Source organism: Mauremys mutica, chromosome 7, assembly GCF_020497125.1.
Source record: "Mauremys mutica isolate MM-2020 ecotype Southern chromosome 7, ASM2049712v1, whole genome shotgun sequence".
Classification (NCBI taxonomy): Eukaryota; Metazoa; Chordata; order Testudines; family Geoemydidae; genus Mauremys; species Mauremys mutica.
In genome coordinates, this window is record NC_059078.1 from 29,244,094 (window position 1) to 29,301,109 (window position 57,016).

Consider the following 57,016-nt stretch of genomic DNA (forward strand, 5'->3'; position numbering starts at 1 on the left):
GTGTGTGTGTAGCTCTCTGTGTGTAGCAGTGTGTGTAGCTGTGTGCACCGTGCAGTGTGTGTGTGTGTGTGGCTCTCTGTGTGTAGCAGTGTGCACAGTGCAGTGTGTGTGTAGCAGTGTCTGCAGCTATGAGCACAGTGCAATGTGTGTAGCTCTGTGTGTGTAGCTGTGTGCACAGTGCAGTGTGTGTGTGTGTAGCTCACAGTGCAGTGTGTGTGTGTGTGTGTGTGTGTGCAGTGTGTGTGTGTGTAGCAGTGTGTGCAAGGCACGCGTGCTGCGTGCGGGGCTCGGTGCGGGGAGGAAGCCGCCACCTGACCCCACAAAGGACGCGGCTCCGGCTCCCTCCCTCGCTCGCGTTTCCAATTTCCCCGGCTCCGCTGCCCGCACGCAGCCGGCAACATGGCGATGGGGCGCTCCCCGGCCGGCCGCTAGCGCGGGGACCCGGCTCCGCTCGGCTCCGGCCCGCCCGGGGAGAGATGCTGCCGCGGCGCGCCCGGGACACTTCCCCGCCTCTCGCCGCCTGCGCTCGCCCGGCCCGGTGATGGACTGAGACCCGCCGGCTCCCCGCACTCCCAGCACGGGGTGAGTAAGGGGCCCCGGCCGGGGGATTTCGCCCGTGCCCCCAGCGAGGCACCGTGTGGCTTTCAGCCCGGGCTGGGGGCTCCTTTTCCGCCCCCAACCGCTTGCATTGCCTGGGGGTCTCGCCATGGGGGGCTGCTTTGAACCCCACTAACAGCACTGCTGGTTTTAATAATCTCTTCCAGCCCCCCCCTGCCCCTGCCTGGCTGATTGGGGCTATTTTGTGCAGTGTGATGTGATGTTTCTCAGGGGGGGGAGTCACTGTGCTGGGGGAATGGGGTGAAATGCTGGGGAGTTCGCATCCCTTGGCACCCAGGCACAAAATGTGGCAGCGGTGAATGGCCATGCCCAAGGGGGAGATACTTATCCGGCTCCCACGCTGTGTGTGTGCAAATGAGAGTCCCCCAGGCATCTGCGGGTGCCAGTCTTGGTGCACCATACAGCTGATCTCTGCCCCATCCATCACGCCACCCAAACTAACCTCCCGCTGGAAACAACAGCAGCACCAGAGAGAAAGATGAGAGAGGGATTCCGGATGGCTGAGTAGCTGCAGCTTCCCTGGAACAGAGATACTCAGGACCTTTGAAAATTAGGCCTGTCAATTGCCAGACATACCCCCACTCCCTCCTCATATCTATCACCATGCCCCCCCTTGCATATCTATCGCCATGCCCCCCCCACATATCTATCTCTCTGTCACCGTACCCCCACTCTCCAGTGTCCTCAGGAAGGGCCCGGAGGGTGGGATTGTGCCCAGTGTTTACTGGCAGGATAGACCCCCTCTGCGATGGGGCATTAGGAATAAAAGGAGAAACAAGGACACTGTGAGTTAAATCAAGACGGCATGTGCTTCAGAGGTGTGCACGCATCTGCATAGGAGTCTCTCCATACCTGCATACATGTATGTGCATCTGTGTGTTGTGTTTGTGTGTGAACCTGTGTATGTTTGTCCCCAGGTGCATGCATGCCTGTTCTGTGTGCATGTGTCTGTGAATGCACGCCTACACACACACACACACACACAGCAAGGGCTGGAAGTTATTTCCATTGTTGGCCTGTGCAGGTTAAGGAGCAAATCAACCCCCAAATAATGTGGTGTGCCAGCAACGCCTGACCCAGCTGAGGGGTGGGGTGGGGGTTGCTGATCTGGAGACAGGCAGCACCGGGACACACTGACCGGGGAGTCTGCATTTCCAGAGACATGGCAGCACCTTGCCTACAAATGCTCCTACATACCGAGGGGATGGAGACATTAGTAGATGTACAGCGATTTTAGATGGGGCTAGATGGCTAGGTAGATAAAGCAGGATTAGGGTTGGCAGTTAGATGGCTAGATAGATGGGTACATGTGAAGAGAGAGAGCAAAGGATTAGGGCCTGTATCTCTCCATGAGCCCAAATCCCTCTTGCACTCTCTCATCTATCTAATCTGTGGAGCTGTGCACACGGGCCGAGCGGTGCACAGACACACACACAGAGCCTGGTTCTGTGTTTCAGTCGTCTCCATTAACAGTCCGGTGGAAGGTGCAGAGGGTTATGTGCGTGTGTAGATTATATTAACACATATAGAGGTGTGTGTGTGTGTGTGGGGGGTTATATACACATTATCCAGCTGTCTGTCTCCAAAGACTCCCCTCCATCACAGGCCTTATGGGGGAGGGGGACAGAGGTGGTCTCCCTGCTCAGGGTGGGGCTCAGTGCCATTCCTGCCCCCTAGAGTGTGGGTTGGAGACATGGCTAGAATGCCCCACGCTGCGGCTATTCTCTGCTCCCAGGGTCAGGAGGTGCCAAGTGCAGTCTGGAGTAGCCCCCAGGTTGTCCTTACTAATGCTGCTGCCTGTGCATGAGCAGAGTTAGTATGAATCAGCCTAACAGCCTCTGGAACTCACTGCCACAGGAGGCTGGCGCTTGGAGCTGGAAAAGGGGCAGGTGCTTAATTACTCGAATCTACAACAATATCTGCCAGGCTGCTGCGCTCCCTTATTCAGTAACGGTTACTCCAGGGCCTCACCCCGGGATGCCAGAAAATTGGCCCCCGGCCAAGGGGATGAATTCTGTGAGCAAGGGGGGCAGGGGCACCTTGTGGGCAGGGCACAGAGGGAACCAGGGCCACTGAGACACTTCAGGGAATGGGGAGCCTGGCAGTGCAGCATTGGCTGCACTGCTTTGTTATTACAGGGTCTCTTGGGGGTGCTGGGACTGCACAGGTGGATTTGTTACTACAGGGTGTTGGGGGGAGGGGACTCTCTATTCAGCACTTCCTACCCCCTTAGGTTTGTTTCTCCCTTTACTGAGTCACATGGGCACCACACTGACAAACCAGGGAGGAGAACTAATCTTGGTAGCAATGAACAAGCTTTCATTCCCTGGCGGGGTGGAGTGGGGCTTGCTGAGCATCAGGACTCTCGAGTTCTGTCCCTGGCCTGGGACAGGCTGTGCAGCATACGCCATTGCTCATCACCAGCCCCTTGGCCACAGCCCAACACGCAGCACCGACCCATTTGTCCTATTGATTGGGGCTGCCATCGATAGCTGTGTGCCTGAAGCATCCTCTGCTTCTGGGCTGGCTCTGTGTGTGTGTGTGTGTGTGTGTGTGTCCTTGTTACCACCATCCTCTGCCTGCTCCTGCTCCCACCCACAGCTGGCCCCTGGGATCTCTCTCAGCTCTGTTCATTCAAGAGAGCATTTCAAGATGAGAAGAATCTTTGTGCCGTAAAGTTATGTGTGGAATGGACTCAGGGCCTTTCCCTCTAGGGGACGCTGGCTCCAATCCAGCCCCAGGGCAGGGAGACGGGCTGGCTCAGGGGGAGGGGTAATGGGGCCTTTCCTCTGTAGGGTCCAGTATAACCCCTTCCTTTAACTGAGAAACTGCACAAGGTCCCTTCAGGCAGAGCGAGGATCAGAACACAGCTCTGTACTATGAGACACCCACATCTCACTTTGCCCCAGTGCCTCCCACACTGGACATGCCAAATCTCTGTACAGCTGCCACTCTAACAGCCCTCTGTCCCCTGAGCCTGGAATGGGAGCCAGCCCCTACCCCAGGGGTCACAACTGAGAGTGCACCAAGGGGCAAACTCATCCCTGGCTTCTCCAGACCTGCAAGGGCTAGACTTTGCAACCAAAATATTCTATTCCAACAGACAGAGGGGTACGTACATAGCCATGATCTCTCAGGCCAGCCAGCCCAGGGAGCCATCCGCCCCGAAAACCGTTAGAGGGACTGGTTCTGTTCTGGTGCGCCACACACCAGACATGATCCAAAATTGTGCATTGAAAAGTATTTAAGGAAAATGCCTGGCTGAGCAAATAGAACATTTTTGACTGGTAGAAATTTGACAAACATTTTCAAAACAAAAAATAACTAAAAAATGGTGGTTTCATTTCAGTTCTTGACGGACAGACCAAAAAAAAGTCATTTGAAAATGTTGGTTCTCTTTTGGGGGCCTTTTCCCCATTCTCTTTCTTTAACCCCACCCCACCCCCTATTTCCAGTGGGGGAAAGAGAAGGTTTAAAAAAAAAGAGAAAAATAAAAATTGATGCCATTTTTGTTTGTTCCCCCCCACAAAAAAAGTTGGCTTCCCTTCAAAGTGACCAATGTAATGTGTTTCCATTTCCCCCCAATCAAAAACAATCAAAAACTTCAAATTTCATTCTATAAAAAAAGCATGAAAATTCCCAGTGCTGATTGGAGTGGCCCCTCTCCAGGGCCAGGAGGTGCCCGGGAGGAGTCCAGCCCAGCTTGGCAGGTGTTAAAAGTCCTTCCCACCTGTGTGGGGGTCTGAGTTTGGGAGCTGTTCCCCTGCGCTCGGCACTCCCTCAGCAGAGAGGCCAAGAGCCACCTGGGCTGTGGGGACTGAACTGCCCCATGAACCCTTGAGGCAGCCCCTCCCTGGACTGGGGTGAGTCTGGCTGGAAGCACAGGGTGGGACACTGCACCCAAGACTGGCCAGACGGAGCATGGGGAGGCGGCGTGTGGCTCAAGGTTCTTTCCAGAGCCCCCACATCTGCTCATCCATCTGGTCAATGCTTGGGGTTTCCAGATCCCTCTTTTGCGAGGGTGCTGACTGGGGCTCCCTGGATCCCTCCTCAGGAGGGCACTGTGTGTGTGGGCCTCTACTCAGCACCCTCCTTTAGCTGAAAGCACCATCTGCCCCCACCATCCCGCTGTGTCTGTGGGTGGGGTCGTTGAAAGGCCTCGCCCCCTCCACTTTGCACCAGGCCCCCTGCCAGCTGAAGTCCAGTGGGCCTGGCTGGATGCAGCGCTGGGACAATGGTGTCCCTTGCACCAGTTCCAGTGGCCAACCTGTGCAGAAAGTAGGGTTGCCAATTTTGGTTGGACATTTTCCTGGAGGTTTTCTCACATGACAATCTTTAACTCCTGGAGGCTCCAGGACTATCCTGGAGGGTTGGCAACCAAAGCAGAAACCCATCCACAATTGGTGTAGAAGCAATTCCCTAACTCAGGTCCCAGTGGTTCAGTGCAGTGCCAGGTGCATGGCCCAGGCTATGCACTCCAGCCATAGCAGGCAGGCAAGGGCAGGTCCACTGCAAATACAGATATTAGCTTCTGGGAGACTCAGATCTGTGGCTACAGAGATCTGGGAGGGGACCCCGAACAAGCTGGGCCTGGGGACAGTTCCCATCAACCAGGTGGGACTCAGCCCAGGGTACTATTGTAGCACCCCAAAACCCAAGGCTGGGGCCCCCTCAAGGCAGCTGCTGCACACACTTACCTCACAACAGAGATGTGGGACCCTGATCATGCCAGGTGCCGCACAGACACCCTCCTCCCAACAACTGAGGGCAGGGCCCCTGTAATGCCAGGCTCTGCACAAACTCCAGTAGAGATCAGGTGCTCCCACCCCATCATGACAGGCGTGGCACACACAGTGGGAGACAAACCCTGCACAGAACAGCTCATAGTCTCAACCGAGAAAGGGGAAACTGAGGCACAGAGAAACAAAGGAACTTGCCCAACATCTTACAGTAGGTCAGTGGCAGAGCAGAGAATAGAACCTAGGATTCCTGGCTCCCAGCCCTAACCCCCTACACCTCACCACTCTCTCAGAGTGGGAGTAGAACCCAGGAGTCCTGGCTCCCAGGAGTCCTGGCTCCCAGCCCAGTGCCCTGCCCACTGGAACATGCTGTTCCTGACACCCACGCAAACCAGTAGCTAGATCAACACCTGTGCTTGCAGCCCCAGCTGGGAGAGGTCTGCACAGGCCCCAGGGCTGAGTCCCCACCTGCCTACTAGAGGGGTCCCTCTGGGGCAGGTGAGTCCTATGGGGGAGGAGATATTGGGGGGGGGGCTCTCCCTGAAAACATCTCTGGGGGGCCAGGTGGGAGGCCCCTCTGCACACAGACCTCTATCCCCACACATGCCCCTGCTCTGGGATCGCACTGATCCAACCCACCTCCTCCAAGCAGCCCTGTCCTTGGGGACGTGACCGTGCACGCCAAGGACTTTTCCATAGCCTTTGCCAGTCCCTGCTCAGGTATCTGGAGATCTGCATGCCCTTGAGCAGTGTCACAGCCTGACATGGCTCCCTGACGTGGCCATGATATAAATATGTCCTCAGCAGCCCAGCCACAACCTGCTGGGGTGGGGCCCCTAATGCCGGGATCCTGATCCAGAACACACAGAGATTCTGAGCCCAGCACCATCACAGGAGCCTGAGGTAGGTTTTGATCCACTATTGCCACACCAGGGGGTATTCAGCCTGAGCTGAGAGCCAGGTCTCCTGGGTTCTAGTCCCAGGGGAGGGATAGCTCAGTGGTTTGAGCATTGGCCTGCTAAACCCAGGGTTGTGAGTTCAGTCTTTGAGGGGGCCACTTAGGGATCTGGGGCAAAAATTGGTCCTGCTAGTGAAGGCAGGGGGCTGGACTCAATGACCTTTCAAGGTCCCTTCCAGTTCTAGGAGATTGGTATATCTCCAATTATTATTACCTAGCTCTGGGAGGGGGAGTCTAGTAGCTAGAGCAGGGAGTGGGGGGCAGGTTTCCTAGGTTCTGTTACCAACTTTGGGGGCAGTGGGGTCTAGTGGGTTAAAGCAGAGGCGCTGGTGGGAGCCAGGACTCCTGGGTTCTATTCCCCACTCTCGTGCTATAGCAGGTCTGTAGTTCAGAGGGATCTGAATTGAGGTCACCTTCGCAGTGTCCCAGCTTTGCTAATACCTGTAACTCTAGCCGTTGTCTGAGCTGGCAGAGGAAAGGCTGCACTACAGTAAATCTCTCTCTTGCTGCACCAGAAACCAACCCGGCAGCCTCATTGTGTTTCCTTCTGAAAGGCTGCTGCCCTCCTGCACATCACCTGAGCAGGTGGAATCAGTTTGGAGTGAGGCCCACTCAGCCCTGATGAACCGAGCAATCTGAGGGGAATGGGAGCCCGGGGGTGGGGGAGATAGAGGTTAGAGCCAGAGGGCTGGGAGCCCTTCTGGAGCTGGGAATCCAGCCAGGAATCCTGGCTGCCAGAACCTCAGCCCCTGCTCGAACCACTACATCCCCCTCTCCTGCAAGAGCCAGGGGTAGAACCCAGAGTCCTTATTCCCCTCTCCCCTCCCAGAGTTAGGGCCAGCACCCACTAAGCCAGGCCCATGGCCCTTTGTGCGGTTCTGTAGCTCCCGTCTCACTTCCCACGCTTTGCCCCAGGCCCTGGGCTGAGGCACTAATCAACCAGCTGGCCCACTCTCTGCCGAGCGAGCAGGGACTTTAACAGCCGAGCAAGCTGGCTCTGCAGAGCCTGGCGCGCGCCCTGGGGGACTGGCCTGGGAATCAGTTCAGCTGGTGTCAGCGACTCATCCACCTGCTCTTCGTACCTCTGGGCAATGAGAAATGGGAATGGATTTATCGACAGCCGGGCAGCCACGGCGGGCAGCTCACCCCCCAGGGACACAGGGCCGACTGACTGCTGGGGGAGCTGGGCAGCACCACTCACGTCTGGCCTGGATTATGTGAGTGGCATGGCTGGGGCACTGGCAGCTCTGTGCCGGTGGAGATGCATTGGGTTCCCACTCCGCTGCCCTAGCACTGCGCTGGGATGGACCCATGAGCCAGGGAGTTTGAAGGGATTGAACGTGCATCAGGGAATTTGGGAAGATGGAGTTGGCAAATCTAAGCGTTCTTCTTGTGGGCTCTGCATAGGCTCCCCTCTGGAGAGGAAGGGGTGAGGCACTGTCAGAGTGTAATATTTACACTCTATAAGCCAGCCCTGGGACAGATACGGTCTCAACCTACACACGGGCAATGCCCCTGCCTGTCAGGGATCTCAGCTCAACCCCAAGTCTTGGGCCCCGGGGAACAACTCTGTCCCCAGAATTTACCATAAGGAGGGAGAGTTGGACAGGGAGGAAGCTCCCCTGCTGTTTGCAACTCCCCAAAAAACAAGGTGCATCACAAACCAAACAACGGTGCAGCATTCTTCCACGGAAGAATATCACTCATACCCTTGGGAAAAGAACTGGAAGGCCATGGTGACTCCCACCATGATGTTATCAGCAAAATGTAATCCCCCATGCCCTGTAGCTTCCTTTGGATACAGGAGTCACCTTCACTTCCTGTTCTAAATTATCACAGGGCAGTGGTGTGCAGCTGTTCACAGGGACAGATCATCCGCTGGAGTAAATTGTCCTGGCTCCACTCATTTCAACCAAGCTATGACAGTTTACACCAATCGAGGATCTTGCTTGTAGAGTCTAATGCCAAAAGGGCCTGTTCTGATCTTCCAGTCTGACCTCCTGCATCATCCAGGCCACCCCCAAGGATTCCTACATCCCTTCCATCACTTCTGTCTGTGCTGGTCTGGATTGAAAAACTCTAGGCAATGGACAGTTTGCACATTAAACAGTCTTGCACCCTAGAGGCAGCTAAATCTCAGCACCGGGTGATGGATCCCTGTATAAATAGCCCCTGCCCCCCACCCCAGAGGCAGCTGCATCTCAGCACCGAGTGAAGGATCCCTGTATAAAACAGCCCCCACGCCCCACCTGAGAAGTGGGCACATCTCAGTGCTGGGTAAGGGGTCTCTGTATGAACACAGTTTATATATTCATTAAAGGCTGTGGGTTTTCTGAATGCAAGGCCGGGTATAAAGAACAGTTATTCATACAGTAATGAACATAAGAATGTTAAACCACAACTATTCAACATTTTTAGACTTGGTAACTTGCACCCAAGAGTGATCTCTGAACTTTGCTTTTTAACAAATCCTGGAACAGTGGAGAAGTTCCAGAGAACTAATGTTGTGCCAATATTTGAAAAGGGTTAGCAGGACAACCCAGGTGATTATAAGTCTGTCGGTCTGACATTGATCTCAGGCAAAATCATGGACCATTGAGATGGGACACAACCAGTAAAGGATATAATGTATGCCGATCAGCATGGTTTTATAGAACACACATCTCGTCAAACAAACGTGGTATTGTTTTTAGATGAGATTGCAAGTCTGGTTGATAAAGGTGTTGACACAGTAGGGTTAAGTAAGACATTTGGCTTAGTCCCATGTGATATTCTGATTGGAGTTATTAGCACTGAAATGGCAAAACACTTCTTTAAGGCAGGGGTAACATTGCCCACTGATAGCTCGGGTCCTTCTAGAACGGTGGGTTCAGCAACAAACATCTGAAAACCAGGAAATTCCGAGTTAAGGTAAAAACCCACTCAGCCTTAACTCTGCCCCATGGAGCTGGGAGTAGCCATTGGGAATTATCTGCATGCACTCCAGCTGCCGTCACTGTGTTAGGTGTTGCCTTATTGTGGGTGGGGGGGGCACGGAATGAGTTGGAGCAGCTGGGAAGAGCTCTGTCATATGAGGAAATCTGGGTGTGCGTCCCCCCATGTGTGTTCTCAAAGGGGAGAGGCTCCACTCTGCATCGTTACAGTACAGACTTGTATAGGTTGTGTCGGTAGCAGGGCACTGGGGGGGTGAGTGGAATCGGAGCATAGTCTGGGATTTAGTGAAGGGTAGGGATAGTAGAGGGTTTGGTGGTATCCTGTGGGCAGCTGTGATGAGGTTCTACGAGGGTGTGGAGTGGCTGGTAGAGTTTGCAGATGTGGTACTCTGTCGGGGGAGTAGCGTAGGACAAGTGCAGCAAATACCTGTGCCTCACAGTGAAAAGGCAGAGTGTGAGGGTGTGTGTTATGGGGCATTGCTCAAAGAGGCTGGGGGGCATTTACCTTAACTCTGTAAAAGCAGCAAAGAGTCTTGTGGCACCGTATAGACTAACAGACGTTTTGGAGCATGAGCTTTCGTGGGTGAATACCCACTTCATCGGATGCATGTAGTGGAAATTTCCAGGGGCAGGTATATATAAGCAAGCAAGAAGCAGGCTAGAGATAACGAGGTTAGTTCAATCAGGGAGGATGAAGACCCTCTTCTAGCAGCTGAGGAGAGAGGAGAAACTGGTTTCGTAGTTGGCTAGCCATTCACAGTCTTTGTTTAATCCTGAGCTGATGGTGTCAAATTTGCAGATGAACTGAAGCTCAGCAGTTTCTCTCTGAAGTCTGGTCCTGAAGTTTTTTTGCTGCAGGATGGCCACCTTAAGATCTGCTATTGTGTGGCCAGGGAGGTTGAAGTGTTCTCCTACAGGTTTTTGTATATTGCCATTCCTAATATCTGATTTGTGTCCATTTATCCTTTTCCTTAGAGACTGTCCAGTTTGGCCGATGTACATAGCAGAGGGGCATTGCTGGCATATGATGGCATATATTACATTGGTGGACGTGCAGGTGAATGAACCGGTGATGGTGTGGCTGATCTGGTTAGGTCCTGTGGTGTCGCTGGTGTAGATATGTGGGCAGAGTTGGCATCGAGGTTTGTTGCATGGATTGGTTCCTGAGTTAGAGTTACTATGGTGCAGTGTGCAGTTACTGGTGAGAATATGCTTCAGGTTGGCAGGTTGTCTGTGGGCGAGGACTGGCCTGCCACTCAAGGTCTGTGAAAGTGTGGGATCATTGTCCAGGATGGGTTGTAGATCCCTGATGATGTGTTGGAGGGGTTTTAGCTGTATGTGATGGCCAGTGGAGTCCTGTTGGTTTCTTTCTTGGGTTTGTCTTGCAGTAGGAGGCTTCTGGGTACACGTCTGGCTCTGTTGATCTGTTTCCTTATTTCCTCGTGTGGGTATTGTAGTTTTGAGAATGCTTGATGGAGATTTTGTAGGTGTTGGTCTCTGTCTGAGGGGTTAGAGCAGATACGGTTGTACCTCAGTGCTTGGCTGTAGACAATGGATCGTGTGGTGTGCCTGGGATGGAAGCTGGAGGCATGAAGGTAGGCATAGCGGTCGGTAGGTTTTTGGTATAGGGTGGTGTTAATGTGACCATCACTTATTTGCACCGTGGTGTCTAGGAAGTGGACCTCCCGTGTAGATTGGTCCAGGCTGAGGTTGATGGTGGGGTGGAAGCTGTTGAAATCGTGGTGGAATTTTTCCAGAGTCTCCTTCCCATGGGTCCAGATGATGAAGATGTAATCAATGTAGCGTAGATAGAGAAGGGGCGTGAGTGGACGAGAGCTGAGGAAGCGTTGTTCCAGGTCAGTCATAAAAATGTTGGCATATTGTGGGGCCATGCGGGTGCCCATAGCGGTGCCACTGCTCTGAAGATATGTATTGTCATCAAATTTGAAATAGTTGTGTGTGAGGATAAAGGCACAGAGCTCAGCAACCAGTTGTGCTGTGGCATCATCAGGGATACTGTTCCTGACAGCTTGTGTTCCATCAGTGTGTGGGATGTTTGTGTAGAGAGCCTCTACATCCATGGTGGCTAGGATGGTGTTTTCTGGAAGGTCACCAATGCATTGTAGTTTCCTCAGGAAATCAGTGGTGTCACGGAGATAGCTGGGAGTGCTGGTGGCATAGGGTCTGAGTAGAGAATCCACATATCCAGACAGTCCTTCAGTGAGAGTGCCAATGCCCGAGATGATGGGGCGTCCAGGATTTCCGGGTTTGTGGATCTTGGGTAGTAGATACCCTTAGAGCCCTAACCAGGGTTATTCTATGTTGATTTGTTCTGGTATTAATGTAGGGAGTGTCCTGAGTAGATGGTGCAGTTTCTTAGTGTATTCTTCAGTGGGATCTGAGGGAAGTGGCCTGTAGAATTTGGTATTGGAGAGTTGTCTGGCGGCCTCCTTTTGGTAGTCAGACCTGTTCATGATGACAACAGTACCTCCTTTATCAGCCTCTTTGATTATAATGTCAGGGTGGTTTCTGAGGCTGTGGATGGCATTGCGTTCTGCAATGCCACCCACAGAAACCACAGGACCTAACCAGATCAGCCACACCATCACCGGTTCATTCACCTGCACGTCCACCAATGTAATATATGCCAGCAATGCCCCTCTGCTATGTACATCCAGGGCCGGCTCCAGACCCCAGCGCGCCAAGCGCACGCTGGGGGCGGCATTTTGCCGGGAGGGCGGCAGGCGGCTCCGGCGGATCTTCTGCAGTCATGCCTGCAGGAGGTCCACTGGAGCTGCAGGACCAGCGGACCTCCCGCAAGCATGCCTGCAGAGGGTTCGCTGGTCCCGCGGCTCGGGTGGACCTCCCGCAGGCATGCCTGCGGATGCTCCACCGGAGCCGCGGGAGCAGCGCACCCTCCGCAGGCACGTCTGCAAGAGATCCCCCGGAGTCGTGGGACCGACGACCGGCAGCGTGCCCCTTGCGGCATGCCGCCGTGCTTGGGGCGGCCAAATTCCTAGAGCCTCTCCACCTCACCTTCCACCTCATCTGAGCACCCAACCACTCTTCCCAACCACCCATTCCCATAACACTCCTATTCCTTGCTGCAGACCCCAGCCCCTCTTCACCTGTGAGCACTTCCTCTTGCACCCCAGTACCACTCCCCTGAGCAGTCACATGTGCAATTTAATCTCTCTTCAGAAAGAGTTTCAGCATCTCCTGAATTCTCTGCTGTGTTCAGATTACAGTTCTCCACAATCAATAAATAAAAATATTGACCGAGGTAGATTTTTCCTTTCCACTTCCTTCTCAGATGTCTGCCCAGGGTGGCTCTCAAACTGAACCTATTAACATAATGAAATGCTGTTGGGTTTTCCCTCGGGCGGGCTGTATCTCAGGAACCCGTGGCTCAAATAACCCCAGCTCTGGCTCACTAACCCTACCCTATGCTCCCATGAGCAAATTTCAAGACAATCCATGTAAGCAGGTGGGATTTTAGAGCACTTAAAAGAGGCATCTTTTAGACAGGAGGACTTCCCATGGCAGGGTTACATGTACAGCTGTGCCACTGCAGCATGTCTGGCGAAGAGGCTCTGTGCTGACGGGAGAGCGTCTTCTCCACCGTGAATGGCTGAAGCTGTATCAATGGGAGAAGCTCTCTTGCCAGCTTAGCACTGTGCACATGAGCGCTTATGTTGGTGTAACTCATGTCTCTTGGGGGGGATTATTCACACCCCTGAGTGACATAAGTCATGCTAACATAGGCTGTAGCATACACATAGCATTAGTTAGAGCAGAGCTGGCATGCGCCATGAGACTAACAGAGCAGAGGGAGAGTGGAGGGGAGGGACTCTATCCATCCATCCATCAGCAGGGCAGACTCAGAGGTGGTAAGGGGCCCCATTCATCTCAATGAGCTGTTCTCAGCTGAAAGAATGCTGAATGGAGAGGAGCTTGCTTGGAGACCTGACCTGCTCCATACCTGTCAGTGGGTGTTCCTGTCCCCTGGCCTGGAGAGTTTCTATAATAATAAATGGAGATATACCTATCTCAGAACTGGAAGGGACCCCAAAAGGTCATTGAGTCCAGCCCCCTGCCCTGCTTTCACTAGCAGGACCAAGTACTGATTTTTGCCCCAGATCCCTAAGTGGCCCTGTCAAGCATTGAACTCACAACCCTGCATTAGCAGGCCAATGCTCAAACCACTGAGCTATCCCACCCCTGTTCTCAGTGCCCCACCCAGTGTCAGCAGCATGTTCTCGGGACATGCTCCATCCCTAGAATCGGAACCGTCGGGCTGGAAGTGATCTGCAAAGGGCAAGTCCAGCTCCCTGTGCTGAGGCAGGGCCAAGTAAACCTAAACGACCCCTGACAAGTGTTCGTCTCCCTTGCTGCAGATGAAGCCCATTATGTCTTGTCCTCCCTCCACTAGGCACATGGAACAGTTGATCACCAGCCTCTTTGAACAGCCTCATATGCAAACCCTGAGGCCTCACCAGTGCTGAGTAGAGCAGGACAATTCCCTCCCGTGTCTTGCACATGACACTCTGTAACAGGGTTCACTCACCGCAAGAGCACCTCCTCCTGGCCAGGCATAGCGGAGCAGCTTCCTTCCTGTACGCTACCCCCTGCTGATGGTCATTCCATTGCTGCAGTGTCCTCTCTTCACAACTCAGCCCTCCTCTAGGTTACTAGATAGTGTCGTCCCCAGGGTAGCAAAGTCTCACCAGACCAGCTGTCCGGCTGGTGCCTCCAAGAGTCCTGCATGTCTACTCAGTGGCTGGTTGGGAAACCCAGGCCCCCCCTACACTGGGGCTCTGTAACCAACAGCCAAGGTCTACAAAGGCCCCCTCCATGATGCTCTTTCCCTGGACTACTCCCTAGCCTGCCTTCTCAGGCTCTTTCCCCACAACGCCTCTGGGGTTGAGCCTTCTTCCAGGGCCTTCTTTCCCTAGTTTGCTTATGAGAATGTCATGTGGGACTTTGACAAAATGTCTTATTAAATCAAGATATGTCTGCTGCTTCACCCCATCCACTGGGCCTTTAACCCAGTCAAAGAATGAAATTAGGTTGGTTTGGCATGATTTGTTCTTGACAAATCCATGCTGGCTATTCCTTAAAACTCTATTACCCTCCAGGTGCTTACAAATTGATTGTTTAATAATCTGTTCCAGTATCTTTCCAGCTATCAACGTTAAGCTGACTGGTCTATAATTCCCTGTGTCCTCTTCATTTCTCCTTTTTAAAGACAGGCACTGTGTTTGCCCTTCTCCAGTTTTCTGGGACCTCACCTGTCCTCTATGAGTTCCCAAAGATAACTGCCAATGGTTCTGAGGTTATTTTAGCTAGTTCCTTAAGAACCCTTGGATGAATGTCATCAGGTGCTGCCGCCTTGAATACATCTACCTTATCTAAATATTTTAAGCGGTTCTTTTCCTATTTCCTCTGTGTTGTTAATATTAATTGTGTTGAGTATCTGGTCACCATTAACCTTTTCAGTGAAGACTGAAGCATAACAGGCATTAAGCACCTCAGCTTTCTGGAGTCATCGCTTATTAGCTCTTCTTACCTGCTAAGTAGAGGACCTGAACTTTCCTTCATCTTTCTCTTAATACAGTTAAAGAACCTCTTTTTATTGCCTTTTATGGCCCTTGCTAGGTGTAACTCATTGTGTACCTAACCCTTTCTGATTTTTGTTCCTACATGCGCATACTACTCTTCTGTAGTCCTGCTCAGCAATTTGTCCACTCTTTGTAAGATTCCTTCAGGTCATTAAAGGACTCCTTATCCAGTCCTATTGGCCTCTTACTAGTCTTCCTATCTTTCCTTCGGGCTGGGATAGTTTGAAGTTATCCCTTTAATATTGTCCGTTCTAAGCAGCCCACCCAGAGAGGTGGGGCTTCCCCAGATCACACTGGGGGAGGGGAGCGCAGAGAGTGGGTCTCAGACCCTGCTCAACAGGTGATCTCTCCAGAACCCAGCACACACGTGGGGACCATGAAGCAGGGGGTCAGAGCCCCATAGATGGGCAGGGAACCCCAGATCCTGGCACACACAGGGGCGCAGGGAGTGTGGCTCAGACATCCCTAGGAGGCAGGGATCCCCAGGTCCCAGCTCAGATGGAGGAGTAGGGAAAGGACTCAGACCCCCCCCCATTCCCCAAGAGGGGCAGGGGCCCCCTAGGTTCTGGCACAACACATGAAGGTAAAGAAAGGCGCTCAGACCCCTCCAATCCTAGCACACATAGAATGGGAGAATGTGGGGCTGACAGACACCCCTGTCCCTATTCTCCCCAACCCCCCACTCACCACCAAGTCCCCTTCCCAGAGTCCCTCAAATGGTCTCCCAAGCCTTTTCACTTCCTCTACCATCCACCTCCATTCATCCTCCTCCCCTCAGTGCAGCCACAACCCCCTCCCGTAAAATGCCCCTCCCTTGCCAGCAAGCACTCACATGTCTAATTTTCTTTTGACACAAATACTTTCACTGCAGATTCCTCCTTCCCCCGCCCTCAAGATTTAATATTAGTTATTTTCAGTAAAAGTCAGGGACAGGTCATGGACAACAAACAGAAATCCATGGAAGCCTGTGACCTGTCCCTGACTTCTACTGAAAATAACTAACTGAGACAACGTAACTGTGACCGGGTAAGGATAAAAAAGGTAGAGTGATGTCATGGTAGGGTTCTACTACAGACCACCTGAGCAGGAAGAAGAGATGGATGAGGCATTTAAAAAAAAAATCATCCAAAGCACAGGACTTGGTGGTGATGGGGGACTTCAACTACTCAGACATCTGTTGGGAAAACACAGCAGGGCACAGATTATCCAACATGTTCTTGGAATGTATTAGAGACTTTTTTTTTTATTTCAGAAGGTGAAGAAAGCTACTAGGGAAGAGGCTGTTCTAGATTTGATTTTGACAAATAGGGAGGAACTGGTTGAGAATCTGAAAGTGGAAGGCAGCTTGGGTGAAAGTGCTCATGAAATGGCAGAGTTCATGGTTCTCAGAAATAAAGACAGTGCATTTCAAGAAGGCAGACTTTAGCAAACTCAGGTAGTTGGTAGGTAAGATCCCATGGGAAGCAAGTCTAAGGGGGAAAAACAGTTGAAGACAGCTGGCAGTTTTTCAAAGAGACATTATTAAGGGCACAAGAGCAAACTATCCCACTGCGTAGGAAAAACAGGAAGTATGGCAAGGGATGACCCTGGCTTAACCAGGAGATCTTCAATGATCTAAAAATCAAAAGAGTCCTACAAGAAGTGGAAACTAGGTCAAATTACAAAGGATGAATATAAATAAATAACACAAGTATGTAGAGACAAAATTAGAAAGGCCAAGGCACAAAATGAGATCAAACTAACTAAGACATAAAGGGTAACAAGAAAACATTCTACAAATACATTAGCAGCATGAGGAAGACCAAGGACAGGGTAGGCCCGTTACTCAATGAGAGGTGGGGGGAGAAATAACAGAAAATGTGGAAATGGTAGAGGTGCTTAATGATGTCTTTGTTTCGGTTTTCACCAAGAAGGTTGGTGGCGATTGGAAGCCTAACATAGTGAATGCCAGTGAAAATGAGGTAGGATCAGAGGCTAAAATAGGGAAAGAACAAGTTAAAATTTATTTAGACAAGTTAGAAGTCTTCAAGTCATCAGGGCCTGATGAAATGTATCCTAGAATACTCAAGGAGCTGACTGAGGAGAGATCTGAGTCATTAACGATTATCTTTGAAAAGTCGTGGAGGATGGGAGAGATTCCATAAGACCGGAAAAGGGTAAATATCGTGCCCATCTATAAAAAGGGAAATAAGGACAACCCGGGGAATTACAGAGCAGTCAGCTTAACTTCTTTACCTGGGAAGAGAATGGAGCATATAATTAAGCAATCAATTTGCAAACATCTAGAAGATAATAAAGTGATAAGTATCAGTCGACATGGATTTGTCAAGAACAAATCATGTCAAACCAACCTGATAGCTTTCTTTGACAGGGTAACAAGCCTTGTGAATGGGGAGGGTGGGGTGGGAGGGAGAAGCTATAGACCTAGTATATCTTGAGTTTAGTAAAGCTTTTGATACTGTCTTGCAGGACTTTCTCATAAACACACTAGGGAAATGCAAACTAGATGGAGCTACTATAAGGTGGGTGCATAATTGGTTGGAAAATTGTTCCCAGAGAGTAGTTATCAGTGGTTCACAGTCATGCTGGAAGGGCATAACGAGTGGGGTCCTGCAGGGATCAGTTCTGGGTCCAGTTCTGTTCAATATCTTCATCAATGATTTAGATAATGGCATAGAGAGTACACTTATAAAGTTTGCGGATGATACCAAGCTGAGAGGGATTGCAAGTGCTTTGAAGGGTAGGATTAAAATTCAAAATGATTTGGACAAACTGAAGAAATGGTCTGAAGTAAATAGGATGAAATTCAATAAGGACAAATGCAAAGTGCTACACTTAGGAAGGAACAATCAGTTGCACACATACAAAATGGGAAATGCTGCCTAGGCAAGAGTACTGCAGAAAGGGATCTGGGGGCCATAGTGGACCACAAGCTAAATATGAGTCAACAATGTAACACTGTTGCAAAAAAAGCAAACATCATTCTGGGATATACTAGCAGGAGTGTTGTAAGCAAGACACGAGAAGTCATTCTTCTGCTCTACTCTGCGCTGATTAGGCCTCAATTGGAATATTGTGTCCAGTTCTGGGTGCCACATTTCAGGAAAGATGTGGACAAATTGGAGAAAGTCCAGAGAAGAACAACAAAAATGATTAAATGTCTAGAAAACATGACCTTTGAAGGAAGATTGAAAAAATTGGGTTTGTTTAGTCCAGAGAAGAGAAGACCGAGAGGGAACATGATAAGAGTTTTCAAGTACCTAAAAGGTTATTACAAGGGAAGGAGAAAAATTGTTCCTCTTAACCTCTGAGGATAGGACAAGAAGCAATGGGCTTAAATTGCAGCAAGGGTGGTTTAGGCTGGACATTAGGAAAAACTTCCTAACTGTCAGGGTGGTTAAGCAGTGGAATAAATTGCTTAGGGAGGTTGTGGAATCTCCATCACTGGAGATTTTTAAGAGCAGGTGTAGATGGGCAGACTCACCCCTGCGGTGCCTCCTGCTGGTGACTTCAGGAATTAGCTCGGTTTCAGCTCCAGAGTGCCCTCTGCAGGCCGGTGAACCATCTGTCCTCTGGCCCCCATGTCCCTCCCTGGACCTGGTGCCCTTTTACATGGGGTGGTGCCCCCTGGCAGTAACCCCCTCAGTCTTAGGGTCTCCCCTCCCTGGGGAACCCCCACCCATTATCCCCACCTTGCCTCAGTATATGGCTACTGCTAGTCATTGTCTAGCCCCACGCCCTGGGGCAGACTGCAGTATCAGCCTACTCATCCCTGGCAAGGAGGGTTTGGGCCTGCTGCCTTGGCCTACCCCTGGGCTGCCCTCTGCAACCCCCAGTACCTATTAGCCCAATGCTAGGCCACAGCCTGGGGCTTTCCAGGCTAGAGCTCCCCAGCTCCTCTGCCTTTCCCCAGCCCCGCTTCACTCAGGTACCCTGTGTCTAGCTCCCTGCAGCCAGGCCCATCTCACCCTACCGCTAGAGAGAGACTGTTTGCTTCTGCCTTCCCTGGCCTTCTTGTTAGGCCCTGTTGCTCAGTTTGGGGCATGGCCCCAGCTGCAGCCACTTCCCCCAATCAGCCCAGCCTAAAGCTGCTTTCTCCAGCCACAGCCCACTCCCAGGGCTGTTTTTAACCCCTTCAGGGCAGGAGCAGGGTAAGCACCCTGCTACAGCAGGTTAGACTCGGTGTCCCCGTCAGGCTCCCTTCTTTTGACCCTCTGACCACACTCCTGTCCCTGTTCTTTTATTAGTTGTCCCCCGCAATTAGTGGGTTTCTGAGGCTCTGTGGCACCTCCCCTTAGGCTGGGGGGGGTTCCGTTAGCATGGGGCGGGCTTCACCCGCCCCCTCTCCCGGATAACCCAATAGATACAGCAGGTTAGACTCGGTGTCCCTGTCAGGCTCCCTTCTTTTGACCCTCTGACCACACTCCTGTCCCTGTTCTTTTATTAGTTGTCCCCCGAAATCAGTTGGGTTTTGAGGTCCTGTTGATCCCCTGGGAGGGGGATCCTTTAGCAGTGGGCGGGCTTCTGCTTCTGCCCGCCCACTTCCCGGAAACCCAATAGGTACAGCAGGTTAGACAGACACCTGTCAGGGATTGTCTAGATCAGGGGTCGGCAACCTCTGGCACGCGGCTTGCCAGGGTAAGCACGGGTAAGCTCGCCAGAGTAGGCATGTGGGAAGCTGCAGCCAGCACATCCCTCGGCCCACCCCGCTTCCCGCAGCCCCCGCATCAATGGGAGCCACAATCGGCCGAACCTGCCGATGCGACAGGTAAACAAACTGGCCCGGCCCGCCAGGGTGCTTACCCTGGCGAGCCACGTGCCAGAGGTTGCTGACCCCTGGTCTAGATAATACTTAGTCCTGCCATGAGTGCAGGGGACTGGACTAGATCAGTGGTTTTCAAACTTTTTTTCTGGAGACTCAGTTGAAGAAAATTGTTGATTCTCATGACCCAACGGAGTTGGGGATGAGGGGTTTGAGAGGAGTTCAGGGCTGGGCAGAGAGTTGGGGTGCAGGGGTGAGGGCTGCAGGGTGGGGCTGGGAGTGAGAGGTTCAGGGTGTGGGAAGGGGCTCTGGGCTGGGGCAGGGGTTGGGGTGCAGGAGGGTGTCAGGACTCTGGGCTGGGGGTGAAGACTCTGGGGTGGGGCTGGGGATGAGGAGTTTGGGGTGCAGGAAGGGGCCCCAGCTTTGGGGGGGCTCAGGGCCGGGGCAGAGAATTGGGGTGCAGGCTTACCTTGGGTGGCTCCCAGCCAGCGGTGCAGCAGGGGTGCTAAAGCAGGCTTCCTGCCTGTCCTGGCACTGTGGACTGTGCTGCGCCCCAGAAACAGTCAGCAGCAGGTCTGGCTCCTAGGTGGAGGTACACAAGTGGCTCCTTGCAATTCTTGCCCGCAGGCACTCCCCCCCTGGGGGGGGAGTGCGGAGCCAGTGCTCGGGGTGGGGGCAGCGTGCGGATCCCCGTGGCCCCCCCATCTAGGAGCCGGACCTACTGCTGGCTGCTTCCGGGACGCAGCGCGGTGTCAGAACAGGTAGGGACTAGTGTGCATTAGCTGGGAAGCACCACCAATGGGACTTTTAACTGCCCAGTCAGTGATGCTGACCAGAGCCGCCGCGACCCAGTGCCTGACATTCTGCAACTCAGTACTGGGTTTCAACCCTCAGTTTGAAAACCACTGGACTAGATGACCTCTCCCGGTCCCTTCCAATCCTATGATTCTATAAAAATGGGGCTGAGCCCCAGCCCTGCTGCAGGGGGTGGATCGGGGGAGGAGATGCAGCACCCACCGCCATTGTGGCTGGGAGTTCCTGGGTCCCCCACATGCCTACAGTGGCCTGGAGCTGTGGGCCCCAGTTTGAAGCTCCAGGAATGGCAGCTTGGAGCTCCAGGGTCCCCCCACTGCCTGCAGTGGCTTGGAGCTCCAGGTTCCCCTCACGGTGGCTGGGAGCTCTGGGTCCTCCCATGGTGGCTGGGAGCTGCAAGGGCCTCCGTTGCCCACAGCTGCTCAGAGCTGCACCTACCCCGAAGAGATGGATGCTAGCATGCTCCAGGTACACCCCGAGGGAAGGGGAGGAAGTGGCCCAGGGGCAGCCAACCTTAGTCTGGCTGCAGCTTTGCCTGAGGCATGGCCAGCGTGTTGTGGTTGGGATCCCCGCTGACCCGGTGGCGGACCACCCCACCACTGTTGGGGCCCTGGGGGGCGTAGGGTGGACCCAGACCTCACCTGCCACCCCACCCCTAGGGTGACAACCTCCCCTCTCCAGGCCAAGTGGCCTGTGCCCATCGGTTGTCTGCTGGCGGTAGAATGCCTAGTCTCTGGAGTTTTCTCTGGCTCTGCTACAAGAGCCCAGAACTAACTGACTACTGGGTTTGCTCTGTCTCTGCAACCAGAGACCAGAGCTGATTGCCTAGTGGATTTGCTCTGTCTCTGACCCAAGAGGCCAGAGTTAATTGAGTAGTGGTGTTGACCCGCCCTAGGCTGGAGGGCTTGGAGCTACTTAACGCCAGTGTTGGCCCAGGCCCCTGCCCCAAGTTCCCCGAGGCCATAGACTACGGTGGGAGCAGCCCCTGCTTGGAGGGTCCAAGGGCCCTAGACGGTTGGACTGCACAGCCCGTCAAACTGATAGGGATGCTAACACTACACTAATTGCCTTGATGCTAGGTGGATCGATGAAGTGAGAAGGTGTGTCCTCCCTCTGACCCAGACGAGAGGGACAACCGCCCCACCACTACACACAGCTTGAGTTAAAGATTCAAATAAAAGCGAGTAAAAGGATTTGGAAACATAAGGTAAAAGAAACATATAAAAGCACAATCTCTAGCCTAGTCCTATTAATAAGTGACTTTCCTGTCTAACAAGGTATTTCTTACCCAATGGTCAGTCTTCATAGCGCTTGTCCAGTCCAGGGAGCTGGGACTCACTTTTCATGAGACACTCCGACTGGCAGAATGTGGCCTCCAAATGGATAACAATTTGTGTTATTTCCTTCTCTACACTCCCAGGCCTTTGTCAATGCTCAAGTCTGCATCAGCCCCAGACTATAAAAAAGGGCTGCGCTGAGTCGAAGAATGTCAATTAGTCTCAGTGTTGACTGAGTCAACTGGGAGACTCACCCTGCCTCAGGAGACATGTTTCACCTCCCCCAGTTTTGGAAACCAATATTCTACAAGTTACATAACTTTAAAAATGTTTCCCATACAAACATCCCGCGATAACCTTGACAACCAGCTAGTTACTAGCTTTTGCCAGAAACCACATATGACCCCTTCAGTCAACTATCGATAAGATGATTGGATGCAGATGTAGATCATACACATCATCATGGTGGACATCACAGTTCCCTTTGAAAAGAGGACCCCGGCCTTCCGTAGTGCCTGATCTCAAAAGCTGGAGAAATATGCCCCTCTGGCTGACACTTTGAGAGCTAGGGGCTATGAGGTTGAAACTCACGCACTGATCATCAGAGCCCTGGGTGCATGGGACCCCAGTAACAAGTAACTGTTGAGAGAATGTGGAATCGGTCAATGCTACGCTTGGCTGATGCAGTAACTCATGGTGTCAGACGCCATCAGGTGGTTGAGAGACATCTAGGTAGAATGCATCACCGGACATCAGCAATACCAGAAGGGATGAGCTGGAGTGCGGATGCGAAGCGCAGTAGGGAAAGTAACTGAAATACTCCCCTAATAAAGGTAATAATTGGAGATATACCAATCTCCTAGAACTGGAAAGGACCTTGAAAGGTCATCAAGTCCAGCCCCCTGCCTTCACTAGCAGGACCAATTTTTGCCCCAGATCCCTAAGTGGCCTCCTCAAGGATTGAACTCACAACGCTGGGTTTAGTAGGCCAATGCTCAAACCACTGAGCTATCCCTCCCTCATAATGAATTGTATTCTCTAATGGACAACCTACTCTCAATTCTCAATTCCTGAGGGACAATCTTCACTCATAGCTATATGCGCTTTCCACAACTAACTCTCTGTGTCAGTTTTTATGAGAAATGTACCCAAATACTTGGATGCGAATATCTAAACTATATTGTTAAATTTATTCACCTAAATTTGGGTTAGTGCTGATTATGCACTATATTGTATCTTATGACTTTAAAAACAAACTTCATATTTGTGAATAATCTAAACACTATACCCAGATGTACAGACCACCACTCTTTTCTTAACCTGTGTATTATATAATCTTTTAACATTAGCTTTAATAAAAAATTTATATCTGCCAGGACATGCCTTGGCATATCTGTGTCACAGAGAGTCAGGTTCAAAGGATCGCTGCTTATCTGCTTGAGCTATCCAGCTAAAAACCCTGTCAATTCCTCTGTCTGCACATGCTTAGTGTAATCCGTGCACCTTGGAAATGCTTGGAGCATGCCTAACTGGAGAAGCAAACTCTTTTTTCAAACAATGTTGTAATTTGACTTTCCGCCATGCAGTCTGTTGGGTAACCCTCAAGTGTTGGAGAGCATGAGCCCTGGTTTGATCTCTATCTGTGTGCAATAGGGTGACCAGACAGCAAATGTGAAAAATCAGGACAGGGGGTAGGAGAGGTAATAGGAGCCTATATAAGAAAAAGACCCAACAATCGGGACTGTCCCTAAAAAAAAAATATAAAAAAAAAAATCGGGATATCTGGTCACCCTAGTGGGCAAAAAAATGTGGCCAGAATGGGTCAACTTCAAGAAACACTGTTTGGGGTGGGGCTGTATCTCAGGAACCCATTGGCCAAATGGCCTCCAATTTGGATCACTGACCCAACCCTGAACCCCCATAAGATGCACCAAATTTAAAGGCAACCCAAGTAACTGTACAGATTTTTGAGCACTTAGAACAGTCAAGCTTGAAACAGAAAGTTGCTCTTAACTATAGCAAAGCTGCTGCTCTGCTGTAATACAAAAACGCTGCAGCCCTGTGATAGGGTCTGGCCAGCCCCACCCTGAGGCCCGGTCTACACTGCAAAGTTAGGCTGATGTAAGCTGCCTTGTGTCAGTCTAGTTGTGAATATGTCTATAGTGAAATTTGTCTCTAGCTGAGGTAGGCACCCCGCAACAGCGACCCAGTGGAACCACCTCTCGGAATGCTGTGGAGCCATGGCTGACCTAATGAGGTCCATGCATGACCTGTGTTGACCTTAGCAGTCCTCCAGCAGCTTCCTACAATGGCTACTCCCTGCAACAGTGACCGCTGTGGTCGCGATTATGAATTCTACCGCTCAGGGGTCACGGAGAACAGAAGCCAGGCACCCCCTTAAGCCCTCCACCCTTGTATTTTGGAAATGCTTTTTCCTGATTGCCCAGCTTGGCAAGCACACCTAGCAGCTCTCCCTTGCTGTGTGCAACTGCCCTACTGACCATGCTGGTTCCATGCTCCAGACACGCCCTGCCCGGAGTAGACCGGAGGGATTGGATCTCCTGGGCCCCTGGGGAGATGAGGCTGTGCAGGCACAGCTAGGGATTAGCTGTAGAATAGTGGACATCTCTGAAAAGATCAAACAGAGGCTGCAGGCAAAGGGGTACGACAAGGATCAGCAGCAGTGCCATGTGAAAATCTACTGCAGCAAGTATACACAGGGCCAGGAAGCACAACAATCAATCTGCTGCTGAGGCGCAGCCCTGCTGCTTTTCCAACAAGCTGCATGACATACCTCACGGAGACCCCACCAGCATCCACCAGACCACTGTGGGTACCTTGGAGGAGCCTGAGACAGAGACTCCTGCTAGGAACAGTGGGAAGGAGGAAGACGAGGGGTGGACGTAGCTGGGGGTCTCCAGTCATGCCATGAGCCAGGACCTGTTAGAGACTCCACCACAGTCTAGCCAGTCCCACCAACTGGCCACACACAAGCCCAATCCAGGGGAAGTGACCTCAGGTACATGTATGCATGCATTTTTCCTTATAGTGATTAAATTTAAAGATGGTGCCTGGCCTCTCCTATGCCCACAGAAGCTCCTTGCAGTCAAAATGACATCTCAGTGGCAGGAGTGCTCAGAGATTGTGGAGTTAGTTCAAGGTCTCCAGAACCAAGTGGTCCAGCTACAATGAGAAAATATCTTCCTGCAATTGCAGGTTCCAGTGGTCCTGGACTCCCCACATCATTAGCTGAGCCAGCCCAAGATGTATGCCCAAAGATCCTGCTATCAGAGCAGTTTGATGGGAACCGTCATTTGTTTCCGGGGCTTCTCAACAATGTTGCCTGCTGCTCCTGTTCTACTATATGTACCTTGTGACAGCGTTGGGACTCACCACCGCTGGCACCTCCCGCTGGTCGCTCCGGGAATTAGCTCAGTCCATGGGGAGCACCTTCTCCTGGTGATGTCCCGTCTGTCTCTCGCCCTCCATTGGCGCCTGGACCCGCGTTGCTCCCTTCCGCTCACGTCGTCCCCTTCAGGACACTGCCCTCTGGCAGTGCCCTCTAGTCCATTCTCACCCCCTTCCGGGGGGGGGGCGGGAGGCTGGGCTAACAGCAGTCTTTCACCTGCCGCAGTGGCCAGCCGCTCTCAAAGTCTAACCCCTTCTTTCCGGGGTATGGTGCAGTCCAGTATGGCCAGTTCCAATATAAGGGGGAAGGGAGGGACGTAGGCCCACCCACTACTCTGGGTCCCAACCCAGGGACTCTCTAGCGGCAGCCTTCCTGCTCTCCTCTCCCCTCGCTTGCTGTCCGCTCTCCCTGGGTCACTTCTGCTCTACCCTTTTGCACCCTGTAGGCCCTTCCCTCAGGGCCTGCAGCCTGGCAGGTAGCAGGCTGGAGTTCCCTTCAGCTCCTCTGAGCCTGCCCAGCACTGCGCTGTCCCAGGTGCTGGTCTCCTAGCTCAAGAGACAGACCTTCCCTGTTGGAGGTCTGGGAGAGACTGCCTGCGCCTCTCATGGGCAGCCTTTATATAGGGCTGTGCCCGGCCCTGATTGGCTGCCACTTGTTCAGCCCTCATTGGCTCTCCCACAGGCCTTCCTTGATTGGCTGCCTCTTGGCGCAGCCGCTCTGGCCTGCCCTAGCCCAATCTCTCATAGGGGTAGGGCAGTCGCCCCACCACATACCTGAATGACCAAACCAAGGTAGGGGTCATCAGCTTATTGACAGACAAAGCATTAGACTGGGCATCACACTCCTGGAGTGGGGAGATTCGATTCTCCATGACTTTGATGAACTCGTTGATGTCTTTTCGTTCACATTTGATGACACAGCCCATGTCCACTGCCAAAATTGCCCTGCAGTTACTCAGACAAGGCCCCCGACCCATCACAGCCTATGCCACCCATTTCTGACACCTGGTCCCTGACACGTCTGGGAACGAAGTGGTGCAGATTTACCAATACTACCTAGGCCTCAGTGATGAGATTAAAGATGAACTTGACTCCCCCCCCCCCCAAGTGCATTTGCACCCCCAAGTTGAGTTGTGTATCCAGATTGACAATCAACTGTTTGAGTGAGTCAGGAAAAAAGGAAGGCATACGCCCGTTCCTGCCTAACCAGCCCTATTCCCACTGCTCACCCTCCCAGGCAATTGCTGGACCCAAACCAATGCAGGTCGACATGACATGTAGCCGACTCAGATCGAGAGAAGAAATATCATTGTTTGAATGGCCTCTGCCTGTACTGTGGGGAACGAGGCTACTTTGTCACCAGGTGCCCCCTCAAGTCCTGTTCTATGGCTGGTCCAGGAAGACGGGAGGGATCAATCTCACTAGAGGGGATGTGGCTGGACAGAATGGCAACATCAGGTTCCCTGAGTGGACCCCCTCTGCTTCCTACGTGTACCCTAACCACCGCGGACAATGGCCAATCCCACCTCCAGATCGAGTGCCGGCTTTGGGCCCTGGCTATGCCCAAAACAAGCAGGACTCAGGAACGTCTAGTAATTTTATGGACACTGGCTTTACTAAAATAAACCACTGCCAGTGCAAAGGAAGCTCCCCCGTGGTGGAGGCAATTCAGCTTGCTGTCCCTGGGCCTGGTCGTCTAGGAGACTGCACCCCTTTGGGCTGTGATTCAAGGCCACCAGAAAACCCTGCAATTTAACCTGATTGACTCACCCCACTTCTCGATCATGCTTGGCATCCCCTGGCTCTCCCTCCACAATCCAGACATTTCCTGGAGAGCACGAGAAGTGCAGTTGGGGTCTGATTTTTGTCAGCATCAGTGTCTAGTCCAACCTGGTGCTGAAGACACTAGACACAATCTGGGCAAGGCCACCATTTTCTGCTCACAGCAGGCTCTGAATGAGGATAACTCTCCAATTCCTGTGAAGTACTAGAACTTTGTGGACATAGTCAATAAAAGAAACATTAATGCCCTAGCCCCACATAGGCCTCACGACTACCCCATAGAACTCCTGCCAGGGGCCAAAATCCCCTTCAGGCAAATTTACGCTTTGTCAGAACCTGAACCCAAGGCCCTCTAGGAACACCTCAATGAAAATCTAGCAAATAATTGTATCTGTCCTTCTGTGTCCACTGCCAAGGCCCCAGCCCCAGTTGTCAAGCAAAAGGATGGTATCCTGTGCCTTTGTGTAGACTATCCAGTGCTGAACAATATCACCATCAAGAATAAATATCCTTTGCTGTTGATCAGTAAACTACAGGAGATGGTAGGCTTGGCTACCCAGCACCTATAACCTGGTCTGCATCCAAGAGGACAATGAATGGAAAACAGCCTTTCATACATGGTATGGACATTTTGAGTACCTTGTCCTGCCTTTTGGTCTCTGTAATGCCCCTGCCACATTCCAGCACTTTGTTAATGATATCTTCAGGGTTGTTCTGCACAAGTTTGTTGTAATCTACCCAGACAACAGTCTCATTTTTTCAGAGGACCAACCCCTGCATGACCAGCATGCCTGGTTAGTACTCAAACATCTTCAAGCAAACAGTCTGTATGGGAAATCTGAGAAATGTGAATTCAGTGGCATCTCTGTGGAATTCTTGGGTTATACTGTTTTTCCTAAAGGAATAAGTATGGCTCACAGAAAACTCTGCGATTTCAACTTGGGCTACACCCAAGAGCATCCATGATATCCAGTGCTTCCTAGGATTTGCCAGTTTCTATAGATTATTCATTCAAGGATTCTCACAAGTGGTATTTCCAATTAGTCAGTTGCTGTGGAAGAACTCTCCCCTGGACATCAGAAGCCCAACTGGTCTTTGATCATCTGAAGGAAGTGTGTACTTCTACCCCCATCCTAATACACCTGGATCCATCAAAACCTTTTGGCATCAAAGCAGATGCCTCTGATCACATGACTGAGGCAGTGCTATCACAGCAACACGGGCCCTTGAATGACCTTAGCCATTGTGCCTTCTCTTCTATGAAATTGACACCTGAGGAACAACATTATAAAATCTGTAATAAGGAGTCATTGGCCATCAAGGCTGCATTTCAGGAGTGGCACCGTCATCTAGAAGGGGCACGCCTTTCAGTCCAGGTGTTCACAGATCATAAAAATTTGGAACATCTCTCTCTGCAGCCCTCAACCAACCTATGTTGATCTCTCTCCTTCTCTAGATTCAACTTCACCCTGACCTACCAGCTGAGAACCTGGAATGGTAAACATGAGGTGTTATCTCACAAGGGAGGGTACATAGATAAGGGGGTTAAACCTCCCAAGCTTACCACTATATTGAAGCCCTGCCGTTTTGTAAATATGCTGACCAACACTGATCTTTTGGCCACTGTAAAGGCCTCGCTGCCCAACGATCCACTTGCAGTGGATGGATGTCAGCCAGTTCTGACCCAAACATCACAGTGAAAAACAAGGTACACTGGTTCAAGGATTGCATTTATGTTCCTGATGGACCACCCATCTAGCCATACTCTTACTATGCCACGATTCCTCACTTGCAGGCCACTTCAAATACAGGAAGACGGTGAAGCTGATTTCTCACAATTTTTGGTGGCAAACTATTCTCATCTGTCAAATCTTACATGGCTTCCAATGAGACATCCAGCCAGATGAAGACCACATGCCAAATGTCTAGGTGCCCTGATCCCACTTTTGGCCTCACCCCAACTCTGGGCATCTATCTTAATTAACTTCATCACAGATCTCCCCAACTCATATGGCTGCACAGCTATACAGGTCATCATCAACTTCCTCAACAAAAGGGCACACATTGCACCTTGTCAGACGATCCCCATTGCAAAAGTAACTGCTTATTTATCTTTCAACAACAGCTTCACACTCCATGGATTACCAACCAACATGACATTAGAATGTGGGCCACAATTTGTCTTCCCTTTTTGGGGAGAATTGGCCGAAGTCCTGAAGTCACTCTGTGCATTTCCTCTGCTTACCACCGCCAGACGGATGGACAATTGGAATGGGTATATCAAATTCCAGAACAATAACTCTGTTGCTTTGTCAACTACCATCAAGATGTTTGGTTCCAACTTTTACCTTTTATTGAATTTGCTTACAGTAACTCCAATCACAGATCAACCTGCCAAAACCCCTTCTATGCCGATTGTGGCTTCCACCCTCGATTCCATCCATCCGTCCTGCCAATCTCCCATGTTCCCATGGCCTCTGATTTGGTTCAACACCTTCACCACTTTCAAGAGGAATTAAAATCACACTTAAACTCAGCCAAGGATGACTACAAATGATACACTGACCTCCATCAACAGGACCCTCCTCCCTTGTCGGTCGGAAACAAGATATGGCTCTTGATTCAACACTTCTATACCTCCTCAAGGAAACTAGACCACCATTACCTTGGCCCATTTTGATCATCCCACAGATCAACCTGGTGGCCTTCAAGCTCCATTTGCCTGTGCCATGAAGATACATCCAGCATTCCATGTTTCCTTGTTAAAGAAATAGGTGGCCAACTCTTTTCCTGGATGCACAAACCACCCCCACCCCTCATCATGGTTTGGGGGCACGAAGATACCTGGTCAGACAGATTCTGGATTCTAAGCTCCTCTGATGATGACTTGTGTACCTTGTGGACTGGGAAGTGTATGCCCCGGTGAGTGGGGAGTGATGTGAGGTGATGAATTAGAGCCTGATTAAGCCACATTCACTGTTGAGTCATGCCTGAGCTAGGCTCCAGCCAATCCACAAGCCAGGAGCTGATCTGGTGGCTCTCAGAGCAGGTATATAACCCTTACAGGAGAAACAGCTGCGCAGGATCCCCACCGTCACTTCATGGCTTGGAACTCTCCCCTGCCTGAGAGTGGTGACAGACTCCACAGGCCTTAGTCTGCTCCAGCCCTGCTCTGGCTCCAGCCCTGCTCCAACCCGGCTCTTGACTTCTGATTCCGGCTCTGACCGCTGGCTTTAGTTCCTCGCCCGACTTCCACCACACCAACCAATAGGCCCATCCATCTCAGTTTCTGAAACCAGCAGCAGCTGAGCTCTCTGTGGCTTTGCTACCCTCAGGAGTGAGATATCAGCTAAAATCACCACCACCTGTGGGATGAAGTGCCAATACTCAGTGCCACTGCCCTATACCTGTAATCATGGAATAGGGACTGAAATGTGACTTGCTGTTCTATGCAACCAAAATTTCTTCCCCTCCACTCGCCCTGGTGGGCCACATTTGTGGCTGGGGCTGGAGAGTGGTGTTGTGCAGGGGCACCCCAAAGCTGGCATGTCAACAAGCATGTCTTATTCAAAGTTCTTATGGGACTAAGGCAAGGGAGTTTTGAAATGTAACTTTCCCTTTCCATTATGATGATAAAGTCAGTGATACATCTGTCTTTCTACCAGCAGCTGCTGCCGTTGTGGACTTGAGGGTGCCCTCCACACACACCTGCAGAACACCTGACCCTGATAAGGAGGAGAAAGAAGAGGACTAGGGAGGACATGTTCAGCAAGCTCCTGCCAGCCAGTGCTGCATTGGACCATGAACAAAGGGTCTGGAGTAGAGGGCCAACATGGCAGACAACGTGGAAAAGGAGAGAGGGAACGGGACATGCATTACGACATAATGGGTCATCTCAGGCAGAAAACACAGATGCTACAGACCTTTTTGATCTTCAGGTCCAAAAATTCCAGACTCCTCACCCTTTGCAGTCCTTGGAGAACTCCATGCTAGCTGCTCCCAATGCCCCCGCAACATACCACTTGGCATCACGGACCGCATCCTTACACCTACCGCTCCAGGCCAGGGGACAGCAGGGGAAACCACACCTTCACACACCCTGATCTGTGAGACCACGGTTGGTGTATATGTAGCCATGGTGGGCTACTTTTGTGCATGGAAACAGACAGAAATATTTGCTGCCTTTTCAATTGCAAAGTCCCATTCCATTAATTTATGTTTAAAGTCTGTATTGCAATGCCTGTCTTTTTGGATGTTGTTTTTCTGCAGTGTTTTTGCCACTCAATAAATTTCTATTTATGGAGAATAAAATTCTCTTTATTAGTTCCCAGCACGTACTGCAGAGCGCACGGTGGTACTCACAGCACACCGTACTTGTCAGTGTACATCAAGCACCACACAACTCATAGGCTCAGAAAAACAGTCATATTTCTAGATGTGCAGCAAGCACTACCCAATTCCCAGCAGCACCCAAAGCTCCTGGCCCAGCACAGAACATTCCTGTGGCTGACCATTAAAGGGCTCTTTCAAAGCCTCCCTCAACCATACAGTTCCACATGGGATATTTTTCTCATGGAGAGCCAATCTAGTGAGTAAACATCACCAGCGTCCCTTCAATCTACCGAAAGCACATTCAATTGTCATTCTGCACCTGCTGAGGCAGTAGCTGAATCTTTCTGTGGTGTTGGCAAAGTGGCCAGCATACGGCTTCATGAGCCAGGGGAGCAAGGGGTAGGCTGGGTCTGCCCAAATCACCACTGGCATTTCCATATCAGTAATCCCCCGGTCAAGACAGAAGGTCCCTGCTTGCAGCTTTTTGAACAGGCCTGTGTTTTTAAGGATGCGCGTTTCATGCACCTTCCCTGACCAGCCCACCCTGATATCAGTGAAGCATCCCTGGGGAATCCACCAATGCTTGCATAACCATGGAAATGTAGCCTTTTCTGTTGATGTACTCCGTGGCAAGGCAGGCTGGGGCCAAAATAGGGATATGCGTGCCGTCTATCATGCCACCATAGTTCGGGAACCCCATTGCTGCAAATCCAGTTGCTATCTGCACAATACCTAGTCACAGGCCTGCCTAGAAGGAGTCGATTAACGGCCCTGTACTCTTGCATGACAATGGCCCCCACAGCGGATTTTTCAACTTCAAAATGATTTCCCACTGATCAGTAGCAATCTGGCATTGCAAGCTTCCAAAGTGCAATCAGCGCTGGCTTCTCTACTGTCCATGCAGCTCTCACTTTGCTGTCCATGTGCTAGAGGGCTGGGGCAAGCTCGGCACTCGGATCCAGGAATGTGGCCTTTCACTGCCAAAACTTTTGCAGCCACTGGTCATCATCCCAGACCTGCATTATGATGTGATCAAACGTGTCCGGGCTCATTTCTCAGGCCCAGAAGTGGTGCTCCACCATCTGCAGTTGCTCCGTGAATGCTACCAACAACCTGGAATTGTTCTTTGCTGTGTCCTTCAGCTAACTGTCATCAAATAAATCCATATGTTTCCCTACGTTGAGGTACTTCCTGCAGGTCTGCAAATACAGGAGGACTGTGAGTCCCGTATTTACAGTGTTCATGAGAACAGTGCAGAGCTGTGAGGGCTCCATGCTTCCATCAGAGATGGCGGACATGGAGAAGTTCACATGGGTTTGTGGGATTAAAAAAAAATAAAAGGTGCAAAAATTATGGGATATGGATGGTATTATGGGATGGAGGATGTTGCATGCTGGAACTAGACCTCCATCTCCCAGAGATCCCTGGGTAAGTCACTTCTATCCCACAGCACATTCTGAAAATTTCCTCAAGGGCATTGCATGGGACGGCAGCGCATGGCGCACTGGGGTACCTGCCTGTGGCGCACTACACTTTGCATTGGCACAAGCACTCCTGGTGGGCACACACAGCCCCAACACAAACAGCCAAGTGTGCATGCACACGAGCAATATACACGCTTTGCTGACTGTGCGCCGATGCAACTTGCACCAACCAAAGTTTGTAGAGTAGATGTGACCTCAGCCAGCAAGGGTTGATGAGGTGCTATGGACCCTCTGAGCCCTGCCCCATTACACAGACATGCGCTGTCAGGTAAAGTTACGAGGGGAGAGCACTGGAGAACAGCTCAGTAGCTGGCTGATCAGGGTGGAGAACAGATCTCCTTTCCTTTCCTTTGCTTTGCTTCCTGGGGAGAGGCCCAGCTCAGCCCCTCTGCTGAGACTGCTGATTGCCAGAGTCCTCCAGAAGATGCTAGGTCTGGCACAGAACTATTGAGTTTGGGTTTGGGATTATTTCTTTGCTTTAGTCCAAAATGACTATCAGGCTGTCCGTGCTGCCTGGGCCAGGCCTGCGGGGCCTCGTGGGGATCGTTGGGATCCCCTGCCCAGGGAGGATGTGGGGACCTGCCTCAATAAACTCCGTGGACTTTTGCTCCCTCTGGAGTCTGCCCTGAAATGTGTCTTGGATCCTGAAGAGCGCAGTCATGAGCCCCTATTAACTAGATTAAAAACTGTCTAACTGATAGAGCTCGATGGGGATCGTCAAGGGGGATTGTCAGCCAATGGGGCTGCTTCTAGTGGAGTCTGCAGGGATGGGTTCTAGGCCTGGCGCTATGCAATAGTCTGGAAGGAAATACCAGCTCAGTGCTGGTAACATGGCTCACAGATTGGCAGAGCAGTAAATAATGCTGGGGACAGGGCTGTCATACAGAGCGACCTGGCTCACGCGCTGAGCTGGGCTCGTTTGAACAACATGCATTTGAACGCAGCTCCACGCAGGGCCCAGCACGTCTAGGGCCCAAGAACGTAGGTCCCTGTAAGGGTCCGGTGTAGGGGGCTCGGCCCTCTCAGGAGCGGCCGGGAGCCAAGCCGCGTCACTATATGGCCTAAATCCGCAAGTCAGTCTCCGAAGGTCCACGGGCTCAGACCCTCAGGCAGGGGCTGAGCAAAAAAACAAACAGAGTCAGTAGTTTAAGCCCCAAGCCCTCAGTCAGGGCGGGGCAACCAATAGCAGTTCTAGGCTCAGACCCTCAGGCAGGGGCTGAGCAACCAGAGTCAGTAACTTAAGCCCCAGCCCTCAGTCAGGGCAGGGCAACAAGCAGCAGTTCTAGCTCATACCCTCAGGCAGGGGCTGAGCACACAGGGTCAGTAGTTTAAGCCCCAGGCCCTCAGTCATGGCGGGGCAGCAAACAGCAGTTCTAGCTCAGACCCTCAGGCAGGGGCTGAGCAACCAGAGTCAGTAATTTAAGCCCCAGCCCTCAGTCAGGGCGGGGCAACAAGCAGCAGTTCTCGGCTCAGGTCCTGGGAGCAGGAGCTGAGCAAACAGCAATAGTCAGGGCTCCGGTCCTGGGAGCGGGAGCTGAGCAAACAGCAGTTCCAGGGCTCAGGTCCTGGGAGCGGGAGCTGAGCAAACAATAGGTGAGTCCAGACTTCTGGGTCCGAGCTCTGGTATGAGGGGGAGACTGCCACCCGTGCGAGGGGGTGGCAGGGGGGGGGGACACAGGCCCACCCACTCCACTGTGTCCCAGCCCGGGGCCCTAACAGCAGCAGTTAGTCTGCTGCTGTGTCAGTGGGGTCCTGACCGCAACACACCGACATCGGCTCGCAATCTGCAGTAGCCAGACTGGGGTCAGCTACCCCCGGGCTACTTCCCATCTCCCCCTCCATGGGTACCTACTCGTTGCTGGTGTCCGCAGCGGGGTCCCACACCATGGGCTCCTCGTCATGCTGAGAGTCAGCTAGCTCGGGCTGCTCCTCAGGACGTGGGTCGGGGTTACGCTCGGGTAGCTCCTCAGGGTACCGGGCCCGGGGAAGGCTCGGCCAGTCCTCTTCGGGGTACCGAGCTCGGGGAAGGCTCGGCCAGTCCTCTTCGGGGTACCGAGCTCGGGGAAGGCTCGGCCAGTCCTCTTCGGGGTACCGAGCTCGGGGAAGGCTCGGCCAGTCCTCTTCGGGGTACCGAGCTCGGGGAAGGCTCGGCCAGTCCTCTTCGGGGTACCGAGCTCGGGGAAGGCTCGGCCAGTCTTCCTCTGTGTACCGAGCTCGGGGAAGGCTCGGCCAGTCCTCTTCGGGGTACCGGGCCCGGGGAAGGCTCGGCCAGTCCTCTTCGGGGTACCGGGCCCGGGGAAGGCTCGGTCTAGCAGGAGCTCGGTCAGGAGCGTCTGTCCTCTCCGGCCGCCGGGCTGCAACTGAGCGCTGGGCCGGGCCTTTATACTTCCTGTCCCGCCCCTTGACTTCCGGGGGGCGGGGACAGGTGGCGGTGGCTCCGCCCACTGGGGCGGCTGTTCTGGCTCCTCCCTGTCAGGAGCGGCCGGGAGCCAGGCCGCCTCACTACAGTCCCGTTTATGAGATGGTGACTATAGCCTGGAACATCCTGTGTCCCAGGACGCATGCACAGGTGGGCGGGAGGGTCAGTGCGAGTGCAGGAGTGTGAGGCAGTGGTGTGCAAAGGGGACCAGGTGTGCCTGTGAAAAGGGGCATGGGCTGGTTGTGAGTGGCGCAAAGGGGCAAGGTGGGGGCATGAGTGTGAGAAGTGGGCATGCCAGCATTTCACCTGTCCGTCTTCCCGCAGGCCTCCCCGGCGTGAGGCTGGCCCAGCTGCCCGCCCAGTGGCTCCATGACGAGGGAGGTGCCTGTCTGGATGGTGCCCAGGTAGGGAGGAGCCAGTGCCCACCATGCCCTACGCCCTCCCTCCTCTGCACTGCGCCCTCAAGATGATGTCCCGCAAGAAGGCCCTGCTGCTGCTGCTGCTGGTGCTCAGCACCCTGAGCCTGCTCATCCACCAGAGCGCGCACCTCAACTGGTACAGAGCAAGGGAGGGGGAGGGCTGGAGAATGGGGATCATGTGAGAGTGGGAAGAAGAAGGGTTGGAGCACGGAGGGGGCAGAGCTAGAGGATGAGGCAGGAGGCATGTCGAGTGGGGCTGTGGGGACAGGGCTAGGGAATGGGGGCAGGGGTAGGTGGAGTGGGGCATGGATAGTAGGCAGGGTGGGATGGTACAGGGGCAGAGCTGGTGGGCATGGGGCTAGGGACAGGGGCAGATGGGCATGTGGGGCTGGGACATGAGGAAATGGATGGGCCCATTGGGCTGATCAGGGCAGGGGTTCAGGGGAGTGCTGGGCTGCCATGCCCCTCGTGCTGACCCCCCCTCTCCCCAGCAGGTCCCCCAAGCCTTCCTCCCCGGGCTGCCCCCCAGCCCCTTCATCCCGCCCCAAGCACACCTCGGTGACCTTCCTGAAGACCCACAAGACAGCGGGCACCACAGTGCAGAACATTCTTTTCCGCTTCGCTGAGCAGCACAACGTGACGGTGGCACTGCCCCACCATGCCTGCGACCACCAGTTCTGCTACCCCCGCAACTTCTCCGCCCGCTTCGTGCACCCGCACACTCTGCCCCCCCGCATCATCGCCAGCCACCTGCGCTTCCAGCACCAGGAGCTGCGCCGCCTCATGCCCAATGACACGCTCTACGTCACCATCCTGCGTGAGCCCGTTGCCATGTTCGAGTCGCTCTTCACCTACTACAACCAGTACTGCTCCGCCTTCAAGCGGGTGCCCAACGGCTCCATGGAAGCCTTCCTGGCCAACCCACTGGCCTTCTACCGCCCCCAGGAGAAGTTCTCCATGTACGCCCACAACACCCTGCTCTACGACCTTGGCGGGGACAATGACCACAGCCCCGCCGACCCCACCTACCTGCCCAGCTTCATCCGCCAGATGGAGGAGGTCTTCTCGCTGGTGATGATCGCCGAGTACTTTGATGAGTCGCTGGTGCTGCTGCGCCGCCTGCTCTCCTGGGACCTGGAGGACGTGCTCTATGTCAAGCTCAACATGCGCGGTCCCCGGTCCAAGGGCAACATCAGCTCAGAGGCGCTGGCCGCCCGCATCCGCGCCTGGAACGGGCTGGACGCCCGGCTCTATGACCACTTCAATGCCACCTTCTGGCGCAAGGTGGCACAGGCGGGGCGGGAGTGCGTGGCGGAGGAGGTGCGGGCACTGCGCCGGGCCTGCGAACAGCTGCTGCGCCGCTGCTTCGGGGGGCGGCCCCAGCTGCGCCCCGCCACGCAGATCAAGAACAAGGAGCTGCGGCCCTGGCAGCCCAGCTCCAAGGTGGACATCGTGGGCTATGACCTGCCTCCACCCATGCCCGGCTCAGGTGCCCCCCCTGACGAGCGCTGCCTCAAGCTGGCCATGCCTGAGGTGCAGTACTCCCGCTATATGCTGCGCAAGCAGAGCCAGCGTACCCGCCGCAGGGCCATGCTCCACCGCCCGCTGCCCCCCCGGGGAGTCCCGCGCCCAGCCAGGGCCCTCCCACTCCGCCACCCCACAATGCCCAAGGCAGCCTGAACAGGGGCTGGGACCTTAGCCCAGATTAGAGACTCACACCTGGGCGTGGGGCTGTGCAGGCATCATGGACCTGGTTTTCTGTGCCCCCTGCCCTCGGATCAGCCATGGGGAGATCCCTTTGCTGGCCTCTTTCTCTCTCCCTGTGACAGTCCCCATCCTGCACAACAGCCCCACTCCCTCCCCCTGCATCCCACGTCCCTTTGGGAGGGCTGGATCTGAACTGAATGCCACTGAGGCCTGATCTGGCACTGGGAAGCTCCACTCCCCACTTCCTGAGTCTGTGTCGGGTCCGTTTGCAGGTTCTGGATGGTTTGCACATGACCTGGATTTGGAAATCCACCAATCACAGCCTGGGGACTGAGGCATCTGGGAGCCTGGGAGGGACGCACAGCAGCTCAGCACGGAACAGCAGCGTCTCTGGTTTGGGGCCAAGATGGTGGCCCCCCCTCCAACTCCAGCCTTTCTCCGCTAGTGCTGGCCCATACCTCCCACTAGTGCTGCCACTCACATGGGGACATAGGACTGCATGGGAGACACAGGGGCCAGCTAAACTCTGGGGAGGTGGGACTTGAACCCCTGCCCCAGGTAACAGAGCAGGGCCCCTTACACTCGCACCAGGGATGCAGGAGAGAACCTCCCCTGTTCAGGCACACAACCACACACCCTATCGCACACAGACAACCCCCATCACTCGCCGAGCACACCCCACATCACACATAGCGCACATATCCTATCAGTCCCCACCCCCACTTGTGTTTACCCACACACCTTGCACACAGTGCTTAATCTGTAATGAAAGAGGTGCCGGGGCTCAAGCGATTTTTTTTTCATTGATGCAGCAAGCCCAGAGGTGCTGAGGCTATGAACTGCCAAGCCCAGAGGTGCTGGGGCTCTGCCCTGATAAGCCCTGGCCCAAATTAAACACTGTTTGCACACATGCACAGTGTCACACACACAATCACTCACAGCTGGCCCCCTGTGCAATTACAGACGCGCACACACGCACACACCCCCCTCGCCAGTGTAGTGTGGTGTGGCAAGGTGACCGTGTCTCAGCAGGGAGTGACTCCCTCCCCGGGATCCCAAGGGGGGCACGGCCTGGCTCCTCCTGCCCCATGAGCCATTCCCTGGGTAATGGGTTCCCAGGAAGAGGCTGATGCTGAGCAACTGTCAGGGGGATGGGAACCTGCACCCAATAAAGGACTCTGTGAGGTGCCTGGTCTGCTCTGGTGTCTGTGGCTCATGGTGGGCAGGTGGGAGGTTCTGGTGGGTGTATCTTTGTGGGTCATTGCCCCATGGGTACCACAGGATGTGACCCCTCACACTCAGCAGACACTGGAGCCTGTAACTGGCAGCAGTAGGAGGTTGTTATCTTCCATGTGGCCAGAGCCTGAGGGAGGGCAGTCAGGCACACATGGCATGTGTTGCACACACACCTTGAACGTGACTCTAGGGACCAATGCAGATGTGTCTGGGGAGGAATTGAGGGCTGGTTCTTGAGGATGGTGACTGGCTTGCTGGCACTGATGGATGCTGGACTCACTGCAGGAATGTTGTCAGGTAGAGGGGACCAGGTGCTTCATTCCCAGTCCCCCACTCTTGCTCCCCTTCCAGAGCTGGGTTTGCTAGGTCTCAGCCTAGCTCCAAGCAGAACCGGGGTCCCCCTGCCCATAAGCCCCTGGCAGGGAACCCAGGGGGCCTGGGCCACAGAGATCTGCCATGTAGAGAAGGGGTCAGTGGGGGGCAAGGGCAGAGGCATCGGCGGGTAACAAGGAGAGGGGAGGTGCAGCTGCACAGATGCCCCCAGCAGGCCTAGGCAATGGGCATGCTGGCGCAGGGTGAGGGGGGCATCTAGTGGTCAGACTGCATGCCCCAGGGATCTTGTGCCCCCCTGTCCTGGACCTTCTTATGCAGAATGGGGTTGGGGGTCACAGAGTGGAGGACAAGGGGGGCAGCAAGTAATTGCCCCCTTGTGCCATAATGGTGAGAGAGGTGAGAGACGGCAGTGGCAGCAGCTGGCTTCACAGCAGGGGGTCACTTGCTGGCGGATTCTCTGCAGCTTGAGGTCTTCAAACCACAATTTGGGGACTTCAATAGCTCAGACATAGGCTAGGGGTTTGTTACAGGAGTGGGTGGGTGAGATTCTGTGGCCTGCATTGTGCAGGAGGTCAGACTAGAGGATCATAATGGTCCCTTCTGACCTTAAAGTCTATGAGTCTATGAGTCTACGTCCCTGGCAGAGAGCGAAGGACCATCCTGCACCATAGGCCGTACCCAGCCCAGGGAGTGGGATCTGGGACTTTTCCCCTCTCGAGGGCACCAGACCCAGGGCAGCAGGACTCAGGGGAGCAGGCAATGGGGGGCTGATATGTGGGCAGAGGCTGTCTCTCTCCCCTCCCCCCCCCGCCCCAGCAATCCCACGTCGAGCATGCCAGCACAGATGGCAGTGTGAAGACATGGCAGCCGATAGCTCCAGGGGGTGGGATGAGTGACCTGCAGATATGTGAACACCCCAATGGTGGTGGTGGTGGGGCACCGCTGGGCCAGGAGGATGAGGGCTGGCTGGATCATTGGGGTCCATTTACAGCCCCTCGAGGAACACACCTCTCTGACCTTGCTTCTGCACGACTGGGAGCTGATGGGGGCAGTCCCATGTGCAGGGTGGGCAAGACCTGTCTGGATGGGCAGGGGTGGCAGGGCGGAGGGGATACCAGGGCAGACAGGTGACAGGGAGAAGGGGATACCAAGGTGGACGGGCGGCAGGTGGGAGAGGATACCAGGGTGAATGGGTGGCAGGGGGGAGGGGATACCAGGGTGAATGGGTGGCAGGGGGGAGGGGATACCAGGATGGATGGGCGGCAAGGAAGAGAGAATACCAGGACAGATGGGCGGCAGTGGGGAGGGGATACCAGGGCGGACGGGTGACAGGGAGGAGGGGGTACCAGGGCGGACGGGTGACAGGGAGGAGGGGGTACCAGGGTGGATTGGCGGCAGGGAAGAGAGGATACCAGGGCGGATGAGTGGCAGGGTGGAGGATAGTATTGGACTGATAACATTGGCAGCACACCAGCCCCTCTGTGTCCAGAGTCTAACTGAACCAGTTCTGGCTGAGATATATAATGCTAAAATCTGCGCACTGATGCAGATTAAAAAGTAATCTTCTCTCCCCCAGCACTGGGGGACTTAGGCAAGTGCCTAGTCACGGGCCTGAGCCATGGAGACACGGGGCTGACGCTTATGATCATCACATATTTCTTACCCTCCCAAGCTTCAGGCTCATCCCTCCAGTGCAGAGAAGCATGCACAGCCACAGAACCACACAGCCACCCCCAGAGAATATGGGACACAGCTAAGCTCCATAGCCCAGCCCTCAGGCAGCTGATTTCTGCAAAAAGATTAGATCTGCCCAGATTTCCCACGATTTCAGCACAATAAATGCCTCCTGGTGACCACAGGATTTCATAAATATAAATGCTACTACTGTGCATAGCTCACATACTGAGATGCAGCCGCCTCTGGGGTGGGGCACAGGGGCTCTCTATTCAAGGATCCCTCATCCAGCCCTGAGATGCAGCCGCCTCTGGAATAGAGCACAGGGGGATGGCTGTTTAACAGCCGAACGTGTGTTTGTGACAGGGAGTGGGGAAGGACAGTGAATTTAATTTAAACCCTAAGGGGGAGAAGATTTCAGAGCTGCATTGGGGCATTAGGACCAGCACTGACTGGGAGGGGAGACTGGCCCGCTACTGAGCCCCTCCCCACAGCACCCCCTAGCACCACGCTATGGCATTGGGGTCAGCCCTGACTGTGTCCCATGCCTGTGGGGCCCCAGCCCAGCCCTGCTGAGCGTGGGAGTCCTGGCTAGACACATCCCAGAGCTGGGCACAGGCTGCAGCTATTCTAGGCCCTGGTGTCCCCTGGGCCCTATACTGGCAGGCGGGCCCAGCTAATTACAGCTGCAGAGATTAACCTTGCCATGCAGAGGTGTGGGGGGAGGGAGCAAGGGACTCCTGAAGGGTGCGGGAGGGAGGGGAGCAAGGGAAGGGTCCATGCACTGGGCCCAGGACTCCTCAGCCCCCTGCCCTCCTCCTCCCCCCACAGCTGGTGCTGAGACTCTGCAGGGGCGGGGCAACCGACTTTGCAATGGGATTTTCTCACTAATCCCCTGGGGCCTCCCTTGATTGGCTCAGTTAGACACTGGGCTGTGGGTCAGCCGGACACAGCAACTCCTCCCAGCGGAGCCATGTGCCCCCCCCCCAGCTGATAACAGGGAGCACATCCGGGATGAGCTCCCCCCTGGGACAGAGCCACAGGCAGCATCAGAGGAGGTACGGGCACTGCCCCCATCTCTCCACACAGGGACTAGCACAGCTCCTCCCCACCCCCATAGGAACCAGCACAGCCCCCCCGCATAGGAACCAGCACAACCCCAACTGTCACAGCATGGCCCCCACCCTCAAAGGAACCAGCTAGGGTGACCAGATGTCCCGATTTTATAGGGATAGTCCCAATTTTTGGGTGTTTTTCTTACATAAACTCCTATTACCCCCCACCCCCATCATAATTTTTCTCACTTGCTGTCTGGTCACCCTAGAACCAGCACAGCTCCCGCCCACACCCATGGGAACCAGCACAGCCCCCTCCGCCACAGCCCAACCCCCCCATTCCCATAGGAACCAGCACAGCCCCATCTGCCACAACCCAACCCCCCCGATTCCCATAGGAACCAGCACAGCTCCCCCCACAACCTCCACAGAGACTGCACAGCCACCACTCCCACCCCCACTGCAACTGGAACAACCCCACTACCGCCATACAGACCAGCACAGCCCCCCTTCACCATCCCTCCACAGGGACCAGAACAGCCTCCCTTCTCCACAGCACAACTGCCCACCCCCATAGGGACCAGCACAGCCCCCCTTCACCATCCCTCCACAGAGACGGGAACTATCCCCCTCCTCCACAGCCCAGCCCCCCATAGAGACCAGCACAGCTCTTCCCCTCTGCTGCAGCTGCCACCCTTCCCACCCAGCAGAGACCAGCACTGCTGCCCCCTGCCAGCCCCATCCCCCAGGGACCAGCACAGTCTTGAGTGACGCGAGTGCCTGGGCATCAGGGTGACACTCCTTGGCCTGGGCCATGCAGGAGGTCGGCCTAGGGGCTCTAAAGGACCCTTCTGGCCTTAAGATATATGAATGAACCTACGACTCCCTCTGTTCTCCACGCACACCCACCAACCACCCAGCCTGCATGCTCATCCACGCCACCGTCTATCCGCCCATCCCCCCTCCCATCCCACACACTCACCAGCAGGAACTGGGGTGTTGCTGCCTCTGAGGGTGAGGGGTGGAGCTGATTAGGGGTACTGCTGGAAGAATGGGGTGGAGCTGACAAGGTGAGTGCAGGGGTGACCCCTGCTGGGGCAGAGCCCCCTGCTCCCAGGGTGGGGCAAGCAGGCCCTTGGGGCTCCCTGTGGGTGCAGTGTATCAGGGACCAGCCCAGGTGGGAGCTGACTCATCCCTGCCTCACCCCACAGCCCTGGAGCACAGGCAGCTGAGCTGCGCCAGGTATGGCAGGAGCTGTGTGTGCGGGAACACCAGGCACGGGACCGGAACCGCCAACTGCTGCGGGACTTTGGTCACCTGGAGACCCAGCTGGAGCTGCTCTGGGCCAGGACAGATGCCGTAAGGAGGAGGAAGGTGAGACGGGCTCAGCACCAGGACATCTGGTGATCACAGAGAGCCCCATCTGGGGAGAGTCAGATTCCGACAGGGGACAGCACCCCAAGAAAAATAGACTGAGTCAGGACTCCTGGCTTCAAGCCCGTGTTCTCAGAGGGGAGTGGTGCCTAGTGGTTAGAGAGAGTGGGTGGGCGGGGGTGAACTCCTGGATTCTATCCACCCAGAAAGAGGATGGTTTAGCACCACCAGTGCAGAGAGCGGGTGGAAATCAGTAATTCCATGGGGCAGGAGAGGATGCTGAGACACCCAGGAAGGAATTCAGCCCTGGGGGATCCAGATGGGGCCTGTGGTGGGACCAAGGGCAGAGGGTCTCATCCCTATCTTGCTCATCTCAGGTGGACTATGGCAAATTTCTGCAGCGGCTGCTTCTTCACCCAAGGATGGAGGCAGGGAGCCCTGGCCAGGTCCCTCAGCACCAGGTAGGCACAGCCTAGTCACACTAAACCTCCTGGGCGAGAGGGAGTTGGCACCAGAGTGTTGGGGCATTGAGGCCAGCACTGACTGTGAGGGGAGAGTGCCCCCCCCCTTCCTGCAGCCCTTCTCTCTCCCCACAGTTCTTGGGTTCTTCACCTCACCCCCCCAAAGCACTGGCCTGGCCTAACCCTGCTTCGCATGAGCTCTGCCTTGAAGCATGATGGGTTCTGGAATCATCCAGATACTCGGTTGATTTCTCTTCCCCCTCTCCCCAGGACTGGGCGTCCGCCTGGACATTGGACCTGCCTCTGCGCTCACGCTCTGGGAGACACCTCCCTGACCCCACACAGTGGATGAACCATCAGCAGTATCGGACCTGGGGGCCTCATCCCATCTCCCCGACACAGTCCCCAGAGCCTGCTGCCTTCCTTGAATCCACAGGGGCAGGTGGGGCTGGGTCCATGGAGGGTAAGGAGATAGCCCTGTCCCTGTTCTGTGCCGCTCAGACTGGAAGCCCACCCGGACTCCTGGGTCCTCCTGTCCCTGGCCCTGCTGATGCCTCTTTCTTCTCTGCCCCCTAGCAGCCAGGCCCACAGGGGTCCCCCATGGCACACCCTGGCTCCACAGAGGTCCCATCGCCAAGGACCATGGCTACAGGATGCTGGCTGCTATGCCCCATCAGGAGTCATCCCTGCTTCTCCCCCAACATCGGCTTGGCTTTCCCAACACAGCTGAATCAAAGGGTGCGCCTGGGGAGCCCATGTGGGTGAGGGACAGGACTCTCCTGGGTGGCAGTGCTCCAGGCGCCCCCCTGGCACCCGCAGCAAGAGGAGATCTGCTCCTGGTGGGGAGGCCCAGGGTCCTGTCCTGAGAAGTGGGGAGTCCAGAGGGGAGCAGAGCGGGGATGGGCACATGGAGGGTGCAGCACATCCTGGAGAATGGGCCACCGGGTGCCATCAGCCAGCCTTGTCCATGCAGCACTTGAGGGGAGTGGGGGTGTGGGAAGAAGGGGGCATTATGGGCTGAGAATGGGGAGTGGGGTAGCTGGGTGGCTAATGTGTCTCTGGAGGGTCAGGGCCGGCTCCAGACCCCAGCGCGCCAAGCGCGCGCTTGGGGTGGCATTTTGCCGGCAGGGCAGCAGGCGGCTCTGGCGGACCTTCCGCAGTCATGCCTGCGGGAGGTCCACCGGAGCCACGGGACCAGCGGACCTCCCGTAGGCATGACTGTGGAGGGTCCGCTGGTCCCGCGGCTCTGGCGGACCTCCCGCAGGCATGACTGCGGAAGTTCCACCGGAGCCGCGGGACCAGCGGACCCTCCGCAGGCACGTCTGCAAGAGGTCCCCCGGAGCCGCGGGACCGGCGACCGGCAGCACGCCCCCTGCGGCATGCCGCCATGCTTGGGGCGGCCGGATTCCTAGAGCCGCCTCTGTGGAGGGTGGGGGGGCTCTGTGGAGCAGGGGTGGGGTCCAATCTGCAGGGGTTCAATCCCCCAGCCTTCATCCAGTCTCCCGGGAGGAGCCCTACCTCTTTGCCAAGCCCTAGGCATGGCATTTCACAAGGCTGAGCTCTGCAGCTCTCTGTCTCTGAGGGGGTGGCTAGAGCCCAAAGGCCCCTTCTCCCCACGCTCTGCAGCGAGTCCACCTGCATGGAGTCTCCAGCGGGGGCTTCCCCCCTCCAGGCATCATTCGCCTGCACGCCAGGATCAGCTCAGCCTGGGAAAGGCAGGGGGCCGAAGCAGCCAGATTTGCTGGAATCCTGTGTGGGGCAGAAACTCAGCCCTCTGACCTGCCCCCAGGCCTCTGGCCTTTCAGAGGTGGCTCCCGCTGCCTGGAAATCCTTCTGCCATATTCCACCCAGGGGCCAGCCTTCTGCCAGCTTGTGAAGGGAAAGGGGAGCCCTCTTCGGCCTGGCAGGTCTCCCGCAGCAGCCTCACCTCAGCTCCTGCTGCCCCTCCAGTTTGACACTGGGAAGCCCTGAGCCTCGCAAGCAAACCCCCCTCCCACTAGCCTGGGCAGCAGCCTCTTGTCCCAAGCCTCGCTGGTCAGCCAGTTAGCCACAGCTGCGGGGAGCTAGCCTGCCCTTACCGACTGTGGCAGAGCAGGGTTTATACACCCCACTCAGGGCTCCTCCTTGCTACCCCATTTCAATGTGTCTTCACTGCAGGCACCTTAACCAGGGGTCAGCCCCGTTTGGGGTTAGAAACTCGTTGAGTCCCAACTGATCCAGGCTGCTCCATTGGAGCAGGGGAGAGTTACCTCGGCACCATGTCTCCCACCCTCTGGGACCTCCTCCCATCCATCTCTCCGGGGCTGAGGCACCAGCTGTCCCAAGGGCAAGCCCGCTGGACCTGAGGGCTGAGCCCCGCCACAGGCACATCACCCTCCATATGGGTTAGCCCAGAGGCCTTCTCCTTATGAGCCTCAGGTCTATCCAGGCCTGATATTCTCTCTGGAGGTGCAGGCCCCAGCCAGTTACACCCCATTGTCCTGGCCCGCGAGCGGCTTGCCTGCCCACTCATGCCCTATTCAGCTACAGCCTTGCACCGCAGGACTTTAGGATTCCGCGACCAGGGCCGGCTTTAGGCCTATTCCACCAATTCCCCCGAATCAGGCCCCGTGCCTAAGAGGGCCCCGCGCCCAGTGAGAATCCCTTCCCTGGCTAGAGGCGCCTTCTTAATTTCTACTCAACCGGTGGCGCTCTGGGTCTTCGGCAGCTCTTCAACGGTGGGTACTTCGCTTGCTCCGGGTCTTCGGCAGCGGCTCCTTCAGTGCCGCCGAAGACCTGGAGTGAGTGAAGGACCCGCCGCCAAAGGCTCGGAGCACTGCTCGGTGAGTACAAGCCCCACGTGTTTTGTTTTTTTTTAAAGTCATCCCTGCCGGGGCCCCGTCAAAACTGTTCGAATTGGGCCCCGCACTTCCTAAAGCCGGCCCTGCCCGCGACAGGAGCCAACCTCAACAGGAGTCAACCATTCCCCCCAGTTCAGGTTTGCCCTAAGCCCCCAAGTGACCCACTTGTGCGGCCCCAACTTGGGCCAGTCCCCACCTTTGTTTTTTACTCTGAGCCAGACCTACTGTCTATGATCTCATCTGCCGAATGACCCGTGCTACACAGCTCCCGATCCACTAACCACAGCCTGAGCTCACGCGAGCAGATTCCACAGAACTGGTCTGGCCCCCCAAGCTCTGACAAAGCATCCAGCGCAGTGACACCTGCCTGTTTACCCCCTTTGTGGCAATATCTCCCATCAGAGTGGCAACCCCCTATACATCCCCCTGGGTCTGCTGCACACCCCAGACCCTTCTCCTGCGATGAGCCTAAGGGGGCAGTTCACACATAAGCAGTAAGGCCTTTTGGAACCATCCCTAGACCCCAGTATGGGCCCCTACCATTTGACAGTACAACCCAAGGCTCTGGGACCTGGTGAGGGAGTGAGACAGCAGAGTCAGTCTGCAGGGGAACCCGCTTCAGATGACAAGGCAGGAGAGAGATGGAAGCATTTACGGGTTCTGAGTTCAGCGCACACAGTGACAAGGAGTCCAAAGGAGTCGGAGAGCTGTGGCACTCGCCCTGGGAAAGGCTAAGCTTGGGGCTGGCAGAGAAATAGGGGTCCTCCCAGGAGACTGGGTAAAGGCCAAGGCAATGAAGCCTTGCAGATCAGTGACAGGGTGGCTTAGCGGGCTCTGTGGGGTGGCAAGGCTTGGGGAGGGGACTCGGGGGGGGGGGCGCTGGAGGGGGTCTGCAGGTGGCGGGGTGGGGGGAGGCTCTGTGCTACAAGTGAGCTGCTTGGGGCCTTTGCTTCCCTCCAGGGCCTGGCACAGTTGCTGGCTCTGCTGCAATCCTGTGGCATGGATCTGGGAAGGGATCGGGCACTTCGCTGGGCAGCCCTGGGCCATGCCCAGCCTGGCAGCTGTAGCCTGTACCAGCTGCGCTCCCCTCCCTTCCAGGGACTCGCCCCCAGCCCACGCAGACCAGGGCACGTGCAGGAGCTAGGATATACGCTGAGGACACTGCCAGCTCTGGGGTGAGGCAGCGACACCGGGCAGCTAACAGGGCCTCCAGGAGGCTGCTGTGGAAAGAAGCCTGGGAGCAGGACAGCACAGAGACAGCCTGTGAGGAGTCCTGGGACAGGTACCTCCCTGGAATCCCCCCAATGTTCCCAGCCATTGAAGAGAACCCCGAAGGATGGTGCATCACCCATTCCAATATGCAGCCACCTTTGGGGTGAGGTGCGGGGGCTGTTTATACAGGGATCCCTTGCCCTGCACTGAGATGCAGCTGGCTCTGGGGTGGGGCACCGGGCTGTTTATACAGGGATCCCTTGCCTGGTGCTGAAATTGCAGACATCTCTGAGGTGGGGCACTGGGGCTGTTTGTACAGGGATCCCTCACTCTATGCTAAGATGCAGGTGCCTCTGGGGTGGACCACAGGACTTGTGCCTAGCAGTCTCATCCTGTGCTCAGACTCTGTCTCTCATCCCTAGGGTCCCAAGACTGTGGTGCAAGGAGAAGCCAGGAGGAGACACCACAGCCCTGGATAAGGGGGGGAGCAGGAGCTGGTGCCAGGAGCCATGGGGGGAGCAGGCAGGGGATGACAGGCCAGAAGAGTCTCAGGGGAAGCCAAGACGGAGGCTGAGTGTCAGAGTGAGACAGCCTGGGGGGAACAGGGATTGCGGAGAAGGGGCGCAGCTGAAGGGAGAGGGAGGGCAGGTTCCCATCCAGGGGGTAGGGCAGCTGGAGGGAAGGGAGGGACGCTCAGCCCTGGGGCAGACACAGACGGAGGAGAAGGAGGAGGAGGAGGAAGGTCTGGCAGGGGGGGTGGGGGGCCAAGAGAGGGAGGAGGATGAGGAGGGGAACGAAGGCCTGGTGGGGAGGCAGGGGGGCCAGGAGACAGGGGAGAAGGATGAGGAGGACAATGGTGAGGAAGTCTCTGGAGGGGCAGGGGAGGAGGAGGAGGAGGAGGCAGAGGGGAGTGGGAGCAAGGAAGGCTTCACTTTGGAGTGTGTCCAGGCATCAGCAAATGGGGGAGAGGATGAGGAAGGCCTGGTGGAGAGGAGGGGCCAGGAAGAGGAAGGTCTGGCAGGGAGTCAGGGGAACAAGGAGGAGGAGGAAGGCCTGGTATGGGGGCAAAAGGGCCAAGAGGGTGATGAGGATGAGGAGATGGAGGGTGAGGAAGGCCTAGCAGGTGGGCAGGGGAGTGAGGAGGAGGAGGGCAGCAAGGAAGAGGAAGGCCCGTCGAAGGGGCTGGGGGGCCAGGATGGGGCCGAGGAGGAAGAGGAGGAAGGTCTGGTAGGGTGGGGGGGCCAGGAGCAGGGTGAGGAGGAGGAGGGCAGCGAGGAGGAGGAAGGCCTGGAGGGGCGGCAAGGGGGTCAGGAGGGAGGAGAGGAGGAGGAGGGCAGCGCGGGCCCGGCGGTGGGGGGCACAGAAGGCCATGTGCAGGAGGAGGATGCAGACAGCGACTTGGTGCTGGGCGCCCTGAGAGCCGGTGCCCAGGGGGGCCCAGGCACTGTTGAGCAGGGCAGGTGAGTCCTCTTCTTACCTGCCCCCCCGCCCCCCTCGGGCCATGAGTCCCAGTGAATCCTCCTCTTCAACCCGTCTCCCCATCTCATTTTAGGGGCCGTGGCAGAGAGACCCCTGCCTGGGACAGCCACACCCCAGAGTCCCCACAGGGTGAGTGAAGAGGCTGGTATCCCCCCACTCGGCATCCCTGAGTTAGACCCACAGCCCATCCAGACCAGAATTCCAGCCCAGCCACCACCGGTCAGACCCAATGGCTGGTATCCCCCTCGGTCCGACCCCTGGGCCCGGCCAGCCTGGTATCCCCGCTCGATCCGACCCCTGGGCCCGGCCAGCCTGGTATCCCCTTCGGTCCGACCCCTGGGCCCGGCCAGCCTGGTATCCCCCCTCGATCCGACCCCTGGGCCCGGCCAGCCTGGTATCCCCCTTCGGTCCGACCCCTGGGCCCGGCCAGCCTGGTATCCCCTTCGGTCCGACCCCTGGGCCCGGCCAGCCTGGTATCCCCCTTCGGTCCGACCCCTGGGCCCGGCCAGCCTGGTATCCCCGCTCGATCCGACCCCTGGGCCCGGCCAGCCTGGTATCCCCGCTCGGTCCGACCCCTGGGCCCGGCCAGCCTGGTATCCCCGCTCGGTCCGACCCCTGGGCCCGGCCAGCCTGGTATCCCCCTTCGGTCCGACCCCTGGGCCCGGCCAGCCTGGTATCCCCCCTCGGTCCGACCCCTGGGCCCGGCCAGCCTGGTATCCCCCCTCGGTCCGACCCCTGGGCCCGGCCAGCCTGGTATCCCCCCTCGGTCCGACCCCTGGGCCCGGCCAGCCTGGTATCCCCGCTCGATCTGACCCCTGGGCCAACCAGCCTGGTATTCCCGCTCGGTCCGACCCCTGGGCCCGGCCAGCCTGGTATCCCCGCTCGATCTGACCCCTGGGCCCGGCCAGCCTGGTATCCCCCCTCGGTCCGACCCCTGGGCCCGGCCAGCCTGGTATCCCCCCTCGGTCCGACCCCTGGGCCCGGCCAGCCTGGTATCCCCCCTCGGTCCGACCCCTGGGCCCAGCCAGCCTGGTATCCCCGCTCGATCCGACCCCTGGGCCCGGCCAGCCTGGTATCCCCGCTCGGTCCGACCCCTGGGCCTGGCCAGCCTGGTATCCCCACTCGGTCCGACCCTTGGGCCCAGTCAGCCTGGTATCCCCCCTCGGTCTGACCCCTGGGCCTGGCCAGTCTGGTATCCCCCCTCGGTCTGACCCCTGGGCCCGGCCAGCCTGGTATCCCCCCTCGGTCTGACCCCTGGGCTAGGGTTGCCCACTTTCCGATTGCAGAAAACCAAACACCCTTTCCCCGTCTCTGCCCCGCGCCTTCTCCAAGGCCCCACCCCTGATCACTCCATTCCCCTGTGCCTCCATCGCTCGCTTTCCCCCACCCTCGCTCACTTGCTCATTTTCACTGAGATGGGTAAGGGGCTGGGGTGCAAGAGGGGGCTCAGGGCTGGGGCAGGGGTTTGGGGTGCAGGAGAGGGTTCGGGGTGTGGGCTTCAGAAGGGAGTTTAGGTGTGGGGGGGCCTCAGGGTTGGGGCAGGGGATTGGGGTGTGGAGGGGATGCGGGGTGCAGGCTCCGGGCAGCACTTACCTCAGGTGACTCCCCGAAGCGGCCAGCATTTTTCTCCAGCTCCTAGGCAGAGGCATGGCCGGGGGATCTACATGCTGCCCCTGTCTGCAGGCCCACACCCTCCCCACCCCCAACTCCCATTGGCTGCTGTTCTGGGTCAATGGGAGCTGCAGAGCTGGCGCTCAGGGCGGGGGCAGCGCGCGGAGCCCCCGTGGCTGCGCCTCCACCTAGGAGCCAGAGGGAAATGCTGGCTTCTTCCAGGAGCTGCACAGAGCCAGGGCAGGCAGGGAGCCTGCCTTAGCCCGGCTGCGCCACTGACTGGACTTTTAATGGCCCAGCCAGTGCTGACCAGAGCTGCCAGGATCTCTTTTCAACTGGGAGTTGCGATTGAAAACTGGATGCCTGGCAAACCTAGGCCCAGCCAGCCTGGTATTTCCCCTGGATCAGATCTAAGGTCCCTCAGCCTTATATCCCCCCCTCCTTTGTCCCAACGCTGCCCCCAGTCCAGCCCCTGCCACCCCACCTGAGAATTTCAGCTTCTGCATCTCCTACTACAGATCTAGGACAGCTTTCAACCTGCGGGGAGGAAGAGGAGGAGGAAGAGGAGGAAGCAGAAAGTGAAGGGGATGAAGACATAGAAGCTGCTTTGGCTCCCCAAGGAAATGCAACAGAACCAAGGTGGGGATCGACCATGAATCCTGTGTTCCCCATGTCTGAGTGTGGCACTAGGGGGCGCAGTGCTGCAGGGAGCAGGACAGGTGCGCCATAGGGGGTGCTATCCCCTTGGAGTCAGTGCTGAACCCTAGGGGGCGCTATGCTGCAGGGAGTGGGGTCGGGACTCAGTAGGGAGCACTCTCCCCTTGCAGTCAGTGCAACAGGCTACACACAGGTATAAAGAGGCTGGAGCAGAGGCAGAGAATTTCCTTCCCTTTCCCAGCCCAGGTTAATGAAAACACCCTGATCCCAGAATGCCCTCTACTTGCCCAAGGCTGAATGGCAGCAATACAGATTTCTCTGCCAGGGGAGATGCCTGTGGCTGCAGACTGGGTGTGCAGTCTGGCTCATGCTCCCCCATGTGTCAGAGGCCCTGTATGGCCTACAGTCCCTGGGGAGGCCCCTCAGTGTGAATTTGCAGCAAACATCAACAGAGGAGGGGCTGGACAGAAAGGTCTCTGCAGGGTGAGCAAAGCCAGGCCAACCCTGCCCCCAGCTCAGCGAAACATGATTCCTAGTACAGTACAAGAAGAGGGGTCTAGTGGTTAGAGCAGGGGGGCTGGGAGCCAGGGCTCTGGGGTTCTGTCCCCAGCTCTAGTAGGGGAGTGGGGTCTGGTGGGTTAGAGCAGGTGGATTCCAGGGTTCTGCCCTTGGCACTAAGTGGATAAGTAATGGGGGATTATGGAACAAGTTGCCCCCCCAAGGGACTAAGCATCGTCCGTCTGCTCTGATATAAATGCAGAGCAGCATGGCATTTACACCACACGCCACCAGACCAATCCGGGCACTGCACACACATTTCTCCTGCCCGGGGAGGGGAGGAGAGGGAATGCATCGCAAGGGTACCAACCTCAGTGCACGGCTGGGAGCAGCCCTGATACCGTGGTGACGAGTGTGGGATCAGCACCTGAACAAGGCAGAGTAGCTGGTTAGGCTCTCGGCAGGAGCTGGCTGCTGAGCCCCCGCCATGGTCTGCCCTTTGCAGGATGAAGAGGAGAACGTCGGAGAGCCATGAGTGGAGGAGAGGCAGCCAGAGGAGCCCTCGCTTGGAGGAAGGGTCAAGGAAAGTCAAGGTGGTTGAGGCGCCACCCACCAGCACCACCCAGTGGCCAAGGTACAATGGGCAAAAGACAGGGCAGGTTCTGTAGACAAAGTCCAGTCCAGCTCTTCCCTCCTCTCAGAAGGACGAGCTGGAGTCTTTCCAGGGAATCCAGTTCCGTGGTTGGTGATGGGACATGGGGCCTTTCCCTTCTAGAGGGCACCCGCTCTGATCTGGCCCCAGGGTGGGTGTGACATACTGGGGAGCAGTCCAGAGCAGTGAGGGGTTGCCAGGCAACCTTGGGTCTCTTGCTGCAGAGGCTCCCATCTGGGCTGCTCACAAACAGCCTTCCAGCATGCAGATCATACCCTGACTGTCTGTGTGTAACTGCAGCCTGCCAGCCACGCTTGGGTTGCACTCTGGCTTTTACCAGCCTCAGCTACCTCTGCTGGGTGACCCCAATAAACTCCCAGTCCCAGATTCCACCCCCAAATGTATGTCCTATACTGCCCAGCCCTCTCTTGGACAGTCCAAATATATTAAGTCCGTTATTCCTTTAAGAGAGTAATATACACACAACTTGCCATCCTGTATGGCGTTACCCAGACACTTCAACTTAAACACATTGGATTAGATAAAACAATAAAACACGTTTATTAACTGCAAAGAGATTTCAAGTGAGTATGAGCAAGGAGGCATAGGAGTCAGAAATGGTTACAAGAAAAATAAAGATAAAGCACTTTCTAGTGCTGACTTAACCAACTATAGAAAGCAAAGTTTCTCACCACATGCTTCCAACAGCATTGCTGACCGAACTCTTCCGGTCAGGACCCCTTGGAGGGTTGCCAACCTCTCCCCCAGTGTCCAATAGCTGTTTCCTTTGTCTTCCCAGGGGCGGAGAATGAGATAGGCAGGGAGGGTGGTCTGGGGGAGGGGGCTGTCCCTCCTTTTCATAGTTTCAGTCCTGCTTTGAAAAGCATTTCCAGCTGTGAACCAAGAGGGGGGGGGGGTCTAGTGGAGGAAGGAGACCTGAGGCTGTTTCTTAAGATGCAGATCTCTTTGTCCTGTCTCCCTTTCCTGTGATAACCCATCAGCCTTGCTGACGTCTGGCTGGGGCGTAGGCTTGCACTTTGGTCATAGCTACACTAGAGAGTTTACAGCAGTGCAGCTGCACCGATGGCTGTAAGCTCTCCAGTGTAGCCTGAGCGGCAGTAGCTATGTCTGCAGGAGAAGCTGAGCGACCCCCTGTGTGACATAAGTTATGCCGACACAAGCTGTAGTGTACCCATAGCCTTTGTCTTTGAGAAATTGTTTTAGCCACTCCCCAGACTTATCTGGGAATACACTTCAGACATGATTTCAGCTTATGTTCATAACTGTACACATAATGTTACTACATGCATTTTACCCAGATATTACTGATCAGCTAGCTATGAGTTTTCAAATGATACCTCACATGGCAATCCATGTACAAATATTAGTGCAATAGTGTGTAGGGTCTGAATACAGGGGTGCACTCCATCACAGTGGGGGAGACTGGCTGCCTCAGGACAGGGAATGGGATCTGGGGCCTTTCCCCTCTAGGGGGCAGTGGCTTCTGTCTGGATCCTCCTATGCATGAGGTAAGTTTGCCAGGTCTCCACCCAGTCCCTAGGGGGGCAGACTCCCCCACCCCACCCCCGCCCGGGGGCACTAATTAACCCCATGTGAATTTGCTGTCTGCTTGGGAAGGGGAAGCAATTGATTCAGGAACTGGGTGAAAGGGGGGACCATGTGGTCAGGGCATTTATCTCATTTAAAGGGCCAGGGCACGAGAACCTGTCATGGGGTGGCCTTCGCTGTGGAGGGGGTGGGGAACAGGCAGCACCCAAATGGGGAGGCAGGTTGGCCTCATTCCCGTGGTCCTTGGTATAGCACAGGCCCCTCCCTGGGCCAGCGGGAAGGGGCTGGATGGGCCACGGAGGCTGGGATCCATCTGCCTTCAGAATGGTCCCCTTGGGGCCGGTAGAGGTGCCCCCAGCTGGGAGTTCCCTGACCCATCTGTGTTTGTGCTTCCTCCCCCAGGACACCACCACGGGGGCCTGAAGCTCGCAGTGTCACAGGTGAGGACGTGTCCACGGAGAGAGACAGGTTAATACAGAGCTGGGAATAGAACCCAGGAGTCCTGGCCACACCTGCTTACCCCACTTTACTTGCACAGGGTTCTGGGGTGACTCGGAGGAGCTGGGAGCAGGCCTGGAAACGTCACTGAGGAAGGACCGGAGCCCGGACGACCAAGACGACTTCTACGACTGAGAGAGGGATCCAGCGCCTGCGGGTCCCAGTGAGACGGGGGCGATCTGGGACAGGAGATTCACCGTGCCTGGCCTTGGGGAGGACAGAAAGACCCAGAGACAGAGCTGTGAAGCCAGCCACCAGGGTGGGAGAGAGACATGAACTGAGGGGTCCCTGCACTCCAGTGTGCAGTGTGTGACCCTGTCCTGAGACTGCCGCCCCTCCCCCCAGAGTGCAGGGCTGATTGTCCAGAGTCCTCGGAGCGTGTGGGTGGCACATCAGGCAATAAACTCTCCCAGAAGGGAACTGAGTGGAGAGGCCATGGGGGGCAAAGGGGCCCAAGGTGGGCAGGGAGTTTATAATGCCCCATTGTGAGAGGGTGGGGAATCTTTCGCAGTCAGGGGCTGGGTCAGAAGAGCAGGGGAGACAGAATGCACTGGGGGACTGTGGGCACTGAGTGAGACAAGCTGATTAATCGGGAGTGATCGAATGGGGAGGGAGAGACAGGGCCCTGACTGCTAGGGATCAGGCCAGTGCCCATATGTACTGGGGGCGTGGGGAATCTGGCCCCTGGGGCAGGGCAGCGTCGGTGCCAGTGCAGCTCAGCAACCTGGCTGCTGAGGGAGAGACACTGTCAGGGGAGACCCAGCCCAGCCCCATGGTGCTGGTGGGCATGGATCCCATGATCCTCAGGTGGGGCCCACCCCCTACTTAGCACAAGAGAGAGCAGGGCTAGCAGAAAGTGCCCATGAGGGGAGGGGAGGAAGGGCCATGCAGTGGGCACAGAAAATGGCTCAGCCCTGGTCTTAGAATCCCCTGGCCCCTATATGGGTGGCCCTGCCACCTGTCTGGGAATGACGCAGTGTCTGGGGCCATGCGGGACTCTTGTGTGTCTGTGGGGATCCTTCCAGGCCACAAGATCACTATGATGGGGGGTGTCACAGCTAGTGACCAGTCAGTCAGTGCTAGGCAGGCCTGGTACTAGGGTCTGTGGCAGCCATCAGGGGGCACTGTGGATGCGGGGAGGGAGAGGGGGCAGTATTACCAACCTCAAGAGATTAAAAAACGTATGAGTCAGATCCTGAAAAATCCTGGTTTTTTAAACAAGATGGTGTGGTTTTGATGGCTGAACTCCCCCTGCCCACCTCAGTGTGTGTCTCACACAGCATGTGTATGACAGTTGCTGATGCCAACGCTCCCACAGGAGTCAGGCCTGGAAGGCCTCTTCTGGGAGCCCCGTAGGCCCCAGAGCTTGGGGTGGAAAGTGGTGGGGAGGGCTCAGACTTGGCACCACTGCCTGTGGAAGTGGGCCAGAGTGGAGAAGCGGGAGCTTTGGGGGGTATCCACCTAAGCACCTCAGAGTCACATCCTCCCCCACCTCCCAGGATGCATTACGCTACTCCTGCCAAGCACCCCCAATGCCCTCTCTTGTCTTGCCCCTGGCCAAAGCTGGACGGGGTGACCTAAACGACAGCTGGGTTTGCAAAATGTTTGGGGCTAGAGCCTCAGCTGGTGTAAAAAGAGCTAGAGGATTTATGCCTGCTAAGGATCTGGGCCTTTAACCGACCCAATGGCATTGAGCCTGGTTCTCCTGTCCCTTGGCAGCCAGGTAAATCAGGAGTGACCGCATCAATGTCTGTGGTTACACCAGAGTGAAACCAGTGCTGGTGGGAGAAGTTTCAGTGCCACTGGATGGAAACAGAGTAAATGTTCCTCTAAGGTGCAATTAAAGCCTACCAGGAGCTGAGCAATGGGGTTGCAGGCAGCAGCTTAGAACTTGCAATGCTAAAACAATTTGTGTTTCGCCATTTGCTCTCCTGCTACTCTGGACCACTCAGACTTTCCTATGAAAGTCCCTGAAGCTGGTGAAAGGTTTCCAGAACAATGTTTTTCCAGCAAAAAAAATGGCTTTGGGACTGAACAAAAATCCCATTCTCCCCCCCCCCCCCTTCAAAAAACATTCTGTCAAAACATTTCAGGGAGAAAACCTGAAATCTGCAAATTTCAAGAACACAAAGGGTGTGTGGGTTTTTTGTGGGGAGAGGAGGGACAATCTGGGTAAGGTTTGTTTGCCAAGCAGCCTTCCTAGTTACTTTAAGGAAGGCCAACGAATATTCCAGAGTTTCTATATGTGGAAGAGAGACCCCCACGTTGCTGATTTTATTGTGAGTTTCATGATATTTTCTTTTTCCCTTAAAACCCCAGCACCCAGACTTCTGGCATTACAGAAGAATCTTAACTTTAATTAAAATAAGCAATTAAAAGTCAGCTCTCCTGATTGTGGAAAAAAGCTTGTCCCCAAGTGCCCCATAAAGGTTCAGAAATCAGAAGGCAAATAAAAATACCACTCCCCACATATGTATATACATTAAAAACAGATCTCGTGATTGTTAAGATCTTCTCCTGGGTTTTCGGGCCAGACTCGTGAGTGTTTACGGTTGGCGTTGCTGGAGACTGCCTCAGTATGGTGTGTACAGGGAA

General features: G+C 55.2%; 2 protein-coding genes across 3 annotated transcripts; both read left to right on the top strand.

Annotated features, from left to right (window-relative positions):
* Positions 1–433: 433 nt before the first annotated feature.
* GAL3ST3 (galactose-3-O-sulfotransferase 3) lies at positions 434–38,407 on the top strand. 2 transcript variants are annotated; one of them, XM_045024881.1, is made up of 3 exons: positions 434–582; positions 35,471–35,701; positions 36,060–38,407. In XM_045024881.1, the coding sequence occupies exons 2-3, from the start codon at positions 35,574–35,576 to the stop codon at positions 37,243–37,245; spliced, it is 1,314 nt and encodes a 437-aa protein (XP_044880816.1). In that variant the 5' UTR covers positions 434–582; positions 35,471–35,573; the 3' UTR covers positions 37,246–38,407. The 2 variants fall into 2 exon arrangements, with proteins under 2 accessions (XP_044880816.1, XP_044880817.1); XM_045024882.1 differs by lacking the exon at positions 434–582 and adding an exon at positions 21,533–21,651.
* Positions 38,408–41,529: 3,122 nt separating this feature from the next.
* Positions 41,530–53,166, top strand: LOC123374024. Its single transcript, XM_045023417.1, has 10 exons — positions 41,530–41,573; positions 42,782–42,944; positions 43,322–43,405; positions 43,676–43,868; positions 43,985–44,166; positions 48,709–48,917; positions 49,010–49,065; positions 51,066–51,186; positions 52,208–52,336; positions 53,154–53,166. The coding sequence occupies exons 1-10, from the start codon at positions 41,530–41,532 to the stop codon at positions 53,164–53,166; spliced, it is 1,194 nt and encodes a 397-aa protein (XP_044879352.1).
* Positions 53,167–57,016: the final 3,850 nt, after the last annotated feature.

Excerpts from the sequence above, each read along its gene's own strand:
- GAL3ST3 (XM_045024881.1), top strand. The coding sequence starts at position 35,574 with ATGCCCTACGCCCTCCCTCCTCTGCACTGCGCCCTCAAGATGATGTCC. Across the intron at positions 35,702-36,059 it reads CAGAGCGCGCACCTCAACTG|GTCCCCCAAGCCTTCCTCCC; the intron begins GTACAGAGCAAG and ends TCTCCCCAGCAG.
- LOC123374024 (XM_045023417.1), top strand. The coding sequence starts at position 41,530 with ATGAGCTCCCCCCTGGGACAGAGCCACAGGCAGCATCAGAGGAG. Across the intron at positions 48,918-49,009 it reads GGCACTGTTGAGCAGGGCAG|GGGCCGTGGCAGAGAGACCC; the intron begins GTGAGTCCTCTT and ends ATCTCATTTTAG. Across the intron at positions 49,066-51,065 it reads CACCCCAGAGTCCCCACAGG|ATCTAGGACAGCTTTCAACC; the intron begins GTGAGTGAAGAG and ends CTCCTACTACAG.